The following is a 72,089-nucleotide window of genomic DNA, read 5'->3' as shown; positions in this document are numbered from 1 at the left end:
TATATATATATATATATATATATATATACAAATATATATTTATGTGTGTGTGTATATTTGTATTTGTGTAATATATATACTGTATATATATATATATATATATATATATATATATATATATTTATACATATATATATATATATATATATATATATACACACACAAACACTAACCGGCCACTTTAGTAGGTACACCTGTTCAATTGCTTGGTAACACAAATTGCAAATCAGCCAATCACATGGCAGAAACTCAATGCATTTAGGCATCTAGACGTGGTGAAGACGACTTGCTGGAGTTCAAACCGAGCATCAGAATGGGGAAGAAAGGGGATTTAAAGTGACTTTGAACGTGGCATGGTTGTTGGTGCCAGACAGGCTGGTCTGAGTATTTAAAAAACTGCTGATCTACTGGGATTTTCCCACACAACCATCTCTAGGGTTTACAGAGAATGGTCCTAAAAAGAGAAAATATCCAGTGGGCGGCAGTTCAGAGGAGAATGGGCAGACTGGTTTTGGGTGATAGAAAGGCAACAGTAACTCAAACCTTGAAGCAGATGGGCTACAGCAGCAGAAGACCACAATGGGAGCCACTCCTGTCAGCTAAGAACAGGAAACTGAGGTTACAATTCGCACAGGCACACCAAAATTGGACAATAGAAGATTGGATAATGTTGCCTGGTATGATAAATCTCGATTTCAGCTGCAACATTCAGACGGTAGGGTCAGAATTTAGCGTAAACAACATGAAAGCATGGATCCATCCTGTCTTGTATCAACGGTTCAGGCTGCTGGTGGTGGTGTAATGGTGTGGAGGATATTTTCTTGGCACACTTTGAACCCCTTAGTACCAATTGAGCATCATTTGAATGTCATGGACTACCTGAGTATTGTTGCTGACCATGTCCATTCCTTTATGACTACAGTGTACCTATCTTCTGATGGCTAATTCCAGCATGATAATGCACCATGTCACAAAGCTCAAATAATCTCAAACTGGTTTCTTGAGCATGACAATGAGTTCATTGTATTCCAATGGCCTCCACAGTCACCAGATATCAATCCAACAGAGCACATTTGGGATGTGGTGGAACGAGAGATTGGCATCATGGATGTGTAGCTGACAAATCTGCAGCAACTGCGTGATGCTATCATGTCAATATGGACCAAAATCTCTGAGGAATATTTCCAACACCTTGTTGTATCTATGCCATGAAGAATTAAGGCAGTTCTGAAGGCAAAAAGGGGTCCAACCCGATACTAGCAAGGTGTACCTTCCATATTGTAGGGAACCCATCCCTCCCTCACTAAACAATTTTTTCCATTGGTAGGGAACCCCCTTCCACCCCTCCCCCCCTCCCCCACTGCAACAGCGCAAGCCGATTGGCCTTCATATGGTACAGGGAGTCCGATCAGTGCTCCCTTACTATATGAAGTCAGATGCCTTCTGTCTCTGGCTGCGGTCTTAGCTGTTAAAGCTGACAAATGGAATTGCAGCATGAGAAGTTCTGTGTAGGAAATATAATTTTTTTTGTGGTAGGGAAACTTTCATGAGCACTTTCATTTAGATTTAGATTTTGATAGTTTTGAGTAAAGACCTCTGCGTGGGACAGTCTTTACATTTCACGGAATATATGTCATTTTATTTGAATATACAGTACATGACAGATGCAGCTGACAGTGACAATGACAATGAATGCATATGAAGAGCATCACATAAGACATAGTGTTCAACTCCAGTCTTCAATACCACAAACATGCCAGAATTCAGAGTGTCTGTATGAGGAATAAGCATGCTGAATATAGTTGATTCATATCAGGTCATATGCACTGTTAAGAGTTATCACAAAACGTGATAATTCTTACTAAGCATTTTGGCAAACACATGAATAATGCATATATGCTTGTATTGCAAAATATCTGCATATAAAATACATTTTAAACTTAAATTTTTATAACAAACTTTCGCCTAGATTTAGAGTTCTGCGTTAGCCGTCCAAACCAGCGTTAGGGGGTCCTAACGCTGGTTTTGGTGCCCGCTGGTATTTAGAGTCTTGTAGGTAAGGGTCTAACGGTCACTTTCCAGTCGCGACTTTTCCATACCGCAGATCCCCTTACGTCAATTGCGTATCCTTTCTTTTCAATGGGATCTTTCTAACGCTGGTATTTAGAGTCTTGGCTGAAGTGAGCGTTAGAACTCTAACGACAAGACTCCAGCCGCAGAAAAAAGTCAGGAGTTAAGAGCTTTATGGGCTAACGCCGGTTCATAAAGCTCCTAACTACTGTGCTCTAAAGTACACTAACACCCATAAACTACCTATGTACCCCTAAACCGAGGTCCCCCCACATCGCCGCCACTCAAATAAAATTTTTTAACCCCTAATCTGCCGAACACACACCGCCGCAACCTACATTATCCCCTATGTACCCCTAATCTGCTGCCCCTATCAACGCCGACCCCTATATAATATTTATTACCCCCTAATCTGCCCCCCCAACGTCGCCTCTACCTACCTACACTTCTTAACCCCTAATCTGCCGACCGGACCTTGCCGCCACTATAATAAAGTTATTAACCCCTAAACCGCCTCACTCCCGCCTCAAAAACCCTATAATAAATAGTATTAACCCCTAATCTGCCCTCCCTAACATCGCTGACACCTAACTTCAAGTATTAACCCCTAATCTGCCGACTGGACCTCGCCGCTACTATAATAAATGTATTAACCTCTAAAGCTAAGTCTAACCCTAACCCTAACACCCCCCTAAATTAAATATAATTTTAATCTAACAAAATAAATTAACTCTTATTAAATAAATTAATCCTATTTAAAGCTAAATACTTACCTGTAAAATAAACCCTAATATAGCTACAATATAACTAATAATTATATTGTAGCTATTTTAGGATTTATATTTATTTTACAGGCAACTTTGTATTTATTTTAACTAGGTACAATAGCTATTAAATAGTTATTTACTATTTAATAGCTACCTAGTTAAAATAATTATAAAATTACCTGTAAAATAAATCCTAACCTAAGTTACAATTAAACCTAACACTACACTATCAATAAATTAATTAACTAAACTATCTACAATTATCTACAATTAAATCAACTAAACTAAATTACAAAAAAAAAACAAACACTAAATTACAAAAATAAAAAAAGATTACAAGAATTTTAAACTAATTACACCTACTCTAAGCCCCCTAAAAAAATAACAAAGCCCCCAAAATAAAAAAATGCCCTACCCTATTCTAAAATAAAAAGTTAACTGCTCTTTTACCTTATCAGCCCTTAAAAGGGCCGTTTGCGGGGCATGTCCCAAAGAAAACAGCTCTTTTGCATTTAAATAAACATACAATACCCCCCCCCAACATTACAACCCACCACCCACATACCCCTAATCTAACCCAAACCCCCCTTAAAAAACCTAACACTAAGCCCATGAAGCAGTGTTAATTTTGTTGACTAAAACTAGACTAAAATGAGTATAAAACTAAAGAAATTATGATGACTAAAATATGACTAAAACTAAAATGGCATTTTAGTCAAAAGACTATGGGCTCCATGTACTAAGCAGTCAGCGAGCTACCCGCAACAAATCTCACGTCAAAATTCGCAAACTGATATGTACAAAGCCGTCAATTATGTTAAAACTCGCATCTTTAAAATTGCGAGCGTACTTATCCGCCAAACCTCGCTACCGCTCCATTTTTCACTGTAATTAGACACATTTGACCACCAACTCGCCAAAAACGAATGTACTAAAAAATCTATTTGTCCGCTCGCTACAATTTCCGCTCCCACCTCGTTATTTTTGCCTCGCCACCTTTTAGGTGGCGGGCAAGGTACAAAACAATAGGAAAGTCAATCTAGACGCCAGTCTAGACATATATAAAAGGCAGTAATATCAGCATTGTACTTACAGCATAACTGGCGTCTAATTTGTCTCTCATTTCCATGTACATAAATTGCGCCCAATTTGTCGACTGTAATTAAAGAGTAATCTATATTTTAAATTTGTATCGTATAGTTGTCAATCTTTATAATTATTTTTATATTAATATTTATATATTATCAGATCCAGATGAAGCCATATCCAAATTGTAAATAAATATTACAAAAATAACGCTCTGTTATCACTCTTCAAAAATTTTTGAACAATAATAAAGTTGTTTAGATAAGTTGAACTTTTATAGGAGCAAAATTCTATTCCCGTGACTACTATGATGTTCGTGACACCTTGCATGTCACGTGTTAATAATTGGCCAGACAATTCAACTGAAAGTTAAGTACATCAGCTTAGTCGCGGCGAGCGAGGCGTCAAATTTATCAACAATCCGCAACTGCTCGCGGCGGGCTAGACTTGTCTATTTATTGGGGGAATATTAGTACATAGTGACAGCGGACACCATTTCGCCCGCGGCGAGTAACGGCGAGTTTATCCGCGTCTACAATGACGGATGAATTGACGGCTTAGTACATGGAGCCCAAAGACTAAAACTAAATCAAAATGACATTTTAGTCAAAAGACTATGACTAAAACTAAATCAAAATGACATTTTAGTCAAAAGATTATGACTAAAACTAAATCAAAATGACATTTTAGTCAAAAGACTATGGGGCCCGTGTTTCTGGCGAGTCTTCAGACTCGCCAGAAACACCAGTTAAAGACCGTTGCTCCATAACCCTGTCCACCTGCTCTGATGAGGTGGACAGGAATTCGCCGGAAATCAACCCGATCGAGTACGATCGTGTTGATTGACACCCCCCTGCCGACATTTAAAGACATGTTAAATACCACAACAGTTAAATCTGTATTGCATGTTCAAACCTTAATACCATCAATAAAAACAGGTTAATCAACCTTTACTCCAGGAGTATATAATGAGTTTGGAAGTTCTAGAGCAGTGCTAATATCGTTACCAAATTTTTTTTGAATCTGTGAACAATCAATTGATTCTTCCTATAGAAATAAGCATAATCCACGAGTATGGGTTTAAGTTATGCTGTGCCTGTGCTAGCTGCAGAAACTTTTTGTTGTGTTGAGTTACTTGATACTTGTTTTAATTATTAACAGAGAACTGTTAAAGTTTTTATATTGGGTAATATGTGCAATACAGCCAATACAATTTACAGTTTTGTTTTTTTATATTTTAAAGTTGCACTTCTGTTTGTTTATGGAACTTGGTTTTATTTAACTTGAAGTTTAATAAAGATGTTGTATATCACAACAGCTAAATATTTCTGTATTGCTTGTTTAAACCTTAATACCATAACTAATAACAGGTGTTATGTTTACTCCTGGAGTATATAATCAGTTTGCAAATTATAGAGAAATGCTTAAATAATGCATTACACTTTAACTAAACCCCTTAGATTTTAGTTGACTAAAATCTACTAGAGATTCAGTCGACTAAAATCTACTGGAGATTCAGTCGACTAAAATCTACTGGAGATTCAGTCGACTAAAACTAGACTAAAACTAAAACAATTCTGATGACTAAAATACGACTAAAACTAAAATGACATTTTAGTCAAAAGACTAAAACTAAGACTAAATCGAAATTTGCCGTCAACATTAACACTGCCATGAAGATCTCCCTACCTTGTCTTCACCACGCCGGGTATCACCGATCCATCCAGAAGAGGGTCCGAAGTCTTCATCCTATCCGGCAAGAAGAGGTCCAGAAGAGGGTCTGAAGTCTTCATCCTATCCGGCAAGAAGAGGACATCCGGACCTGTAGACATGTTCATCCAGACGGCGTCTTCTATCTTCATCCATCCGGCGCGGAGCCGGACCATCTTGAAGCAGCCGACGCGGATCCATCCTCTTCTTCCGGCGACTCCCGACGAATGATGGTTCCTTTAAGTGACGTCATCCAAGATGGCGTCCCTCGAATTCCGATTGGCTGATAGGATTCTATCAGCCAATCGGAATTAAGGTAGGAAAAATCTGATTGGCTGATTGAATCAGCCAATCAGATTCAAGTTCAATCCGATTGGCTGATCCAATCAGCCAATCAGATTGAGCTTGCATTCTATTGGCTGATCGGAACAGCCAATAGAATGCAAGCTCAATCTGATTGGCTAATTGGATCAGCCAATCGGATTGAACTTGAATCTGATTGGCTGATTCAATCAGCCAATCAGATTTTTCCTGCCTTAATTCCGATTGGCTGATAGAATCCTATCAGCCAATCGGAATTCGAGGGACGCCATCTTGGATGACGTCAATTAAAGGAACCTTCATTCGTCGGGAGTCGCCGGAAGAAGAGGATGGATCCGCGTTGGCTGCTTCAAGATGGTCCCGCTCCGCGCCGGATGGATGAAGATAGAAGACGCCGCCTGGATGAACATGTCTACCGGTCCGGATGTCCTCTTTTTGCCGGATAGGATGAAGACTTCGGACCCTCTTCTGGACCTCTTCTTGCCGGATAGGATGAAGACTTCGGACCCTCTTCTGGACGGATCGGTGATACCCGGCGTAGTGAAGTCAAGGTAGAGAGATCTTCAGGGGCTTAGTGTTAGGTTTTTTTTTAAGGGGGGTTTGGGTTAGATTAGGGGTATGTGGGTTGTAATGTGGGGGGGGGGGTATTGTATGTTTATTTAAATGCAAAAGAGCTGTTTTCTTTGGGGCATGCCCCGCAAAAGGCCATTTTAAAGGCTGGTAAGGTAAAAGAGCTGTTAACTTTTTATTTTAGAATAGGGTAGGGCATTTTTTTATTTTGGGGGGCTTTGTTATTTTTTTAGGGGGCTTAGAGTAGGTGTAATTAGTTTAAAATTCTTGTAATCTTTTTTTATTTTTTGTAATTTAGTTTAGTTGATTTAATTGTAGATAACTGTAGATAGTTTAGTTAATTAATTTATTGATAGTGTAGTGTTATGTTTAATTGTAACTTAGGTTAGGATTTATTTTACATGTAATTTTGTAATTATTTTAACTAGGTAGCTATTAAATAGTAAATAGCTATTTAATAGCTAGTGTACCTATTTAAAATAAATACAAAGTTGCCTGTAAAATAAAAATAAATCCTAAAATAGCTACAATATAATTATTTGTTATATTGTAGCTATATTAGGGTTTATTTTACAGGTAAGTATTTAGCTTTAAATAGGATTAATTTATTTAATAAGAGTTAATTTATTTCATTAGATAAAAATTATATTTAATTTAGGGGGGTGTTAGTGTTAGGGTTAGACTTAGCATTAGGGGTTAATACATTTATTAGAGTAGCGGCGAGGTCCGGTCGGCAGATTAGGGGTTAATACTTGAAGTTAGGTGTCGGCGATGTTAGGGAGGGCAGATTAGGGGTTAATAAAATTTATTATAGGGTTTTTGAGGCGGGAGTGAGGCGGTTTAGGGGTTAATACATTTATTATAGTGGCGGCGAGGTCCGGTCGGCAGATTAGGGGTTAAAATTTTTTAGGTAGGTAGCGGCGACATTGGGGGGGGCAGATTAGGGGGTAATAAATATAATATAGGGGTCGGCGATGTTAGGGGCAGCAGATTAGGTGTACATAGGGATAATGCAGGGGTCAGCGATAGTGGGGACGGCAGATTAGAGGTTAATAAGTGTAAGGTTAGGGGTGTTTAGAATCGGGGTTCATGTTAGAGTGTTAGGTGCAGACTTAGGAAGTGTTTCCCCATAGCAAACAATGGGGCTGCGTTAGGAGCTGAACGCTGCTTTTTTGCAGGTGTTAGGTTTTTTTTCAGCTCAAACTGCCCCATTGTTTCCTATGGGGAAATCGTGCACGAGCACGTTTTTGAAGCTGGCCGCGTCCGTAAGCAACGCTGGTATTTAGAGTTGCAGTGGCGGTAAATATGCCTGTACGCTCCCTTTTGGAGCCTAACGCAGCCCTTCAGAGAACTCTAAGTACCAGCGTTGTTTAAAAGGTGCGGGGCGAAAAAGACACGCGTAGCTAACGCACCCCTTCTAACGCAAAACTCTAAATCTAGGTGTTTGTGTCAGCCCTCTGCAAAATGGCTCTGGCCCCCCCTAACTGTGATAAGCCCTCTGACTGTATAATATACACACACATATAGGAGAATGCCAGTTCTTTGGCCCTAGCAGATATTAGTGAACCCTTTACTTTTGACTGTTTGCCCCCTAATATCTGGTTCCTGGAAAGGTCAACGTTGGAAAAAACAACAACCTTGAGCATGATTATTTTCTGTCTTTGCTGTGGACAAGTATTAGAGACGGATATGAAAGAATTCCTGCACCGATGGGCCATTCAGTGTTCTGAATCCTGTAGGTTGAATTCTTGCTACTTTGGGGGAAATGGAAGAACAACAATTTAAGTTTAAATTCCAGAAGTAAGCAAAATCCCACACATAATTAAAGGGACATAAAGGAGCAATAATGGCACTATCGATTGAAAAGAACTAACGGCTAGATTACGAGTTGTGCGTTAGGCTTAAAAAGCAGCGTTGGCCAGTCCCAACGCTGCTTTTTAACCCCCGCTGGTATAATGAGTCTTGAAGGTACAGGTGTACCGCTCACTTTTTTGGCCAGACTTGGAAATACCGTAAATCCACTTACGTAAATTGCGTATCCTATTTTTTCAATGGGACTTGCATAGCGCCGGTATTATAAGTCTGCCAAAAAGTGAGCGGTACACCTGTACCTTCAAGACTCATAATACCAGCGGGCATTAAAAAGCAGCGTTGGGACCGGCCAACGCTGCTTTTTAAGCTTAACGCACAACTCATAATCTAGCCGTTAGTTCTTTTCACAGCCTCTAACGCAAAACTCGTAATCTAGGTGTAAGTGTTTAAACCTTGTAAATTTTGTCCAGGCCGGCAATGCACTAATAGTCAGACCCTCCAATCAAAGGCAACATATATGCATAGCCACCAATCAACATCCAGGTTCAGTTCAGGACCAGCAGAACATTGGAGATTCAAAGCTCACTTTAACTATGTCTCCAGCCATTTTAGAGGGCTTAATAATACATCATTCTGTTTAAGCTGTAGTGTAATAATAAAATGTAGCAAATTAATGCATTTTAAACATTTTGGGCCAGATTATGAGTGAAGCGCTAACAGTTACGCGTCAGTGAAAAGGGGTTTATCACGGGTGTTTGCGCCTGTCAGGTTTTTCGCTTGTATTACAAGTTTAAAGTAAACCTGATCGCTTGAGCACAATTTAAGTTACGCTCGTTTGGATAGCGCGTCCTCAGAGCTCTGGTTAACTGTTTCACGAAACAAAAAAGTGTCACACAACACATAAAAAATACATTACAAGGTACAGTTACACTCATAATAACACTGTCTGATAAAAATTATTTAAAAACATAATTTATGCTTACCTGATAAATTTATTTCTCTTGTAGTGTATCCAGTCCACGGATCATCCATTACTTATGGGATATTCTCCTTCCCAACAGGAAGTTGCAAGAGGATCACCCACAGCAGAGCTGCTATATAGCTCCTCCCCTAACTGTCATATCCAGTCATTCGACCGAAAACAAACAGAGAAAGGAGAAACCATAGGGTGCAGTGGTGACTGTAGTTTAATTAAAATTTAGACCTGCCTTAAAAGGACAGGGCGGGCCGAGGACTGGATACACTACAAGAGAAATAAATTTATCAGGTAAGCATAAATTATGTTTTCTCTTGTTAAGTGTATCCAGTCCACGGATCATCCATTACTTATGGGATACCAATACCAAAGCTAAAGTACACGGATGATGGGAGGGACAAGGCAGGATTAAGCGGAAGGAACCACTGCCTGAATAACCTTTCTCCCAAAAACAGCCTCCGAAGAAGCAAAAGTATCAAATTTGGAAAATTTGGAAAAAGTGTGAAGCGAAGACCAAGTTGCGGCCTTGCAAATCTGTTCAACAGAGGCCTCATTTTTAAAGGCCCAGGTGGAAGCCACAGCTCTAGTGGAATGAGCTGTAATCCTTTCAGGGGGCTGCTGTCCAGCAGTCTCATAGGCTAGGCGTATTATGCTCCGAAGCCAAAAGGAAAGAGAGGTTGCCGAAGCTTTTTGACCTCTCCTCTGTCCAGAGTAAACGACAAACAGGGTAGATGTTTGACGAAAATCTTTAGTAGCTTGTAAGTAAAACTTCAAGGCACGGACTACGTCCAGATTATGTAAAAGTCGTTCCTTCTTTGAAGAAGGATTAGGACACAATGATGGAACAACAATCTCTTGATTGATATTCTTGTTAGAAACCACCTTAGGTAAAAACCCAGGTTTGGTACGCAGGACTACCTTATCTGCATGAAAAATCAGATAAGGAGAATCACATTGTAAGGCAGATAGCTCAGAGACTCTCCGAGCCGAGGAAATAGCCATCAAAAACAGAACTTTCCAAGATAAAAGTTTAATATCAATGGAATGAAGGGGTTCAAACTGAACTCCTTGAAGAACTTTAAGAACCAAGTTTAAGCTCCACGGGGGAGCAACAGGTTTAAACACAGGCTTAATTCTAACCAAAGCCTGGCAAAATGCCTGGACGTCTGGAACCTCTGCCAGACACTTGTGCAAAAGAAAAGACAGAGCAGAAATCTGTCCCTTTAAGGAACTAGCTGATAATCCTTTGTCCAAGCCCTCTTGGAGAAAAGACAATATTCTAGGAATCCTAACCTTACTCCATGAGTAATTCTTGGATTCACACCAATAAAGATATTTACTCCATATCTTGTGGTAGATTTTCCTGGTAACAGGCTTTCGTGCCTGTATTAAAGTATCAATGACTGACTCGGAGAAGCCACGCTTTGATAGAATCAAGCGTTCAATCTCCATGCAGTCAGTCTCAGAGAAATTAGATTTGGATGATTTGGATGATTGGCCACGCAGGTGCTATCAGAATCACTGATGCTCTCTCCTGTTTGATTTTGGCAATCAGTCGAGGGAGCAGAGGAAACGGTGGAAACACATAAGCCAGGTTGAAGAACCAAGGCGCTGCTAGAGCATCTATCAGCGTCGCTTCTGGGTCCCTGGACCTGGATCCGTAACAAGGAAGCTTGGCGTTCTGGCGAGACGCCATGAGATCCAACTCTGGTTTGCCCCAACGATGAATCAACTGAGCAAACACCTCCGGATGGAGTTCCCACTCCCCCGGATGGAAAGTCTGACGACTTAGAAAATCCGCCTCCCAGTTCTCCACGCCTGGGATATGGATTGCTGACAGGTGGCAAGAGTGGTACTCTGCCCAGCGAATTATTTTTGAGACTTCTAACATCGCTAGGGAACTCCTGGTTCCCCCTTGATGGTTGATGTAAGCCACAGTCGTGATGTTGTCCGACTGAAATCTGATGAACCTCAGTGTTGCTAACTGAGGCCAAGCCAGAAGAGCATTGAATATCGCTCTTAACTGTTGTTACAATTGTCCAATCTGGCCTGCGAAAGGTCATACCCTTGGACAGGTGTACCCAAGACAACCACCAGAGAAGAGAATCTCTGGTCTCTTGATCCAGATTTAGCAGAGGGGACAAATCTGTGTAATCCCCATTCCACTGACTCAGCATGCATAATTGCAGCGGTCTGAGATGAAGGCGCGCAAATGGCATTATGTCCATTGCCGCTACCATTAAGCCGATTACCTCCATACACTGAGCTAAACTTTTGATTGAAGAATAAACTAAGTATAAAACACCACACTCCTCTTACGACCTCCATCTTGGTTGAGGCTTGCAAGAGAATGACTGGATATGACAGTTAGGGGAGGAGCTATATAGCAGCTCTGCTGTGGGTGATCCTCTTGCAACTTCCTGTTGGGAAGGAGAATATCCCATAAGTAATGGATGATCCGTTGACTGGATACACTTAAAAAAAGTTAAAAGATATAAGATCTCAGGTGGTAGAAAAAAAGGACTGCAAAGGGTTTTAACATAGAGATACATACATATCCATGTCTATATATTTATATATATATATATATATATATATATATATATATATAAAATAAATAAATATATATATATATATAATATATATATATATATATATATATATATATATATACAGTTGTGTGCAAATTTTTAGGCACCCCTGACAATTTCCAAGATTTTCATTTATAAATAATTGGGTGTTTGGATCAGCAATTTAATTTTGATCTATCAAATAACTGAAGGACACAGTAATATTTTAGTAGTGAAATGAGGTTTATTGGATTAACAGAAAATGTGCAATATGCATCAAAACGAAATTGGACAGGTGCATAAATTGAGACACCCTTATCATTTTGTTGATTTGAATAGGAGCACACAATTGGTTTGGTGAGCCCATTAAGCCTTGAACTTCATAAACAGGTGCATCCAATGATGAGAAAAGGTATTTAAGGTGGCCAATTGCAAGTTGTTGTTCTCTTTGACTCTCCTCTGAAAAATGGCAACATGGGCGCCTCAAAACAACTCTCAAATGACCTGAAAACAAAGATTGTTCAACATTATGGTTTAGGGGAAAGCTACAAAAAGCTATCACAGAGATTTAAGCTGTCAGTGTCCACTGTGAGGAACATAGTGAGGAAATGGAAGACCACAGGCACAGTTCTTGTTAAGGCCAGAAGTAAAATATCGAAGAGGCAAAGGCAAAGGATGGTGAGAATGGTCAAAAACAGCCCACATATCACCTCCAAAGACCTACAACATAATTTTGCTGCAGATGGTGTCACTGTGCATTGTTCAACAATTCAGCGTATGGGATGATGCAGAAAAAGCCTTTTCTGCACACACACCACAAACAGAGTCGCTTAAGGTATGCAAACGCACATTTGGACAAGCCAGCTTCATTTTGGAAGAAGGTGCTGTGGACTGATGAAACAAAGATTGAGTTATTTGGTCATAACAAGGGGCATTATGCATGACGTCAAAAGAAATCAGCGTTCCAAGACAAACACTTGCTAGACACAGCAAAATTTGGTGGATGTTGCATCATGCTGTGGGGCTGTGTGGCCAGTGCCGGTACTGGGAATCTTGTTAAAGTTGAGGGTCGCATGGATTCCACTCAATATCAGCAGATTCTTGAGAATAATGTTGAGGAATCATCACAAAATTGAAGTTACAACAGAGCTGGATATTTCAACAAGACAACAACCCAAAACACTGCTCAAAATCTACTCTGGCATTTATGCAGAGGAACAAGTACAATGTTCTGGAATGGCCAATCCAGTCCCCAGACCTGAATATCCTTGAAAATCTATGGGGTGATTTGAAGCAGGCTGTCCATGCTCGGCAACCATCTAACTGAACTGGAGATGTTTTGCAAGGAGGAATGGTTCAAAATACCTTCATCCAGAATCCAGACACTCATTACAGGCTAGGAAGCGTCTAGAGGCTGTTATTTCTTCTAAAGGAGGCTCTACTAAATATTGATGCAATATTTCTGTTGGTGTGCCCACATTTATGCAGCGGTCTAATTTTGTTTTGATGCATAGTGCACATTTTCTGTTAATCCAATAAACCTCATTTCACTACTGAAATATTACTGTGTCCTTCAGTTAATTGATAGATCAAAATAAAATTGCTGATCCAAACACCCAATTATTTAATAAGGCAAATCATTGAAATTGTCAGGGGTGCCTAAACTTTTGCATACGACTGTATGTATGTACATATGTATATATGTATTTATATGTTTATTTATGTATTTACAGACATATATATGTATATATCTATACCTATATAAAATCATCTCTCGCTCTATATAAATAAGAATACAAATATATTTGTGCAAAATACCATCATATATATGCAGAAAATGTATTTATGAATAACCAGAACATATTCTTCTATGTGAAGAAAATTGGAATGTGAAATATTTATATTTTCATGTCGGGTTTGCGCACGAGTACGGTGTTAGGTTTTGCTCCATTGACTTCTATTGGTGAATACGTTAAAGGCGCGCAGGATATTTGAAGTTTTCTTTCAACTTGTAATACGAGCGCTACCCACCATGCGCAAAAAATGTTTACTTTTAGCGGAGTTAGCGCACGAGTTGGAGCGTTAAATAACACTCCACTTGTAATCTGGGCCTCCATTACATATGCAGCATCGCCCGCAAAATCCTCCGCCGCCAGATTTTACGCAATTTTGGTATTACATATACGGCGTAGCATACAAGTTATGCGCATATATTTCACCCGTCGCTCGCAATTATTACTCCCATAGGCTAACCTAGAACCGCGTCACAAATCGGTATCCAATATCCAGCGCAAGGACTTACGTGGCGAAAATGGAGAAATCTTACTCCATTTTTACCTCGCCATAAAAGACAGCCGTAGCAGGCCTTGCGCTGAGTATGGGAGCACCGTAACTCCCGAAAATGCCTGCAAAAATAAACTAACACCTAACGTATGTGCAATGTCTATCTACCTGTCAACCGCAATCCCCCACCGCAATAACTAATAAAGTCTATTAACCCCTAAACCGCCATAGCCCACAACGCAATAAACCTAACCCCTAACCTAACCCCCCCTAACCTAACCCCCCCCTAAATAAACTTAAGTTACCTAATTTACAAAATACTAAAGTTACTATTAAATATAAAAAAATTACACTACTTTTAAAATACACATAAACTAAGTATAAATTAACCCCTTAATGACCACAGCACTTTTCCATTTTCTGTCCATTTGGGACCAAGGCTATTTTTACATTTTTGCAGTGTTTGTGTTTAGCTGTAATTTTCCTCTTACTCTTTTACTGTACCCACACATATTATATACCGTTTTTCTCGCCATTAAATGGACTTTCTAAAGATACCATTATTTTCATCATATCTTATCATTTACTATAAAAAAAAATATAAAATATGAGGAAAAAATGGAAAAAAACACACTTTTTCTAACTTTGTCCCCCAAAATCTGTTACACATATACAACCACCAAAAAACACCCATGCTAAATAGTTTCTAAATTTTGTCCAGAGTTTAGAAATACCCAATGTTTACATGTTCTTTGCTTTTTTTTGCAAGTTATAGGGCAATAAATATAAGTAGCACTTTGCTATTTCCAAACCACTTTTTTTCAAAATGAGCGCTAGTTACATTGGGCCACTGATATCTGTCAGGAATACCTGAATATCCCTTGACATGTATATATTTTTTTTTAGAAGACATCCCAAAGATTTGATCTAGGCCCATTTTGGTATATTTCATGCCACCATTTCACCACCAAATGCGATCAAATAAAAAAAAATTGTTCACTTTTTCACAAATTTTTTCACAAACTTTAGGTTTCTCACTGAAATTATTTACAAACAGTTTGTGCAATTATGGCATAAATGGTTGTAAATTTTTCTCTGGGATCCCCTTTGTTCAGAAATAGCAGACATATATGGCTTTGACGTTGCTTTTTGGTAATTAGAAGGCCGCTAAATGCCACTGCGCACCATGCATGTATTATGCACAGCAGGGAAGGGGTTAATAAGGGAGCATGTAGGGAGCTTTTTGGGGTAATTTTAGCTTTAGTGTAGTGTAGTAGACAACCCAAAGTATTGATCTAGGCCCATTTTGGTATATTTCATGCCACCATTTCACCGCCAAATGCGATCAAATCATTTACAAACATTTTGTGCAATTATGGCACAAATGGTTGTAAATGCTTCTCTGGGGTCTCCTTTGTTCAAAAATAGCAGACATATATGGATTTGGTGTTGCTTTTTGGTAATTAGAAGGCCGCTAAATGCCACTGCGCACAACACGTGAATTATGCCCAGCAATGAAGGGGTTAATTAGGTAGCTTGTAGGGAGTTTGCAGGGTTAATTTTAGCTTTAGTGTAGAGATCAGCTTCCCACCTGACACATCAGACCCCCTGATCCCTCCCAAAGAGCTCTCTTTCCTCCCCCACCCCAAAAATTGTCCCCGCCATCTTAAGTACTGGCAGAAAGTCTGCCAGTACTAAAATAAAAGGTATCCTTTTTTATATAGCATATTTACATATGCTGCTGTGTAAGATTCCCCCCTTAGCCCCCAACCTCCCTGATCCCCCCCAAAACAGCTCTCTAATCCTCCCCCTCTGCCTTATTGGGGGCCATCTTGGGTACTGGCAGCTGTCTGCCAGTACCCAGTTTGCATATAAAAATGTTTTTATTTTTTTTTATTTTTTGTTTTTCTGCAGTGTAGCTTCCCCCCCCCCAAGACTAATCCCCCACCCCCTCCCAGATCCCTTTGATGACTTTTATCAGGGATTTTATCCCTCCTTTCTCCCCGCAATAAAAAAATTTTTCTGTAGTGTAAGTGGTTCCCACCCGCTCCCTCCCCGTGCACGCGCCCGCCCACCACCCCCCGTGCACGCGCGCGCACCCGTGCGCGCCCCAGGCGATACCGCCCCCGATCCCGCCCCCCTCTCTGACCAAGAAGCCATCGATGGCCGCCCACCCACCTCCCACTTCAGCTCCCACCCACCAACGAATGCGGCCATCGATGTCCGGTGCAGAGAGGGCCACAGAGTGGCTCTCTCTGCACCGGAGGGGTAAAAATTGTTATTGCAGGATGCCTCAATATCGAGGCATCCTGCAATAACCGGAAAACAGCTGGAAGTGATCAGGATCGCTTCCAGCTGCTTTCCAAACCGAGGACGTGCAGGGTACGTCCTTGGTCGTTAAGTGACTTTTTTAAGAGGACGTACCCTGCACGTCCTCAGTCATTAAGGGGTTAAAGGGGCAGTCTAATCAAAATTCTGGAGTAGACTGTCCTTTTAAGCAAGAATTACGGAAAATAAAAAAATCTAAGATTACAGAAAATAAAAAATAAAATTACAAAATTTTAAATAAATTACACCTAATCCCTATGAAAATAAAAAAGCCCCCCCCAAAATAAAAACACCCCCTAATCTAATCAACTACCAGTAGCCCTTAAAAGGACTTTTTGAAGGGCATTGGCCCAAGATAATCAGCTCTTTTGCAAAAAAAAATACACACAGCCCCCCCTACCAGTAAACCCCCCACCCACCAAACCCCCCCAAAAAATACTAACACTAAAAAAGCTAAACTACCCATTGCCCTGAAAAGGGCATTTGTTGGGCATTGCCCTTAAAATGGCATTCAGCTCTTTTGCTGCCCACCCTATCTAAATAAAATAAATAATTTAAGTTTATTTAGGGGGGGTTAGTTTGGGGGGGTTAGGTTAGGTTTATTGCTTTGTGGGCTATGGCGGTTTAGGGGGTTAATACTTGATTAGGTTTATTGCGTTGTGGGTTAATGGCGGATTAGTGGTTAATATTTTTAATAGGTAGTTTGCGATATTGGGGTTGGCGGATTTAGGGGTTAATAATTTAGTTATTACTTGCGGCATGGGTTTGATGGCGGATATAGGGATTAATAGTTTAAATAGGCATATTGCGTTGTGGGGGTTGTCGGTCTAGGGGTTAATACATTTAATATTAGTAATGAGAGGGGGTGATTGCGGATATAGGGGTTTTACGTGTCGGGCTTATTTTTGGGAGGCGTGTTAGACTTTTACGGAGATTTGTTATTTTCTTTACTTTTCTTAGGTGCCGGCAGTTTCTAAAGTGCCGTAAGTCACTGGCGACTCCAGAAATTTGTATTTACACTCATTTCTGGATATTGCTAGTTTATCAGACTTACGGCACTTTATGAACTGCCGGCGGGGTTTATGTAATACCCCGATGTGCGAGGTGAAATTACGGATGGCGCAGGTTCCCAAGCTTGCGCCGAAACCTGCGACGTATATTTGATCGCGCCCCTGGCCTTTTATGGATATTTGTTTTTGGATTTAGTCGCGGAAGCTTTCAGTCCTTATGGACTTAAGCTTCATACCCTGATATGAAAAAGTGCAGTTTTGCAACTTCATTTAAAAATCACAGGGGATGCAAAAGACTTTATTATTAATCAATCATCTTATATTTTATCTACTTTAAAAAACTGTAAATCTTCAGCTTTTCTATTCTTTTTTTTTCTCTGATAGTGAATACTTGAAATTAATAAATTAAAAAAACAAAACAAAAAAACCTACAGCTATTTTTTTTAATATTGCCCACAACAAAACTGTAATTCCTGAACTATACCATTACTCAGTTCAAGGTCAGTCATCCATTTTACTAGCCCTGAGGTAGTTTCTAGTCTGTCCCTTATAATGTGCACAATAATGACTCATCCTGTCTGGTTCCATAGAAGCACAGCACCACCAGTAAGTCTGCAATAAGAGCTGCAGCGCAGTTCTATAACATCCATGTTCCCTTGATTAGTGAAGAGCAGCCTTTTGAATATGGTCCAGCAATTCAACTTTACAGCAAGTGGTTGCAGCACATAACACAATTCTAAGGTGATGTTGACACGGAATTTGGTACCTTCCCGGCCTACTCTTGCACAACATATTGAAATACAATGTTTTAGTGTTTTTTCTGGCACTGCACACACATGCACTGATTGCTAGATTTGCTCTGTATACAGTGTGCAACTGGAATGTAAGTTGTTCATTACTGCCCTGTGTATTTCTGACATCCAGTGTTTTAATTAGTTAAATACTGATCTCTCTTACATATATAAAAAAAGAATTTAAAGGGACATTAAACCCAACATTTTTCTTTCATGATTCAGACAGAGAATACAATTTTAAACAACATTCCAAGTTACTTCTATTATCAAATTTGCTTTATTCTTTAGATATCCTTTGTTAAAGAAATAGCAATGCACATGGGTGAGCCAATCACATGAGGCATCTATGTGCAGCCACCAATCAGAAGCTACTGAGCCTATCTAGATATGCTTTTAAGGAAAGAATATCAAGAGAATGAAGCAAATTAGATAATAGAAGTAAATTAGAAAGTTGTTTAAAATGGTATTCTCTATCTGAATCATGAAAGAAAAAAATGTGGGTTTAATGTTCCTTTAATACTGTTCCTTGTGTTACTAAATACCAAGCTGTTAATTACTAGTTGTTGTAATATCGGCCTATGCTTATTTGCAGCTAAAGAGTTATGTTCTACACAAACTATTACTCATACTGAATCCATAAATCACTGTTTTTTTGTGTGCATGTGTATGTATGCATATATGTTCTTTAATACTATATATATTGCCAATGTCTTCCTACGTTTTTTGGTTGTCTCCTAAATATGAAACATATTTGTCAAGTTTTGGACTATGAAATGCTTTTTTCACACCAATGAAAAAAAAAGACAATTTGCAGTTATTAATGAAAGGTTTAAATGTACTTTTTAGGCAAGATCATCTGCATAACATATATTAGTCCTAAAATGAACTAAATCACTTATTGCCTATAAACCACATAATGAAGTGTTAAAAGGATACAGAAATCCATAGTAGTACCTAGGGCAAGATTTATTAACCCCCGAAAAAATGCAGCTAAAAAGTTGTGATTATTTCCGCAACCGTTCACAATCGGCCAGATTACGAGTTTTGTGTTATGAGCTGTGCGGTACTAACTTGCACGTTATTGTCACCGCTCACTTCCCTGCTACAGCGCTGGTATTACAGGTTTTTACAAACCCGGCGTTAAAAGGCAAGAAGTGAGCATAGAGCAAAATTGTGCTCCATATCACACTCCAATACCAGCGCTGCTTAGGTCAGCAATGAGCTGGTTATACGTGCTCATGCACGATTTCCCCATAGACATCAATGGGGAGAGCCGGCTGAGAAAAAGTATAACACCTGCCGAAAAGCAGCGTAAAGCTCAGTAACGCAGCCCATTGATTCCTATGGGGAAACACATTTTATGTTTACACCTAACACCCTAACATGAACCCTGAGTTGAAACACCCCTAATCTTACACTTATTAACCCCTAATCTGCCGCCCCCGACATCGCAAACAGCTACATTATATTTATTAACCCCTAATCTGCTGCCCACAACATCGCTGACACCTTAATTAACATATTAACCCCTAAAGCGCCGCACTCCTGCATCGCAAACACTAGTTTAATATTATTAACCCCTAATCTGCTGCCCCTAACATCGCCGACACCTAAATAATATTTATTAACCCCTAATCTCCCGCCCCCAATGTCGCCGCCACTATACTAAATTTATTAACCCCTAAACCTAAGTCTAACCCTTTAGAATTAATTAAAATAAATCTAAATAAAACTTACTATTAATAACTAAATAATTCCTATTTAAAACTAAATACTTACCTGTAAAATAAACCCTAAGATAGCTACAATATAACTAATAGTTACATTGTATCTAGCTTAGGGTTTATTTTTATTTTACAAGCAAGTTTGTATTTATTTTAACTAGGTAGAAAAGTTACTAAATAGTTATTAACTATTTAATAACTACCTAGCTAAAATAAATACAAATTTACCTGTAAAATAAAACCTAACCTGTCTTACACTAACACCTAACCTAACCTAACCCTACAATTAAATAAATTCCTTAAATTAAATACAATTAACTAAATTCAAAACAATTAGCTAAATTACAAAAAAAAAAACCACTAAATTACAGTCAGAATCTTCTATCTTCATCCTTCCGACGCGGAGCAGCTCCATCTTCAAGACATCCGACGCAGAGCATCCTCTTCAATCGACGGCTTCTTCTGGAATGAATGTTTCTTTAAGTGACGTCCTCCAAGATGGCGTCCCTTAGATTCCGATTGGCTGATAGAATTCTATCAGCCAATCGGAATTAAGGTAGAAAAAATCCTATTGGCTGATGCAATCAGCCAATAGGATTGAACTTCAATCCTATAGGCTGAACAAATCAGCCAATAGGATTGCGCACACATTCTATTGGCTGAATGCAAGCTCAATCCTATTGGCTGATTGCATCAGCCAATAGGATTTTTTCAACCTTAATTCCGATTGGCTGATAGAATTCTATCAGCCAATCGGAATCTAAGGGACGCCATCTTCGATGACGTCACTTAAAGAAACATTAATTCCAGAAGAAGCCGTCGATTGAAGAGGATGCTCCGCGCCGGATGTCTTGAAGATGGAGCCGCTCCGCGTCGGAAGGATGAAGATAGAAGATGCCGTCTGGGTGAAGACTTCTGCCCGTCTGGAGGGCCACTTCTGCCGGCTTCGTTGAGGACATCTTGCAGCTTGGATGAAGACTTCTCCCGGTAAGTGGATCTTCGGGGGTTAGTGTTAGGATTTTTTAACGGTGTATTGGGTGGCTTTTATTTTTAGGTTAGGGCTTTGGGCTACAATAGAGCTAAATGCCCTTTTAAGGGCAATGCCCATCCAAGTGCCCTTTTCAGGGCAATGGGGAGCTTAGGTTTTTTTTTAGTTAGGGTTTTATTTGGGGGGTTGGTTGTGTGGGTGGCGGGTTTTACTGTTGGGGGGGTTGTTTGTATATTTTTTTTACAGGTAAAAGAGCTGATTTCTTTGGGGCAATGCCCCGCAAAAGGCCCTTTTAAGGGCTATTGGTAGTTTAGGCTAGGTTTTTTTTTATTTTGGGTGGGCTTTTTTTATTTTGATAGGGTTAATAGATTAGGTGTAATCAGTTTAAAGATCTTGTAATTTGTTTTTTATTTTCTGTAATTTAGTGGTTTTTTTTGTAATTTAGCTAATTGTTTTGAATTGAGTTAATTGTATTTAATTTAGGGAATTTATGTAATTGTAGGGTTAGGTTAGGTGTTAGTGTAAGACAGGTTAGGTTTTATTTTACAGGTAAATTTGTATTTATTTTAGTTAGGTAGTTATTAAATAGTTAATAACTATTTAGTAACTATTCTACCTAGTTAAAATAAATACAAACTTGTCTGTAAAATAAAAATAAACCCTAAGCTAGCTACAATGTAACTATTAGTTATATTGTAGCTAGCTTAGGGTTTATTTTATAGGTAAGTATTTAGTTTTAAATAGGAATTATTTATTTATTAATAGTAGATTTTATTTAGATTTATTTTAATTATATTAAAGTCAGGGGGGGGTTAGGGTTAGACTTAGATTTAGGGGTTAATAAATTTAATATAGTGGCAGCGACATTGGGGGCGTCAGATTAGGGGTTAATAAATGTAGGTAGGTGGTGGAGATGTTAGGGACAGCAGATTACGGGTTAATAATATTTAACTAATGTTTGCAATGGAGGAGTGCGGTAGTTTAGGGGTTAATATGTTTGTTATAGTGGTGGCAATGTCCGGAGCGGCAGATTAGGGGTTAATAATTTAATTTTAATGTTTGCGATGCGGAAGGGCCTCGGTTTAATGGTTAATAGGTCGTTTATGGGTGTTAGTGTACTTTTTAGCACTTTAGTTATGAGTTTTATGCTACAGCGTTGTAGTGTAAAACTCATAACTACTGACTTTAAAATGCGGTACGAATCGTGACGGGATAGGGTGTACCGCTCACTTTTTGGCCTCCCAGGACAAGCTTGTAATACTGGTGCTATGGAAGTCCCATAGAAAAAAGACTATACGCAATTTGCGTAAGTTGATTTGCGGTAAGGCCAAAAAAGTGTGCAGCGCCCCTAAATCTGCAAGACTCATAATACCAGCGGTAGTAAAAAAGCAGCGTTATGAGGCTTAACGCTGCTTTTTTACTCATAACGCAAGACTCGTAATCTAGCCGAATGTGTGAAGTCAATACTGTCGCCAGTATTTATCAAAATTCTAGAGACATTTTTCAGTGAAAAGTTTTTTTGTGATGTCAAGCGAATGTCCAATCTTAGTTTTCTTGACAACATATTGTTTTCACTTTATTTATAAATATTAGGCCTTAACCATCAGAAATGGTTTTATTGTTTTAGTCCTATTATAATAGAATAAATTAATCATGTGATTTAATTTTTTTATATATTATTAAAGTTAATTTTATTCTGCCCCTTCTTTGGCGATTTTTCATTGTTTTTTATTGTTTCATTGTTGTTGCAAATCCTTTTTCTTTAAAGTAAACTTTTTTCAATTGAACTTTAAATTATTTTTTATTTTATTAATAGATATAGGTCCTGCATTGTGGGCAATGTCTAACTCTAGATACAGCCATTACGGCGAGAAAAAGAACATTTTCCATTTTCACTACAGACAAACAACAATTACACTCTTTGAGGCCTATCTATCAAAGTGTCAACCTACAGACTGGCAAATGCTGAAATTCGTGACGTAACATACGAACTGGCGATCTCAATCTGATGCAGATCGATGCTTACGTCATTACAGATGTTCCGAATACACATTCGGCTCTATCTGACACTTTTTCACAGTTATCAAATTTTTAACAGGTACGCTCGCGTCTTTTTCAACCCAGCGTGCCTGTTTTCAATCCGCCACCCTGGAGGCCGCGGATGCCATAGAAATCAATGGGAGTCTCAAAGCAATGAAAGCTTATGTTCGATGCTGCAAGACAAAGAAATATAACCCATTGGTTTCTATGGTAGAAAACAAGTAACGTTTACAACTAACGCCCCTAATCTGCCGCCCCGACATCGCCGCAACCTAAAGAAAATGTAATAACCCCTATTCCGCTGCTCCCCGACACCGCCACAACTAAATAAACATATTAACCCCTAAACCTCTGGCCTCCCACATCACCACCACTAACTAAACCTATTAACCCCTAAACCGTCAGCTCCCCACATCGCCAAAAACTAAATTAAGCTATTAATCCCTAAACCTAACAACCCCCTAACTTTAAATTAAAATTACAACATCCCTATCTTAATATAAATTAAAACTTACCTGTAGAATTAAAATAAACTATTTTAAACTATTAATTAACCTACCCTAACTATTATACTACAATTAAATTAAAATACCAATTAAATAAACTAAATTACATATGAAAGAAACCTAACCCTACTCAAATTATTTAAATATACAATTAAACATTATTAAAAGTACTAAATTATAGAAAAAAACAAACACTAAGTTACAAAAAACCCCCACTAAATTATGAAAAATAAAAATACGAATTTTCAAAAATAAAAAAGAATTACACCTAATCTAATAGCCCTATCAAAATACCCCCCCCCCCCAAAAAAAAAAAAAACCCTTGACTATGTAATGCTTCTATCATAGCCTGTCATATATCATAGCCTGTCATAAATGACATCATGGCTCCTCCTATTTTTCAGCCTATTTAAACATCACATCTCAAGCTATCATTGCTTGATAATTTTGTCCCCATTGCCCTGAAAAGGGCGTTTGTATGGGCATTGCCCTTAAAAGGGCATTTAGCACTTTTACATGCCCAGACCCTAATCTAAAAATAAAACCCACCCAAAAAACACCTTTAAAAAACCTAACACTAAACCCCGACGATCCACAGTTCTTGAAGTCCCGCTTGAAGGAGCCATCCAGCCGGAGAAGTCCTCATCCAGACGGCAAGAAGTCTTCATGCGGACGGCCTCTTCCATCTTCATCCAGCCGGAGAAGTCCTCATCCAGGCGGCAAGAAGTCTTCATCCAGACGGCATCTTCTATCTTCATCCATACGCGCGGAGTGGGTCCATCCTGAAGACATCCACCACAGAGCATCCTCTTCATATGGTCTCTGCCGTAAACTGGAACTTCAATGCTGTCAGGGTTCCTTCCACTGTACTGTATCTTTAAGAGGTTCCCTCTCTAACTCACATTAGTGCTATATAAGCACCTCCCTTTCATGTACACATTGCTTGGTTATTTCGTCCATTGCATGCATCTGCAACTTCTGACTAAAGACTCCAAGCCTATGTACCATACCTATCTTTGATACACCATCCTGCAAGTGTATCCTGCTACTTCAGCTGGCAGATTTCCTAACCTCTTACCTGGGTTAGCCTCAGCAGCACCTCAAAGTACAGCCTGTGTTAGCCAACTTCCCTACTGCTCTGCTCACTCACCGGTAAGCTGTCAGCTTCTCTCCTGTGCTGCGCTGCAGCTCACACATCCTCACAGCGAGTCAGAGCCGGTGCGTGTGACGTCATCAGCTGTAGCCACTTGTACAGCTCTCCCTGGTCACCACGCTCAGAGAACAGGTTGCTTCGCTCATCTGCACCTACCGCTTGTACAACTGGTTCCGCTCACTCTGCTTCAGGGACAGACCGCTTTACTCCACTGGATACAGGTCGTATGTTGTATGCCTTTGCTTAAGCCTTACAATAAGAACTGCCTATCTATATTCTGACTTAACCGCAAGACCTATTTCCCTATGTTTACTAGTTATGTAAGCACTGCTTGTCTTTCCTGAAGATATAGTCTCAATCTACAGGCCAGTTAGTTTAACTTCAGTAGTAGGGAAATTAATGGAAAGCCTCTTAAAAGAAAGAATTATGACTTACATAAAGACAAACAATTTAGAGGACCAAAATCAGCATGGTTTTACTTCAGGGAGATCATGTCAGACTAATCTAATTGACTTCTTTGATTATGTAACAAAAGTATTAGACAAGGGAGGAGCAGTTGATGTAGCATATCTAGATTTCAGCAAAGCATTTGACACCGTCCCACACAATAAACTTATTCACAAACTATATCTCCTTGGTCTAGATTCAAAAATTGTGAACTGGGTGGAATGCTGGCTTAAGGACAGAAAACAAAGTGTCTTATTAAATGGAGTTCATTCAGCAGAGGGGGCTGTTACTAGTGGTGTTCCTCAGGGGTCAGTTCTGGGGCCTGTTTTGTTTAACATATTTATCTGCGATATCAGCAAAGGGCTACAGGGGAAAGTATGTCTATTTGCAGATGATACAAAAATTTGCAACAGAGTGGATGTTCCAGGGGGGGGTAGACAAAATGAGAAGTGATATACAACAATTGGAGGATTGGACAAACGACTGGGATCTAAAGTTTAACACAGCAAAGTGTAAAATAATGCATTTAGGGAAGAAAAATCCAAATGTTAATTACAGACTCAATGACACTTTACTGACTGTTACAGACGAGGAACAGGACTTGGGAATTATTATTTCAGATGATTTAAAACTTAGTAAACAATGTAGTAATGCAGCGAGTAAGGCTAGCAGAATGCTTGGATGTATTGGTAGAGGTATTTGCAGCAGAAATAGTAAGGTTCTATGCCACTTTATAGATCATTAGTTAGGCCTCATCTTGAGTATTGTGTGCAGTTCTGGAGGCCATATCTTCAGAAGGATATTAACAAACTTGAATCTGTGCAAAGGAGGGCTACCAAAATGGTACATGGTCTAAAAAATAAAACTTACCAGGATAGGCTCAATGACCTAAATATGTATAGCTTAGAGGAGAGAAGGGAAAGAGGTGATATGATAGCAACTTTCAAGTACATTAAAGGGTTTAGTAAAACTGAGGCTGTGGGTATTTTACATAAAATGGAAAATTCAAGAACAAGGGGTCATGAGCTCAAGCTAAAGGGTAGTAGATTCAGGAGTAATTTGAGGAAGCACTTCTTTACAGAAAAAGTGATTGACTTATGGAATAAACTTCCTCAAGAGGTAGTAGCAACAAACACTGTGGGGGACTTTAAAAATGCATGGGACAAGCATAGGGCTATCCTACGAACTAGATAAGTTTATACTGTTAGGTAAGGTCGGGCAGACTTGCTGGGCCTATGGCTCTTATCTGCCGTCAATATCTATGTTTCTATGTTTCTGTTTATCTGGTTACTACTTCTAGATATATGCCCTATTTCTCTTTTGTGCTCATTAAGTTAAATGGGTACAAGGTGACAGGGGCAACATTAACACACACAGTTATAAACTTTTGGGCCTCCACTGTTAAACTGTGTGTAACAACTTAACATATTGACCATCAAGTTGTGTTGCACAAGACAGAGGTTTAAATAATCTTAAAGAATTTGACATAATAACCAATCCAACATGACCTCTGAGGAAGTAGCAGATCAAATTGCTAATATGTCCCAGTGTATTGACAGTCTTACACAGAATGTAAGAGATTTACAGAGTGATAATGAAACTGTTAAAACTTGTCTCAGAGACCTCTACAACACCAAGGGTAACCCCCCTGTACAGGCACCTGATCCCCAGGTCAGTCTGCCCGAAAAATGTTCTGGGAATAGGACTCTGTTCAGGGAGTTCAAAAACTCATGTCTCTTTATGTTTGAGTTAAAACCAAACACTTACAGGACTGACAGATTGAAAGTCCATACTGTCATATATTTTCTTAGGGCTGAGCCCCGTGCGTGGGCTGACACTTACTATGAGATTCAAGATCCCATTTTGAATTCCTTAGATGACTTTTTAAAGGAGATGTCATCACTATACGATGACCCCTTTAAGCAAAGCTCAGCTGAAGCTTCTATTAGAGCATTGAAACAGAACAGGCAACCTGTAGAGGATTACATTGCCCAGTTCAAAATTCATGCAAGGGATTCCCAATGGAATGAACCCTCCTTGAAGAATCATTTTCGGTTAGGCTTATCAGATGACATCAAAGATGAGCTATCTAGGATTGGCATCCCCACATCCCTTGAAGATTTATACACCCTATCAATCACGATTGATAGAAGGATCAGGGAGCGCCGACATGAGAAGGCAGGCCATTCCGTCACCCCAAGGAAACTCACATCACCAGTTACTCATAAAGAACATGATATGGAGACTCCAATGGAGATTGGTGTAATCAAGGGTCAACTTACTCAACAAGAGAAAAACAGAAGGCGCCTTCTGAATCTCTGCATGTACTGCGCCTCAAGAGACCATGAAGTTAAAGCTTGCCCCCTTTTGTTAAAGCAAAAGTCCGGTAGGTCCAGAGATACCATAAGCTATCATAACCTTAAGGACAAGAATAGTGCTTATTTTTTCTTATCTCTCTCCTTACAGTGGCATCGTCGCAGGGTCAAAACTGAAGCTCTCATTGATACAGGAGCGTGTGGTAATTTCATTGACCTTGAGTATGTAAGGGCCAATAAAATACCTGTTGTTGCAAAATATTCTCCTGTCTCTTTTAACGTTGTTGATGGTTCTCCTCTCTCCTCAGGTCCAGTTATTCAACAAACCGTACCCTTAATCATGTGTACCACTACTGGTCATAAAGAAACCATAACCTTTAATGTAATTACCTCCCCAATGTTTCCTCTCATATTAGGTATATCCTGGTTAAAGACACACCAACCTACACTAAATTGGAGTGACCTTTTCATTTCACTACCATCTACATATTGCGTAAAAAATTGTTACACTACACATCATATCTCAGTATTATCTGAACCTACACTACCTAATTGTTATGTAGATTATTCTGACGTTTTTAGTAAAAAAGAAGCACAATCTCTACCTCCACACAGAGTATATGACTGTCCAATTGAGTTATTACCAGGGTCTACTATACCCTACGGTCATATTTATCCACTATCGAAACCTGAGTTGGATCATCTAAAAAATTACTTGCAGGAAAATCTCGAGAAGGGTTTTATCAGACCTTCCACTTCACCAGCTGGTGCTGGTATTTTCTTTGTAAGAAACAAAGATGACTCACTCAGGCCCATTATCGATTATAGGGAACTCCATAAAAGAACAATAACAAATAGGTACCCACTTCCACTAATCCCAGAACTCATAGAGAGGTTACGTGGAGCCCAGGTCTTCACAAAATTGGACCTAAGAGGCGCATATAACCTCATCAGAATTCGTGCCGGCGACGAGTGGCTAACAGCATTTAGAACCCGTTAGGGGTTATTCGAGTATGTTGTTATGCCATTCGGACTCTGCAATGCGCCGGCTACATTCCAAAATTTTATCAATTATATTTTTCGTGACATTATGGATGTCTACATTGTAGTGTACTTAGATGACATTCTGATATACTCACAAAATCTGCAGGATCATAACCAACATGTCACAACAGTCCTTAACCGGTTACGTACACATAGCCTCTACGCCAAACTCGAGAAATGTTTATTTCATGTAAACCAGGTATCCTTTTTGGGTTATCACATCACCTCCACTGGAATTAAAATGGAGGAAAATAAAGTCAATTGTATTAAACGTTGGCCTACCCCTAAGTGTAAAAAAGATATACAACGCTTCCTTGGGTTTGCAAATTTCTATTGCAAGTTCATTCATAAATTTGCTGCATTGACTAAACCACTATCAGACCTCACAAAATTGCACAATAAGTTTCATTGGTCACAACTTACTCAACAGGTTTTTGATACCCTAAAAATCGATTTACCACCGCTCCTATACTTCAGTTCCCCGATACCAATTTACAGTTTATTTTGGAAGTCGATGCCTCTGTTTTTGCCTTAGGAGCTGTCCTCTCTCAGAGGAAATCTTTTAAAGAACCCATTCACCTTTGAGCTTTTTTCTCAAGGGTGATGACACCCGCTGAACTCAATTACCCCGTTGGGGAAAAAGAGCTATTGGCGATAAAGAGCTCCTTCGACCATTGGCGTCATCTCCTAGAGGGTTCTACACATCCTATAGTTATCCTCAATGATCACAAAAATTTGCAATACCTCCATACGAACAGGACCCTCTCATCACGACAACTCAGGTGGAGTCTTTATTTCTCACGATTCCAATATGTCATTACTTATAGGCCCGGATCCAAAATGCCAAGGCAGACGCCCTGTCAAGGATGTATCAAAAACCTGATACAGAAAACCTTCCTTCTACTGTGATACCGAAAGAAAACATTATAGCTTCCCTCATCTTGAAGCCACTAGAAATTAAATCTTCACAAGAAAGTGATTCTTCTAAACCAACTAATCTACTACAAAAGGCTACCGATGGTTTATATTACCATAACCATCTTCTATACATTCCACCTGACTTAAGAAATACCATTTTGAATTCCGTTCATGATTCTCCATTGGCAGGTCATCTAGGGATCCACAAAACTCTAGCCTTAGTGAAACGATCTTACTGGTGGCCCTCTTTGGTGCCATACGTCAAACACTATATCTCCCAATGTATTATCTGCTCCAGTTCAAAACCATCCCATATGAGACCTGTAGGATTGCTACAACCTAATCCAGTACCAAGCAGGCCATGGACTGATGTCCCCCTTGATTTCATTGTGGATCTACCTAACTCATCGTCAAACACTTGTATAATGGTTGTGGTTGATATGTTCTCCAAAATGGCACACTTCATTCCAACTACCTCCTTACCCAGTGCATCCTTGACCTCCCAACTTTTCATCAGAGAAATCATCCGTCTTCATGGTATTCCAACCAGTATACTCACAGACAGGGGTTCTCAGTTCACGTCAAAATTCTGGAAGCAATTATGTATAGCTTTACAAATAACGCAAAAACTTACCACATCATATCATCCACAGTGCAACGGACAAACGGAAAAGACCAACCAGTGGCTGGAACAGTACCTCCGTTGCTACTGTTCCCAGCAACAGGATTCCTGGTACACATTCCTCCCGTTGGCAGAATTCGCATATAACAACACTCCTAATGCCTCAACCAAGTTTAGTCCATTCTTCATCAACAACGGTATTAATCCCAGAAACCATATGCTCCCTAGAATCGAATCCACCTGCCCTCAAGTGAACGACACTGTAAATGACATCTCGCAAGCATTTACCGTCATAGAAGATAATATCAGACATGCTCAAGCGTTTTATAAAAAACACTACGATCTTCGTCACAGACGACAACCGGAATACCAAATAGGCCAAACTGCTAGCTAGACTTTTCATAGGACCTTTTCCGATAGTGGCACTGCCAAATCCAGTTACTGTCACCTTGAAGCTGCCAGATAACTACCGAATTCATCCAACTTTTCATGTGTCCCTCATCAAACCCTGTGAATCTCCAGCTTCCGATCACATAGTCGATCTTACTAACCAAAACTTGACCGACAACGTTGATTATGAGGTTCATAGCATCCTGGACTCTAGGCTCCGGAGTGGTCGTTTGGAATATCTAATTCATTGGAAGGGTTTTGATGCTTCAGAGGATTCATGGGAACCCGCCACGAACGTCTCTGCTCCCCGACTTGTATCTCTGTTTCATCGTCGTAATCCTGAGAGGCCGGTTCCTTGAAACCTTGCTGTGGTTTCCTTGGGGGGGGGGGGACTCTGTCAGGGTTCCTTCCACTGTACTGTACTTTTAAGAGGTTCCCTCTCTAACTCACATTAGTGCTATATAAGCACCTCCCTTTCATGTACACATTGCTTGGTTATTTCGTCCATTGCATGCATCTGCAACTTCTGACTCAAGACTCCAAGCCTATTTACCATACCTATCTTTGATACACCATCCTGCAAGTGTATCCTGCTACTTCAGCTGGCAGATTTCCTAACCTCTTACCTGGGTTAGCCTCAGCAGCACCTCAAAGTACAGCCTGTGTTAGCCAACTTCCCTACCGCTCTGCTCACTCACCGGTAAGCTGTCAGCTTCTCTCCTGTGCTGCGCTGCAGCTCACACATCCTCACAGCGAGTCAGAGCCGGCGCGTGTGACGTCATCAGCTGTAGCCGCTTGTACAGCTCTCCCTGGTCACCGCGCTCAGAGAACAGGTTACTCCGCTCATCTGCACCTACCGCCTGTACAACTGGTTCCGCTCACTCTGCTTCAGGGACAGACCGCTTTACTCCACTGGATACAGGTCGTATGTTGTATGCCTTTGCTTAAGCCTTACAATAAGAACTGCCTATCTATATTGTGACTTAACCGCAAGACATATTTCCCTATGTTTACTAGTTATGTAAGCACTGCTTGTCTTTCCTGAAGATATAGTCTCAATCTGTTTACTACTTCTAGATATATGCCCTATTTCTCTTTTGTGCTCATTAAGTTAAATGGGTACAAGGTGACAGGGGCAACATTAACACACACAGTTATAAACTTTTGGGCCTCCACTGTTAAACTGTGTGTAACAACTTAACATATTGACCATCAAGTTGTGTTACACAAGACAGAGGTTTAAATAATCTTAAAGAATTTGACAAATGCAATTGACGCCATCCAAGATGGCGTCCCTTGCATTTCTATTGGCTGAAAGATTTCAATCAGCCAATAGGATTAGAGCTGCTAAAATCCTATTGTCTGTTCAAATCAGCCAATAGGATTTGAGCAGCTATCATTCTATTGGCTGTTCCAATTAGCTGTCTTTTCATAAATATATGAGAACTGCAAATAAATTACGGGCATTTTGAAATGCCAATAGAGATTAATAAACATATTAGGCATTTCCAGACATTTAATTGCATATACTAAAGACTTGTGAATTAACATGATTACATGATTTGTTCGCACATATGAAAAATTGTGAATTTATTAGCGCATAACGCTTTAGAAATATGGTGATATTATTTGTGAGGTTTTTTTGGTGACAAACGTGAGAATTTTCTTATTCTTACTTTGATCATTTCCCCCCTAGACTGGCTTAAAGGTAGTGTGCTTGCTTTTTTTTCTCAATGCCCATGATTCAAAAATGACATACACACAAAGCCTTGAAAAATTAATTTCTTCATGAAGAACGGGAGATCTAAGTAGGCGAGTGGGCAACTTGTATTAACATTCACCTAGATTACAAGCTTTGCTCTAAACAGGCTGCGAAACGAACGCAACAAAAGTTTTATTTCACCCCCCATAGCGCTGCCATTACGAGTTTCTGAAAAGCCTCCTTGTGCATGCGATATGGTGGCGATAAGCTCCATACCGCACAATAGCCAAGGGCTGAGAATTCCTGCTCGTGCACGCTTTCCCCATAGACATCAACAGAGTGTTAGAAAAAAAACACCTGAAGTGCGGAATGGCGATTGCCATAACGCAGCCCCATGTCTATGGGGAAAAAAAGTTACGTTTAAACCCTAACATAAACCCCAAGTCTAAACACCCCTAATCTGCCGCCCCCGACACCTAAATAAAGTTATTAACCCCTAATCTGTCGCACCTGACTGCCGCCACTAATAAAAAATATTAACCCCTATTCCGCCACTCCCCGACATCGCCGCCACTATAGGAAAGGTATTAAACCCTAATACGTCACTCTCCGACATCGCCACCACTAAATAAAGTTATTAACCCCTAAACCTCCGGCCTCCCACATCTCTGCCACTAAATAAACCTATTAACCCCTAAACCTCCGGCCCCCACATCGCAAAACACTAAATTAAACTATTAACCCCTAAATCTAACACGCCTCTAACTTTAAATTAAAATGAATATATAACTATGTTAAAATAAATAAAAACTTACCTGTGAAATAAAAATAAAGCTAACATTAAACTATAAATTCACCTAACCTTACTATTCTAATAAAATTAAAAAAACAGAATTTATGTTTACCTGATAAATTTCTTTCTCCAACGGTGTGTCCGGTCCACGGCGTCATCCTTACTTGTGGGATATTCTCTTCCCCAACAGGAAATGGCAAAGAGCCCAGCAAAGCTGGTCACATGATCCCTCCTAGGCTCCGCCTACCCCAGTCATTCGACCGACGTTAAGGAGGAATATTTGCATAGGAGAAACCATATGGTACCGTGGTGACTGTAGTTAAAGAAAATAAAATATCAGACCTGATTAAAAAAACCAGGGCGGGCCGTGGACCGGACACACCGTTGGAGAAAGAAATTTATCAGGTAAACATAAATTCTGTTTTCTCCAACATAGGTGTGTCCGGTCCACGGCGTCATCCTTACTTGTGGGAACCAATACCAAAGCTTTAGGACACGGATGAAGGGAGGGAGCAAATCAGGTCACCTAAATGGAAGGCACCACGGCTTGCAAAACCTTTCTCCCAAAAATAGCCTCAGAAGAAGCAAAAGTATCAAACTTGTAAAATTTGGTAAAAGTGTGCAGTGAAGACCAAGTCGCTGCCCTACATATCTGATCAACAGAAGCCTCGTTCTTGAAGGCCCATGTGGAAGCCACAGCCCTAGTGGAATGAGCTGTGATTCTTTCGGGAGGCTGCCGTCCGGCAGTCTCGTAAGCCAATCTGATGATGCTTTTAATCCAAAAAGAGAGAGAGGTAGAAGTTGCTTTTTGACCTCTCCTTTTACCTGAATAAACAACAAACAAGGAAGATGTTTGTCTAAAATCCTTTGTAGCATCTAAATAGAATTTTAGAGCGCGAACAACATCCAAATTGTGCAACAAACGTTCCTTCTTTGAAACTGGTTTTGGACACAGAGAAGGTACGATAATCTCCTGGTTAATGTTTTTGTTAGAAACAACTTTTGGAAGAAAACCAGGTTTAGTACGTAAAACCACCTTATCTGCATGGAACACCAGATAAGGAGGAGAACACTGCAGAGCAGATAATTCTGAGACTCTTCTAGCAGAAGAAATCGCAACTAAAAACAAAACTTTCCAAGATAATAACTTAATATCAACGGAATGTAAGGGTTCAAACGGAACCCCCTGAAGAACTGAAAGAACTAAATTGAGACTCCAAGGAGGAGTCAAAGGTTTGTAAACAGGCTTGATTCTAACCAGAGCCTGAACAAAGGCTTGAACATCTGGCACAGCTGCCAGCTTTTTGTGAAGTAATACCGACAAGGCAGAAATCTGTCCCTTCAGGGAACTTGCCGATAATCCTTTTTTCCAATCCTTCTTGAAGGAAGGATAGAATCCTAGGAATCTTAACCTTGTCCCAAGGGAATCCTTTAGATTCACACCAACAGATATATTTTTTCCAAATTTTGTGGTAAATCTTTCTAGTCACAGGCTTTCTGGCCTGAACAAGAGTATCGATCACAGAATCTGAGAACCCTCGCTTCGATAAAATCAAGCGTTCAATCTCCACGCAGTCAGCTGGAGTGAAACCAGATTCGGATGTTCGAATGGACCCTGAACAAGAAGGTCTCGTCTCAAAGGTAGCTTCCAAGGTGGAGCCGATGACATATTCACCAGATCTGCATACCAAGTCCTGCGTGGCCACGCAGGAGCTATCAAAATCACCGACGCCCTCTCCTGCTTGATCCTGGCTATCAGCCTGGGGATGAGAGGAAATGGCGGGAACACATAAGCTAGTTTGAAGGTCCAAGGTGCTACTAGTGCATCCACTAGAGCCGCCTTGGGATCCCTGGATCTGGCCCCGTAGCAAGGAACTTTGAAGTTCTGACGAGAGGCCATCAGATCCATGTCTGGAATGCCCCACAGGTGAGTGACTTGGGCAAAGATTTCCGGATGGAGTTCCCACTCCCCCGGATGCAATGTCTGACGACTCAGAAAATCCGCTTCCCAATTTTCCACTCCTGGGATGTGGATAGCAGACAGGTGGCAGGAGTGAGACTCCGCCCAAAGAATAATTTTGGTTACTTCTTCCATCGCTAGGGAACTCCTTGTTCCCCCCTGATGGTTGATGTACGCAACAGTCGTCATGTTGTCTGATTGAAACCGAATGAACCTGGTCCTCGCAAGCTGGGGCCAGGCCTGGAGCGCATTGAATATCGCTCTCAGTTCCAGAATATTTATCGGTAGAAGAGATTCTTCCCGAGACCAAAGACCCTGAGCTTTCAGGGATCCCCAGACCGCGCCCCAGCCTATCAGACTGGCGTCGGTCGTGACAATGACCCACTCTGGTCTGTGGAACATCATCCCTTGAGACAGATTGTCCAGGGACAGCCACCAACGGAGTGAGTCTCTGGTCCTCTGATTTACTTGTATCTTCGGAGACAAGTCTGTATAGTCCCCATTCCACTGACTGAGCATGCACAGTTGTAATGGTCTTAGATGAATGCGCGCAAAAGGAACTATGTCCATCGCCGCCACCATCAACCCGATCACTTCCATGCACTGAGCTATGGAAGGAAGAGGAACGGAATGAAGTATCCGACAAGAGTCCAGAAGCTTTGTTTTTCTGGCCTCTGTTAGAAAGATCCTCATTTCTAAGGAGTCTATAATTGTTCCCAAGAAGGGAACCCTTGTTGACGGGGATAGAGAACTCTTTTCCACGTTCACTTTCCAGCCGTGAGATCTGAGAAAGGCCAGGACAATGTCCGTGTGAGCCTTTGCTTGAGGAAGGGACGACGCTTGAATCAGAATGTCGTCCAGGTAAGGTACTACTGCAATGCCCCTTGGTCTTAGCACCGCTAGAAGGGACCCTAGTACCTTTGTGAAAATCCTTGGAGCAGTGGCTAATCCGAAAGGAAGCGCCACGAACTGGTAATGTTTGTCCAGGAATGCAAACCTTAGGAACCGATGATGTTCCTTGTGGATAGGAATATGTAGATACGCATCCTTTAAATCCACCGTGGTCATGAATTGACCTACCTGGATGGAAGGAAGGATAGTTCGAATGGTTTCCATCTTGAACGATGGGACCTTGAGAAATTTGTTTAAGATCTTGAGATCTAGGATTGGTCTGAACGTTCCCTCTTTTTTGGGAACTATGAACAGATTGGAGTAGAACCCCATCCCTTGTTCTCTTAATGGAACAGGATGAATCACTCCCATTTTTAACAGGTCTTCTACACAATGTAAGAACGCCTGTCTTTTTATGTGGTCTGAAGACAACTGCGACCTGTGGAACCTCCCCCTTGGGGGAAGTCCCTTGAATTCCAGAAGATAACCCTGGGAGACTATTTCTAGCGCCCAAGGATCCAGAACATCTCTTGCCCAAGCCTGAGCGAAGAGAGAGAGTCTGCCCCCCACCAGATCCGGTCCCGGATCGGGGGCCAATATTTCATGCTGTCTTGGTAGCAGTGGCAGGTTTCTTGGCCTGCTTTCCCTTGTTCCAGCCTTGCATTGGTCTCCAAGCTGGCTTGGCCTGAGAAGAATTACCCTCTTGCTTAGAGGACGTAGCACCTTGGGCTGGTCCGTTTTTACGAAAGGGACGAAAATTAGGTCTATTTTTTGCCTTGAAAGGCCGATCCTGAGGAAGGGCGTGGCCCTTACCCCCAGTGATATCAGAGATAATCTCTTTCAAGTCAGGACCAAACAACGTTTTCCCCTTGAAAGGAATGTTTAGTAGCTTGTTCTTGGAAGACGCATCAGCCGACCAAGATTTCAACCAAAGCGCTCTGCGCGCCACAATAGCAAACCCAGAGTTCTTAGCCGCTAACTTAGCCAATTGCAAAGAGGCGTCTAGAGTGAAAGAATTAGCCAATTTTTTAAGCAAACCTTCTAATTTTTTATCCATAGGATCTTTGAAAGCACAACTATCCTCTATGGGAATAGTGGTGCGTTTGTTTAAAGTAGAAACCGCTCCCTCGACCTTGGGGACTGACTGCCATAAGTCCTTTCTAGGGTCGACCATAGGAAACAATTTTTTAAATATGGGGGGAGGGACGAAAGGAATACCGGGCCTTTCCCATTCTTTATTAACAATGTCCGCCACCCGCTTGGGTATAGGAAAAGCTTCTGGGAGCCCCGGCACCTCTAAGAACTTGTCCATTTTACATAGTTTCTCTGGGATGACTAAATTTTCACAATCATCCAGAGTGGATAATACCTCCTTAAGCAAAATGCGGAGATGTTCCAATTTAAATTTAAATGTAATCACATCAGATTCAGCCTGCTGAGAAATGTTCCCTAAATCAGTAATTTCTCCCTCAGACAAAACCTCCCTGGCCCCCTCAGATTGGGTTAGGGGCCCTTCAGAGATATTAATATCAGCGTCGTCATGCTCTTCAGTAACTAAAACAGAGCAGCCACGCTTACGCTGACAAGGGTTCATTTTGGCTAAAATGTTTTTGACAGAATTATCCATTACAGCCGTTAATTGTTGCATAGTAAGGAGTATTGGCGCGCTAGATGTACTAGGGGCCTCCTGAGTGGGCAAGACTCGTGTAGACGAAGGAGGGAATGATGCAGTACCATGCTTACTCCCCTCACTTGAGGAATCATCTTGGGCATCATTGTCATTATCACATAAATCACATTTATTTAAATGAATAGGAATTCTGGCTTCCCCACATTCAGAACACAGTCTATCTGGTAGCTCAGACATGTTAAACAGGCATAAACTTGATCAGAAAGTACAAAAAACGTTTTAAAATAAAACCGTTACTGTCACTTTAAATTTTAAACTGAACACACTTTATTACTGCAATTGCGAAAAAACATGAAGGAATTGTTCAAAATTCACCAAATTTTCACCACAGCGTCTTAAAGCTTTGAAAATATTGCACACCAATTTTGGAAGCTTTAACCCTTAAAATAACGGAACCGGAGCCGTTTTAAGCTTTAAACCCCTTTACAGTCCCTGGTATCTGCTTTGCTGAGACCCAACCAAACCCAAAGGGGAATACGATACCAAATGACGCCTTCAGAAGTCCTTTATAAGTATCAGAGCTCCTCTCACATGCGACTGCATGCCATGCCTCTCAAAAACAAGTGCGCAACACCGGCGCGAAAATGAGACTCTGCCTATGCTTTGGGAAAGCCCCTAAAGAATAAGGTGTCTAAAACAGTGCCTGCCGATATTATTATATCAAAATACCCAGATAAAATGATTCCTCAAGGCTAAATATGTGTTAATAATCAATCGATTTAGCCCAGAAAAAGTCTACAGTTTAAATAAGCCCTTGTGAAGCCCTTATTTACAATCGTAATAAACATGGCTTACCGGATCCCATAGGGAAAATGACAGCTTCCAGCATTACATCGTCTTGTTAGAATGTGTCATACCTCAAGCAGTAAGAGACTGCACTCTGTTCCCCCAACTGAAGTTAATTGCTCTCAACAGTCCTGTGTGGAACAGCCATGGATTTTAGTTACGGTTGCTAAAATCATTTTCCTCATACAAACAGAATTCTTCATCTCTTTTCTGTTTCTGAGTAAATAGTACGTACCAGCACTATTTGAAAATAACAAACTCTTGATTGAATAATGAAAAACTACAGTTAAACACTAAAAAACTCTAAGCCATCTCCGTGGAGATGTTGCCTGTACAACGGCAAAGAGAATGACTGGGGTAGGCGGAGCCTAGGAGGGATCATGTGACCAGCTTTGCTGGGCTCTTTGCCATTTCCTGTTGGGGAAGAGAATATCCCACAAGTAAGGATGACGCCGTGGACCGGACACACCTATGTTGGAGAAATACTACCAATTAAAATATTTAAATTACAAATTTAAAAAAACCTAACACTACGAAAAAAATTAAAAAATCTAAATTACAACAAAAAAAACAAATCCTACGAAAAATGTAAACAATCTAAGTTTACCAAAAATAATAAACACTAAAATCACGAAACATAAAAAACACTAAGATTACAAAAAATAAACAAAATTATAAAAAATAAAAACAATTACACCTACTCTAATAGCCCAATAAAAATAAAAAGCCCCCCCAAAACAAAAACACCCCCTAGCCTACAATAAACTACCAATAGCCCTTAAAGGGCTTTTTTAGGGCAGTGCCCTAAAGAAAACGGCTACCTTGCATTCAACTTCAGTGTAGGGCGGCGACTGTATGAAGAGGACGCTCCACGTAGGATAGGATCAGCTTCCAGGGTGGCTCTGCTCCGCGCTGCTGGGATGAAGATATAAGACACCCCCAGGATGGATGAAGATCTTGCCGCCTGGATGGAGATGGATGTCCAGACTTCAGCAACCGTGAGTGAACGTCTGGGGTTAGTGTTAGGTTATTTTTTAATTTTTTTGGTGTTTTTATTTTTAGATTAGGGTTTGGGCTTTGAAAAAGAGCTAAATGCCCTTTTAAGGGCAATGCAAAAGAGCTAAATGCCCATACAAATACCCCTTTTGGGGCAATGGGTAGCTTATTTTTTTTTTAGAGTTAGGTTTTTTATTTTGGAGGGGTTGGTTGAGTGGTGGGTTTTACTGTTGGGGGGACTTTGTATTTTTTTTACAGGTAAAAGAGCTGATTTCTTTAGGGCAATGCCCTACAAAAGGCCCTTTTAAAGGCTATTGGTAGTTTTTATTTTGCGGGGGCTTTTTTATTTTTAAAGGGCTATTAGATTAGGTGTAATTGTTTTTTTTTTAGTAATTTTGTGTAAGCTTACGGCTAGATTACGAGTTTTGCGTTATGAGGGGTGCGGTGCTAACTTGCACGTTATTGTCACCGCTCACTTACCTACAGCGGTGGTATTACAGGTTTTTTACAAACCCGGCGTTAAAAGGCAAGAAGTGAGCATAGAGCAAAATTGTGCTCCATACCGCACTCCAATACCAGCGCTGCTTAAGACAGCGGTGAGCTGGTTGTACGTGCTCGTGCACAATTTCTCCATAGACATCAATGGAGAGAGCCGGCTGAAAAAAAGTCTAACACCTGCAATAAAGCAGCGTAAAGCTCAGTAACGCAGCCCCATTGATTCCTATGGGGAAACACATTTTATGTTTACACCTAACACCCTAACATGAACCCCGAGTCGAAACACCCCTAACCTTACATTTATTAACCCCTAATCTGCCACCCCCGACATCACCGACACCTACATTATACTTATTAACCCCTAATCTGCCGCTCCGGACATCGCCGCCACTATAATAAACATATTTACCCCTAAACAGCCGCACTCCCGCATCACAAACATTAGTTAAGTATTATTAACCCCTAATCTGCCGCCCCTAACATCGCCGCCATCTACCTACATTTATTAACCCCTAATCTGCCGCCCCCAACGTCGCCGCCACTATACTAAATTTATTAACCCCTAAATCTAAGTCTAACCCTAACACCCCCTAATTTAAATATAATTAAAATAAATCTAAAGAAAACCTACTATTAATAACTAAATAATTCCTATTTAAAAATAAATACTTACCTATAAAATAAACCCTAAGCTAGCTACAATATAACTAATAGTTACATTGTAGCTAATTTAGTGTTTATTTTTATTTTACAGGCAAGTTTGTATTTATTTTAACTAGGTAGAATAGTTACTAAATAGTTATTAACTATTTACTAACTACCTAGCTAAAATAAATACAAATTTACCTGTAAAATAAAACCTAACCTAAGTTAGACTAACACTACACTACAATTAAATAAATTCCCTAAATTAAATACAATTAAATAAATTAAATACAATTACCTAAATTACAAAAAAAACACTAAATTACAGAAAATAAAAAACAAATTACAAGATATTTAAACTAATTATACCTAATCTAATAGCCCTATCAAAATGAAAAAAGCTCCCCCAAAATAAAAAAAACCCTAGCCTAAACTAAACTACCAATAGCCCTTAAAAGGGCCTTTTGCGGGGCATTGCCCCAAAGAAATCAGCTCTTTTACCTGAAAAAAAAAATACAAACAACCCCCTCAACAGTAAAACCCACCACCCACACAACCAACCCCAGAAATAAAACCCTAACTAAAAAAAACTAAGCTCCCCATTGCCCTGAAAAGGGCATTTGAATGGACATTGCCCTTAAAAGGGCATTTAGCTCTATTGCGGCCCAAAGCCCTAACCTAGAAATAAAACCCACACAATAAACCCTTAAAAAAACCTAACACTAACCCCTGAAGATCCACTTACAGTTTTGAAGATCTGCATCCTCATCGGAGCGGCAAGAAGTCCTAAACTAAGCCGGGAGAAGTCTTCATCCAAGCTGGGAGAAGTGGTCCTCCAGACGGGCAGAAGTCTTCATCCAGACGGCATCTTCTATCTTCATCCATCCGGCGCGAAGCGGCTCCATCTTCAAGACATCCAGCGCGGAGCATCATCTTCAATCGACGTCTTCTTAAAGAATGAATATCTCTTTAAGTGATGTCATCCGAGATGGAGTCTCTTAGATTCAGATTGGCTGATAGAATTCTATCAGCCAATCGGAATTAAGGTTGAAAAAATCCTATTGGCTGATCCAATCAGCCAATAGGATTGAGCTCACATTCTATTGGCTGTTACAATCATATATAACAATTATATATATCAATTATAACTGATTATATATATCAATTATAACTGAAAAAGGGCATCAGTGATTTAGCTATTTTGCAAATAACCCCCCCCCCCAAAAAAAAAAAAAAACAACAGCTAAATCCCAAAAGTTTGTACTCACCAACTGGAATCCAGCTATGCAAAGGGGCAGCGACAAGTCCATGGAGGTGGTCTTAAGTCTTCTCGGGTGGTCCTCAGGGGCGTTCTGGCATCTTCTTCTATGCTATGCATCTTCATGCTGTCACTGCAGCACACTGAAACTTGAATGTAAGGTTCCCCCTTATAAAGGGATGCCCTTGTATTTCTATTTGCTGATTTTCAAATCCAAATTCAAATCAGCCAGTAGAAAAAGCTTTCATTCTATTGGCTGATTTAAATGTTGTATTGGAAAATCAGCCAATAGAAATTCAAGGTCACCCGTATATAAGAGGGGATCTTGCATTCAAGTGTGCTGCATTGACAGCATGAAGATACATTGGGTAGAATAAGATGCCAAAACTCCCCTGAGGACCACCAGAGAAGACTGAAGAGGACCTCATGACCACCACCATGGACAAACAGCTGCCCCCCTAAGAAGCTGGATTCAAGTTTGTGAATATCAACTTTTGGGCTTTAGCTGTAAATAAAAATGTTTGGAGGTTTTTTTCCCTTTAGTTTTAGTAAAGGTTTTTTTTTTTCAAAAGAGCTAAATCACTGGTGCCCTTTTAAGGGCATTTATTTTCAGATATTTTTTTAACAGGTTGTTTTTTTTCCTGCAAAAGAGCTAAATCACTGATGTCCTTTTCAGGGCATTCTTTTAGATAGGGTTTTTTAGATTAACATTTTTTTAAAGACAATGTTTTAATGTTTGACCAAAAGAGCTGTAATCACTTCAGGGCAATGCCAGACAAATGCCCTTCTCAGGGCAATTTTTTAGGTTAGGTTTTTTTTGGGGGGGTTACTTTGATTTTAGTATAGTTTTTTTATGCAAAAGAGATGAATACTTCACCTAAGGTACTGACCAACAAATGCCCTTTTCATGGCAATTTTTTTTAGTTTTTTTTAAAGGGGACTTTACATTTAGGATAGGGTTTTTACTGGTTGGGTTTTAATATTTTTGGTATATTTTTTTTTTTGTAATGCTAGTGTTTTTTTATTTTTTATAATTTAGGTGATCTAAGGTTAGGAGTCTTGTGGTGGTTAGCTGTTAGAAGGTTAGGGGGTAGATTGCGATAGGGGGTTGTTGCGGATAGGGGATATTTTGAGGTGGGGGTTGTGGCAGTTAGGGTGTTAATAGGTTGAAGGGTAGTTTGCGATGTGGGGTTGTGGCAGTTAGGGAGGTAATATGTTAGGGGGTAGGTTGAAAAGGCGGTTAAGGTGTTAATAGATTAGAGGGTTATTGCGGTGGGGGTGGTTTAAGTGTTAATAGGTAGCGGGGTAATTTGCGATGGGATGTTTGGTGGTTTAGGGGTTAATATTGTAGGGAGCTTATTGCAATGGGGGATGTTGCTGTTTAGGTGTTAATAGTGTAGTGTACTCTTTATGCACCTTTCAAGTTGCGTAAAAAGTTTGAGCGCAAAATGGGACTGCATTTGAGCTATTGGATTTACTTTAAACCTGTAATACAAGAGCACTTTTGCACTCAACTGGGCCCACTGGAAGTATAGGGAGCGCAAATTATAACAAATTAACTTGCAGTTATTTAAATACCGCTTCACTTATAATACTTGTTGATCACAAAAAATACCACAAGCTTGTGATTGTGTTTGAGCTTCTCGCGCAAACAATTGTGATCCATCCATAATCTAGCCCTATTTTGGCAGAAGTTCAGAAATCGTTATATGCCAAAAAACAGACAAAAGATTGCTGTCAACCACATAGGGCCCGAATTATCATTGTACGGACGGACATGATCCGCTGTCGGCATTTATCATTGCACAAGCATTTCTCATGAAATGCTTGTGCAACACTGCCCCATGCAGATTCGAGGCCGCTAGCAGGGGATTTCAATCAAACCGATCGTATCCAATCGGGATAATTGCTGTCCGCCACCTCAGAGGTGGCGGACGAGTTAAGGACCACTGCTTCTTAACTCCTGTTTCCGGCAAGGCTTGCGCGGAAACAGATGCATTGGGGCCAATTGACGCTTTGATAAATCGACCCCATAGTGTTTTGTTCACAGTCCATCTTTCATTCCATAACCCTGAAGTGGAAGTGATTCTGGAAGTAGATATTCACTTTGACATATTAGAATGGGTGCTGTTGATTGAAAACCGTCCCATAGTTCAGATTCAGGAGTAGGTTCACAACAGTAAGTAGTGTCCACAAACAGCGGTCCACAGCTTCTCAAAAGGTTCACTTTATTTGTGACTGATAAAATACAGGACAGTGACGTTTCGGGGTTTCCCCCTTAATCAAACATAATAATTTTAAATTTTTCGTAATTTAGTGTTTATTATTTTTTGGAATTTTATATTTTTTTATTTTTTTCGTAGTGTTACATTTTTTAAAATTTGTCATTTAGATTTTTTAATTGGTATTTTTTATTTTATTAGAATAGTTATGTTAGGTTAATTTATAGTTTAAATTTAGGATTTTTTTATTTCACAGGTAAGTTTTTATTTATTTTAACATAGTTATATTGTAATTTTAATTTAAAGTTAGGGGTGTGTTAGGTTTAGGGGTTAATAGTTTAATTTAGTGTTTTGCAATGTGGGGGGGCTGGCGGTTTAGGGGTTAATAGGTTTATTTAGTGGCGGCGATGTGGGGGGCCAGAGGTTTAGGGGTTAATAGGTTTATTTAGTAGCAGCGATATGGGAGGCTGGAGGTTTAGGGTTTTTTTTGTTTTTTTTTAAACGTTATTTAACCATCAATAGAGAAAAACAATACTGAATATTCAAGAACAAAAACAAAATAATCATAGCGTTATGGCGTCACGCAGGACCCAACAAAAAATAAGCAAAACATTTGTCATCATTCAAAAACATCATTCTCTACTGTAGGAATTTTTACCTATTAAATAAAAAAACAGATAATAAAAAAAAACTACGAACAGGAGCAATATACACCGATCATAGTAATAACAATAAAAAGAGAAAGAAAAAGGAGAAGAAAAAAAAATATGGAAGGAAAAAGAAAGGAAAAAGAAAACTCCCCAACTCACCACCACCACCCTCAAAACACACAATTATGATGGCAACCATATACTGGGTAGATGCCCGGCATATATCTGTAATTGGACATATGCTGATTTTATAACAGGTTTAACTAGCAAGATTTGCACCGCCTCGGGAAGTGATAAAATATACACTTTGCAATGTTTCAAAAATACCTCTAGTTGAGCGTCTGTGGGATTCTGTAAATTACACTGTTCTGACAAAAATTGCGCAGTCAGGGCCTTTTTAAGTTCTGTCAGTCTTGGTGCTGATTGTGCTTTCCAGGATCTTAGAATAAGATTCTGTCCTAAAAATATAATCGTATTAATTAACTTGAAGTTTTTATAGATCCTTGAAATTTTGCTAGAAAAAATATTACAAATGGATGAATATGAAAATCTAACAATAAAATTGTATTCATCCAATATGACACTTTAGCCCAGAATTGCATGATTTTCGGGCATGCCCAAAAACAATGAAAAAGATCTGCACTGGGCGCACTACATCTGGAACATAAAATATTTGACCTATACCAACTGGATAATTTATCTGGCGTTAAATATGTCATTAAACAAATCTTAATCTGGGATTCTCTCCATGCCGTCAGGACCCAGGCTTTCTCAGTTATTTTGAACGTATCAACTATAGCCTGTGTGTCAATATTAGGGAAGAACCTTGTCCATTTAAAAACTATATAATCCAATTGCTCTAAAGAGGGTCGTTGATTGAGTATTGCATAGAAAGAGGAAAATGAGTAAATACCTAATTGATATGAATTGATTCTACTCTGAAGATCTGCAAGCGACCAATCTAGCCCAAAACTTTGTCTTAATTCAGTACAATAATGTCTTAACTGTAGATATGCATAGAAATCTTGATTACCAAGCCCATATTGTTGGCGTAAATCATAAAAAGCTAGAGGAGAATAATCCAAATTTAAAATTTGTATGACATATTTCAGGCCCTTACTAGACCAATGTCTGAATACGTTATTTGTTAATCCAGGTGCAAAATTTGGGTTACCTGTAATAGGAAGAAATTTTTAAATATATGGGGAACAGCCTACCTCAAAGCAAAGTTTCTGCCACGCTATGATAATATTTTTAATAGTTATTAACGCATAAACCGAAGAAGGCAACAAAGTTATTGGACAATGCAAAATAGCGTTCAATTGAAAAGGCATCACTAACGATGATTCCCATAACAGGGAAGTTACCTGTTCCTGCTCAGTAACCCAATCTAAAGCAATATTGACGCACGCCGCAAGACAATAGGTTTGAATATTTGGTAAAGCCAACCCGGCGGCAGATTTGGTATTTATAAGATGGTGAACCGCAATACGTTCTTTAGTCCCTTTCCAAATAAACTTGGAGCAACATTTATTGTATTTTATTATATCAGTTTTATGTATATTGACCGGGATATTCTGTATTAAATAATATAATTTCAGAAACAGTAAAGTTTTAATCAATATAATACGCGCTGTTAATGAAATAGGGAGCTTTACCTAATCCCCCATCTTTCTCCTACAATTGTTGAAACATCTAGGGAAATTTAAGTTATACCATTCTTCAGGATTAGGACATAGCCTGATCCCTAAATAGTTAACCTGAGAAGTTTCAACAAATGGATGATTAATACTGTGATCCTTTTTATGCAACCACATGAGTTCAGATTTAGACAGGTTAATTTTATAGCCAGAAATTTGACCAAATATTGCGACAATATCAAGAAGATATGGTAAGTTCTTCTTAATGTTGCTCAAAAATAGTAATGAATTATCAGCATAAAGTAACAAGACCAATTTATGATTCCCTAAATGAATACCCTCAAGTTGTTGACGAAGATAAATTGCCAGTGGTTCTAAAGAAATATTAAAAAGTAAAGGAGAAAGTGGGCAGCCTTGTCTAGTTCCCCTTTGTAAAACTAGCCGTTGAGAGATCTCACCATTAATAATAAAGGCTGAAGTTGGTGCACTATATATTAAACTGATAAAATTATTATAATGTCCAGTCAAACCAAATTGTTCTAAAGAATAAAAAAAGATGCTCCCAAGAAATCCGATCGAAGGCTTTTTCTGCGTCCACTGTCAATAATGCCAAGTCTGCCATATCACTATGTCTAGCTGCCTTAAATTTATTCCCAAAAAAATCAAGCAGTGTCATTACCTTACGCATATTTTTTACCGGATTCCTCCCAGCCATAAAACCTGATTGATTTTCGTGAATAATTAGACCTAAATGTGGCTTTAATCTATTTGCTAGAATTTAAGTTAATAGTTTGTAATCAGCATTTAACACTGATATAGGTTTGTATAATGACATAAGTTCAGGATCTTTATTTTTTTGCAATCAAAGATATATTAGCGGCTGCAAAATACGGGGAACATTTACAATTATTTAGGAAATATGTATTAAATAATTTATTTAATATAGGAGACATTTCTGTCTGCAAAATCCTATAAAATTCTATAGGTAGACAGTCTGGTCCGGCCGCTTTATTAATTTTCGCAGCCTTAATGGCTTCTAATATTTCGGCCTCTGAAATAGGACAATTAATTTCAGCCAAACTCTCTACCGGAAGTTTGGGACGCTTAATTTTATCCTAAAATACCTCTTTCTTATCTACCTCCCAATCCACACATTTATAGAATTCTTTAAAGTAGTTAAAGAATATTCTTTCGATATCAAAGTTATTACTGAATCTGTCATTTCCACATCTAATGGCCGCTATGCTATTCCTATTAATTACTTTCGTAATTATAGCAAGAAATTTGTCGGACCTCCCACAAAACCCCCATACAGAGCTTTCTGTTTTTGATTTTCTTGAATGGTTTTCTGTTTAATAAAAATATCTCCAGCGTCCTTAGCATTGATATATTTACGCCATTAATAATTAGAAGGATTACCTAAATACGCTCTATAAGCATTTTTAACCTGGTTTGACATCTGGATTTCTTGTTGTTTAAACTTTTTTTTAAGACGACAAATATAGGCTTTAATATTCCCTCTTAAAACCACCTTAGCGGCTTCCCAAAACACGTCGGCCTTTTCTACAAAGGCCCTCCATTCCTCTTTAAGCCAATTTTGAAACTTAATATTATTTGCTAGGTATTTCAGGAAATAGAAACGCTGATAACGAAAAGGATGTATAAAAGAGGCATTAATCAATTGAAATAATAGCGTGGTCTGAGATTACTATGTCCCCAATATCTGCTCTCCAGTCAAGACCAATCAAGGAATCGGCAATCAGAAACCAGTCGATTCTGGACAAGGATTGATGCCCTTTAGAAACACAGGTATAAGATTTTAAGTCTGGGTTCTGAGTACGCCAGATACCAACCAGTCCTAAATGTTCACAAAACTTCTGCAAAATATGTGTCTTCCTGTCCCTAAAACCCTGCACTATTTTACTATATCTATCTAAATTAAGATCCGCTATCAAATTAAAATCTCCGGCCACTATGAGGTTCTGACCAATATATTTATGTAGGAGTGTCAAATTATTCCAGAAATTTCTGTCAACATTATTAGGACCATATATATTACATAATATAAATCATGTTTTGTTATATGTTATCTCTGTAATTTGAAAATGTCCCTCTAGATCAGAGATGTTTGAATCTATTGTATACTCTAAAGATTTATTAAAAAGAATAGCCACTGCTCTCTTCCGAGAGATATAAGGGGCGGCAATAACTTCCCCAACCTATTTTGTCTGAAGTTTGGAAATTTCGGTTGTTTTTAAATGAATTTCCTGTAAAAAGGCAATATCGGGTTTGGATTTGCCAAGCTGCAAAAACCCTAAGTTAAAATCGCACACAATATAAAAACTAACTTCATCCTTTAGTCTAGAGGATTTACCTGTGGTAATTGCCCCACAATAGATAACTTCATTATAATAACCCCATCTCTTTGCAAAAAGAAACAGCTTTGTTCACATTGTTTAACGTATAAGAAATCACTTCTTTGTTAACTATCAGTTTAGCAGGGTAAATTAATCTAACATTACAGCCTACTTTCATCAGCTTCGCATAAAATGGGGACATTTCTCTTCTTTTAGATGATGTCTCCGAAGAGAAGTCTTGGAAGATTAAGATCTTATGTGGGCCAATCAGAAGGGAATTAAGTTTCCTATAATATTTCAAATACAACATTTTATCTTGATAATTGACAAATTTAAAGATAATAGGTCTTGGCTTAGCTTCCGCAGAGTTCTCTCTCACAAAGCCAATTTTGTGAACTCTTTCTATCTGAAACGGGACAGAAGGAGGGGGAATCAGGAGTGTCTGAGGCAGGGTAACAGAAACAAAAGCCATTAAATCTTGAAAATCTGGAATTTCTGGGAGGCCAATAACTCTCAAATTGTTACGTCTCGATCGGTCTTCCAGATCTTTAATTCTAGACTGTAACAGAGTAATGGCTTTACCATGTGCTGTTGAAGTAGGAACAAAAAGATTCACTCTGTCTTCCAGATGAGACACTCTTGTCTCTACCTCCTCCATTCTGGCTGCAAATTGCCTAACTTCTATCGTCAAATTAGAGATCTTGGATTTAATTTCCTGTTTAATCGTATCTAGATGGAGAGTAATCAATTTAGTGACTTCAGAGGCTAACTCTGACATATCATTGAAACAAACACTAGTTGATCCCTGCTCTTGGTATGAATCTAGGGACAACTCTAAGTTTTCGAATTCCCTTTCCTATCTTTTTGTTTAGGAGGCATACTAGGGGAGGCACCTTTATGGTGAGATATATATCTATCCATTAAAAAACAAAACAAAAGCAAACCGTGAAATATCTGGCGAATCTACTCGCAAACAACAAATCGTGAAAGAAAAAGAAAAGAAAAAAAAAAGTTGTGTTAAATTTTTTTAAATTTGTCATTTAGATTTTTGAATTGGTATTTTTTTATTTTATTAGAATAGTTATGTTAGGTTAATTTATAGTTTAAACTTAGGATTTTTTTATTTCACAGGTAACTTTTTATTTATTTTAACATAGTTATATTGTAATTTTAATTTAAAGTTAGGGGTGTATTAGGTTTAGGGGTTAATAATTTAATTTAGTGTTTTGCAATGTGGAGGGCTGGCGGTTTAGGGGTTAATAGGTTTATTTAGTGTCGGCGATGTGGGGGGCCAGAGGTTTAGGGGTTAATAGGTTTATTTAGTAGCAGCGATATGGGAGGCCAGAGGTTTAGGGTTTAATCCTTTTATTTAGTGGCGGTGATGTCAGGGAGCAGTGGTTTAGGGGTTAATCATTTTATTTAGTAGTGGCGATGTCGGGGAGCGGCGGTTTAGGGGTTAATCATTTTATTCAGTGGTGGCAATGTCGGGGAGCGGCAGTTTAGGGGTTAATCACTTTATTTAGTGGAGGCGATGTCTGGGAGTGGCGCATTAGAGGTTAATAACTTTATTTAGGTGTCGTGATGTCGGAGGCCACGGATTAGGGGTGTTTAGACTTGGGGTTTTTGTTAGGGTGTTAGGTTTAAACGTAACTTTTTTCCCCCTAGACATCAATGGGGTTGCGTTACGGAGATTTTTCATTCCGCACTTTCGGTGTTAGGTTTTTTTCTAACACTCTCTCCCCATTGATAGGGGAAAGCGTGCACAAGCACGTAAAGTCAGCCCTTGGATTTTGTGCGGTATGGAGCTTAACGCCGCCATATCGCACAGCACAAGGAGGCTTTTCACTAACTCGTAATGGCAGCGCTATGGAGAGTGAAATAAAGCAACTTTTTGCCGTTAGTTTCGCACTCTGTTTAGCGCAAAATTCATAATCTAGGCGATATTGAACAATAACAGTACGTAGTGTATTATCAATACATATAAAAACACAGAATATGCATTCAGGAGACACTCATTCATGGAATATTCGCTGGCATCTTATCTTATACACACATGGTTGGAGTACTTAAAGGAACATGAAAGCCTTTTTCTCTTTTACGTTTTAGATAAAACATTCAATGTTAAACAACTTTTTAATTTACTTCTGTTAGCAAATTTGCTTTGTTCTTTTGTTATCTTTTATTGAAGAAGCAGTAATGCACTACTGAGAGTTAGCTGAACACACTGGGTGGGCCAATGACAAGAGGCATATATGTGCAGTCACCAATCAGAAGCTATTTCCTAGTTGTGCATTGCTGCTCCTGAGCATACTCTAGGCCCCTGGTGGTTGAAACGCGTAGATTTGCTTACTTTGGATACAAATATACTTTTTGGGCTCAACCGGTGTGGTCTATTTGTGAGTAGATAGGGCAGGTACATCAAGCTATTTCCCAAATCTGAATAGTCTCTAAATGTATAATTCCTGTCCCAGGACCTACTTTTACAAATAAGACCCATCAATCCCATTGATCTCTCTACTGTTCCGATATCAATAATTACTTAGCATTTCAGATCTCCAGTATATCCTACAGGAACAGCGTTAACCTAACAACCCGAACTACTTACAGCGAGGATACACTGTTTCTTTGGCACGCCGAAGACATACAGTGCTGCCGAGGACACACAGTGCTGCCGAGGACACACAGTGCTGCTTATTGCACCCAAGCTAATAATTTAGCCAACGGAGATTCCCCAGTACAGTTTCCAAGGATCAGGTACTTACATAAGTGACCCCGCTAACTCACGGATCTTGGTTATACTAACTGAGGACATAAGGTATCAATTAGGGTAAAATCCTAAAGACGTTACACAAGCTTCCGTCCCAGATACATAGTATCAAGCTTTGATTGTTAACAATTGATCCATAGCCTGTCTTGAGCTCACAGTATATATTGGATGCTTGGATCATTTGTATTTGCAACATGTGTTTTTATTGTGCATAAATTGTATTATGAATATTAACCTATACATTAACTGATGCCGGCATCTTTGTAGATATTATCAAATACGCAGTTTTTAGATAATATCAATTGGGAATTTGTATCTTCTATTTGTTCTTTTGTTAAATATTTTTAATATATATTTATATATTTCTAGTATTTCATGATTTTTATTGTTTTTTTGAGTTGTAATCACACCATTGCTTTCGGCTCTTTTTGGAGAATCATCCATCTTTTGTGCTTATCTGGGCATTATTTCCAGTTACCACGTAGGTTATAATTCCTTTTTTGGGCAATCATTATAGTTACCACGTATGTCATAATCCCCTTTTTTGAGGACACTATGGCCTAGATTTGGAGTTCGGCGGTAGAAGGGCTGTTAACGCTCCGCGGGCTTTTTTCTGGCCGCACCATAAATTTAACTCTGGTATCGAGAGTTCAAACAAATGCTGCGTTAGGCTCCAAAAAAGGAGCGTAGAGCATTTTTACCGCAAATGCAACTCTCGATACCAGAGTTGCTTACGGACGCGGCCAGCCTCAAAAACGTGCTCGTGCACGATTCTCCCATAGGAAACAATGGGACTGTTTGAGCTGAAAAAAAACCTAACACCTGCAAAAAAGCAGCGTTCAGCTCCTAACGCAGCCCCATTGTTTCCTATGGGGAAACACTTCCTACGTCTGCACCTAACACTCTAACATGTACCCCGAGTCTAAACACCCCTACCCTTACACTTATTAACCCTTAATCTGCCGCTCCCGCTATCGCTGACCCCTGCATATTTTTTTTAACCCCTAATCTGCCGCTCCGTAAACCGCCGCAACCTACGTTATCCCTATGTACCCCTAATCTGCTGCCCTAACATCGCCGACCCCTATATTATATTTATTAACCCCTAATCTGCCCCCCTCAACGTCGCCGACACCTGCCTACACTTATTAACCCCTAATCTGCCGAGCGGACCTGAGCGCTACTATAATAAAGTTATTAACCCCTAATCCGCCTCACTAACCCTATCATAAATAGTATTAACCCCTAATCTGCCCTCCCTAACATCGCCGACACCTACCTTCAATTATTAACCCCTAATCTGCCGAGCGGACCTCACCGCTATTCTAATAAATGTATTAACCCCTAAAGCTAAGTCTAACCCTAACACTAACACCCCCCTAACTTAAATATAATTTACATCTAACGAAATAAATTAACTCTTATTAAATAACTTATTCCTATTTAAAGCTAAATACTTACCTGTAAAATAAATCCTAATATAGCTACAATATAAATTATAATTATATTATAGCTATTTTAGGATTAATATTTATTTTACAGGCAACTTTGTAATTATTTTAACCAGGTATAATAGCTATTAAATAGTTAAGAACTATTTAATAGTTACCTAGTTAAAATAATAACAAATTTACCTGTAAAATAAATCCTAACCTAAGATATAATTAAACCTAACACTACCCTATCAATACATTAATTAAATAAACTACCTACAATTACCTACAATTAACCTAACACTACACTATCAATAAATTAATTAAACACAATTCCTACAAATAAATACAATTAAATAAACTAGCTAAAGTACAAAAAATAAAAAAGAACTAAGTTACAAAAAATAAAAAAATATTTACAAACATAAGAAAAATATTACAACAATTTTAAACTAATTACACCTACTCTAAGCCCCCTAATAAAATAACAAAGCCCCCCAAAATAAAAAATTCCCTACCCTATTCTAAATTAAAAAAGTTACAAGCTCTTTTACCTTACCAGCCCTGAACAGGGCCCTTTGCGGGGCATGCCCCAAGAATTTCAGCTCTTTTGCCTGTAAAAAAAAACATACCATACCCCCCCCCAACATTACAACCCACCACCCACCACCCACATACCCCTAATCTAACCCAAACCCCCCTTAAAGAAACCTAACACTAAGCCCCTGAAGATCTTCCTACCTTGTCTTCACCATCCAGGTATCACCGATCCGTCCTGGCTCCAACATCTTCATCCAACCCAAGCGGGGGTTGGCGATCCATCATCCGGTGGCTGAAGAGGTCCAGAAGAGGCTCCAAAGTCTTCCTCCTATCCGGCAAGAAGAGGACATCCGGACCGGCAAACATTCTCTCCAAGCGGCATCTTCGATCTTCTTCCATCCGGTGCGGAGCGGGTCCATCTTGAAGCAGGCGACGCGGGTCCATCCTCTTCTTCCGTTGTCTCCCGACGAATGACGGTTCCTTTAAGGGACGTCATCCAAGATGGCGTCCCTCGAATTCCGATTGGCTGATAGGATTCTATCAGCCAATCGGAATTAAGGTAGGAATTTTCTGATTGGCTGATGGAATCAGCCAATCAGAATCAAGTTCAATCCGATTGGCTGATCCAATCAGCCAATCAGATTGAGCTCGCATTCTATTGGCTGTTCCGATCAGCCAATAGAATGCGAGCTCAATCTGATTGGCTGATTGGATCAGCCAATCGGATTGAACTTGATTCTGATTGGCTGATTCCATCAGCCAATCAGAAAATTCCTACCTTAATTCCGATTGGCTGATAGAATCCTATCAGCCAATCGGAATTCGAGGGACGCCATCTTGGATGACGTCCCTTAAAGGAACCGTCATTCGTCGGGAGACAACGGAAGAAGAGGATGGATCCGCGTCGCCTGCTTCAAGATGGACCCGCTCCGCACCGGATGGAAGAAGATCGAAGATGCCGCTTGGAGAAGATGTTTGCCGGTCCGGATGTCCTCTTCTTGCCGGATAGGAGGAAGACTTTGGAGCCTCTTCTGGACCTCTTCAGCCACCGGATGATGGATCGCCAACCCCCGCTTGGGTTGGATGAAGATGTTGGAGCCAGGACGGATCGGTGATACCTGGATGGTGAAGACAAGGTAGGAAGATCTTCAGGGGCTTAGTGTTAGGTTTCTTTAAGGGGGGTTTGGGTTAGATTAGGGGTATGTGGGTGGTGGGTTGTAATGTTGGGGGGGTGTATGGTATGTTTTTTTTACAGGCAAAAGAGCTGAAATTCTTGGGGCATGCCCCGCAAAGGGCCCTGTTCAGGGCTGGTAAGGTAAAAGAGCTTGTAACTTTTTTAATTTAGAATAGGGTAGGGAATTTTTTATTTTGGGGGGCTTTGTTATTTTATTAGGGGGCTTAGAGTAGGTGTAATTAGTTTAAAATTGTTGTAATATTTTTCTTATGTTTGTAAATATTTTTTTATTTTTTGTAACTTAGTTCTTTTTTATTTTTTGTACTTTAGCTAGTTTATTTAATTGTATTTATTTGTAGGAATTGTGTTTAATTAATTTATTGATAGTGTAGTGTTAGGTTAATTGTAGGTAATTGTAGGTACGGTAGTTTATTTAATTAATGTATTGATAGGGTAGTGTTAGGTTTAATTATATCTTAGGTTAGGATTTATTTTACAGGTAAATTTGTTATTATTTTAACTAGGTAACTATTAAATAGTTCTTAACTATTTAATAGCTATTGTACCTGGTTAAAATAAATACAAAGTTGCCTGTAAAATAAATATAAATCCTAAAATAGCTATAATATAATTATAATTTATATTGTAGCTATATTAGGATTTATTTTACAGGTAAGTATTTAGCTTTAAATAGGAATAAGTTATTTAATAAGAGTTAATTTATTTCGTTAGATGTAAATTATATTTAAGTTAGGGGGGTGTTAGTGTTAGGGTTAGACTTAGCTTTAGGGGTTAATCTATTTATTAGAATAGCGATGAGCTCCGCTCGGCAGATTAGGGGTTAATAATTGAAGGTAGGTGTCGGCGATGTTAGGGAGGGCAGATTAGGGGTTAATACTATTTATGATAGGGTTAGTGAGGCGGGTTAGGGGTTAATAACTTTATTGTAGTAGCGGTGCGGTCCGCTCGGCAGATTAGGGGTTAATAAGTATAGGCAGGTGTCTGCGACGTTGAGGGGGGCAGATTAGGGGTTAATAAATATAATATAGGGGTCGGCGGTGTTAGGGGCAGCAGATTAGGGGTACATAGGGATAACGTAGGTGGCGGCGCTTTGCGGTTCTGAAGATTAGGGGTTAATTATTTTAAGTAGCTGGCGGCGACGTTGTGGGGGGCAGGTTAGGGGTTAAAAAATGTAATACAGGGGTCGGCGGGGTTAGGGGCAGCAGATTAGGGGTACATAAGTATAACGTAGGTGGCGGTCGGCAGATTAGGGGTTAAAATATTTTAATCGAGTGGCGGCGATGTGGGGGGAGCTCGGTTTAGGGGTACATAGGTAGTTTATGGGTGTTAGTGTACTTTAGGGTACAGTAGTTAAGAGCTTTATGAACCGGCGTTAGCCCAGAAAGCTCTTAACTCCTGCTATTTTCAGGCGGCTGGAGTTTTGTCGTTAGAGCTCTAACGCTCACTTCAGAAACGACTCTAAATACCAGCGTTAGAAAGATCCCATTGAAAAGATAGGATACGCAAATGGCGTAGGGGGATCTGCGGTATGGAAAAGTCGCGGCTGAAAAGTGAGCGTTAGACCCTTTAATCACTGACTCCAAATACCAGCGGGCGGCCAAAACCAGCGTTAGGAGCCTCTAACGCTGGTTTTGACGGCTACCGCCGAACTCCAAATCTAGGCCTAAATCTTTAAATATACATTTGTATTAAATTTTCTAGTTCGAAGTTTACTATAAAATATTGTATCTCTCAGCTATTTCAGCGCAATCCCATAATCCCCCTCTTTTTATACATACTCTAGGCATGCTTTTGTCTACAAAGCATACCAGGAGAAAGAAGCAAACTAGATAACATGATTCAGACAACTTTCCAGCTTATTTCTATTATCTAATTTGCTTCATTCCCTTGGTATCCTATGTTGAAAAAGCAGCACTGAACTATTGGGAGCAAGCTAAATGCATTGGGTGCGCCAACAACATGACACATATATGTGCTGCCACTAATCAGAAGCTCCTGAGCATACCTAGGTATCATTTTCAACAAAGGATACAAAAAGAAAAATAACAAACTAGATAAAAGAAGTAAATTGGAAAGTTGTTTAAAATTATAAGCTGTATCTGAATCTAATTGTGGGTTTCATACCCTTTAAAACTGCATGCTCTGGCTGGATAATGTAAGGAAACTTTCGCCCAGATTACGAGTTTTGTGTTATGAGGGGTGCGGTACTAGCTTGCACGTTATTGTCACCGCTTACTTCCCTACAGCGCTGGTATTACAGGTTTTTACAAACCCGGCGTTATTAGGCAAGAAGTGAGCGTAGAGCAAAATTGTGCTCCATATCGCACTCCAATACCAGCGCTGCTTAAGTCAGCGGTGAGCTGGTTGTACGTGCTCGTGCACGATTTCCCCATAGACATCAATGGGGAGAGCCTGCTGAGAAAAAGCCTAACACCTGCAATAAAGCAGTGTAAAGCTCCGTAACGCAGCCCCATTGACTCCTATGGGGAAGCAAATGTTTTGTTTACACCTAACACTCTAACATAAACCCCGAGTCTAAACACCCCTAATCTTACACTTATTAACCCCTAATCTTCCGCCCCTGACATCGCCGACACCTACATTATATTTATTAACCCCTAATCTGCTGCCCACAACATCGCCGACACCTACATAATGTTATTAGCCCCTAATCTGCCGCCCCCAACGTCACTGCTACTATAATAAACATATTAAACCCTAAACTGCCGTACTTCCACCTCACAAACACTAGTTAAATCTTATTAACCCCTATTCTGCTGTCCCTAACATCGCCGCCACCTACCTACATTTATTAACCCCTAATCTGCCGCCCCAACGTTGCCGCCACTATATTATATTTATTAACCCCTAAACCTAAGTCTAACCCTAACCCTAACACCCCCTAACTTAAATATAATTAAAATAAATAGAAATAAAACCTACAATTATTACCTAAATTATTCCTATTTAAAACTAAATACTTACCTGTAAAATAAACCCTAAGCTAGCTACAATATAACTAATAGTTACATTGCAGCTAGCTTAGGGTTTATTTTTATTTTACAGGCAAGTTTGTATTTATTTTAACTAGGTAGAATAGTTACTAAATAGTTATTAACTATTTACTAACTACCTAGCTAAAATAAATACAAATTTACCTGTAAAATAAAACCTAACCTAAGTTACACTAACACCTAACACTACACTACAATTAAATAAATTCCCTAAATGAAATACAATTAACTAAATTAAATACAATTAGCTAAATTACAAAAACAAACAAACACTAAATTACAGAAAATAAAAAACAAATTACAAGATCTTTAAACTAATTACATCTAATCTAATAGCCCTATCAAAATAAAAAAGCCCCCCCCAAATAAAAAAAAAACCCTAGCCTAAACTAAACTACCAATAGTCCTTAAAAGGTCCTTTTGCGTGGCATTGCCCCAAAGAAATCAGCTCTTTTACCTGAAAAAAAAAATACAAACAACCCCCCAACAGTAAAACCCACCATCCACCAACCCCCCAAATAAAACCCTAACTAAAAAAAACTAAGCTAAGCTCCCCATTGCCCTGAAAAGGGCATTTGGATGGGCATTGCCCTTAGCCCTAACCTAAAAATAAAACCCATCCAATAAACCCTTAAAAAAACCTAACACTAACCCCCTGAAGATCCACTTACAGTTTTGAAGATCCGACATCCATAGTCAACGAAGCTGGGAGAAGCCCTCATCGAAGCGGCAAGAAGTCCTCAACGAAGCCGGGAGAAGTCTTCTTCCAAGCCGGGAGAAGTGGTCCTCCAGACGGGCAGAAGTCTTCATCCAGACGGCATCTTCTATCTTCATCCATCCAGCGCGGAGCGGGTCCATCTTCAAGACATCCGGCGCAGAGCATCCTCTTCCAACGACGACTACCCGACGAATGAAGGTTCCTTTAAGTGACATCATCCAAGATGGCGTCCCTTAGATTCAGATTGGCTGATAGAATTCTATCAGCCAATCGGAATTAAGGTTGAAAAAATCCTATTGGCTGATGCAATCAGCCAATAGGATTGAACTTCAATCCTATTGGCTGATCAAATCAGCCAATAGGATTGAGCTTGCATTCTATTGGCTGTTTTACAGGTCAATTTGTAATTATTTTAGCAAGGTAGTTATTAAATGGTTAATAACTATTTTGTAACTATTCTACCTAGTTAAAATAAATACAAACTTGCCTGTAAAATAAAAATAAACCCTAAGCTAGATACAATGTAACTATTAGTTAGGTAGCTAGCTTAGGCTTTATTTTACAGGTAAGTATTTAGTTTTAAATAGGAATAATTTAGGTAATAATTGTAGGTTTTATTTATATTTATTTTAATTATATTTAAGTTAGGGGGTGTTAGGGTTAGGGTTAGACTTAGATTTAGGGGTTAATAAGTATAATATAGTGGCGGCGACGTTGGGGCGGCAGATTAGGGGGTTAATAAATGTAGGTAGGTGGCGGCAGATTAGGGGTTAATAATATTTAACTAATGTTTGCGAGGCGGAGTACGGCGGTTTAGGGGTTAATATGTTTATTTTAGTGCCGGCAATGTCGGGAGCGGCAGATTAGGGGTTAATAATTTTAGTGTTTGCGATGCGGGAGAGCCTCGGTTTAGGGGTTAATAGATAGTTTATGGGTGTTAGTGTACTTTTTAACACTTTAGTTATGAGTTTTATGCTACAGCGTTGCAGTGTAAAACTCATAACTACTGACTTTAGAATGCGTTACAAATCTTGCGGGATAGGGTGTACCGCTCACTTTTTGGCCTCAAAAAAAAGGTTTGTAATACCGGCGCTATGGAAGTCCCATTGAAAATAGACTATACGCAAATTGCGTAAGTTGATTTGCGGTAAGGCCAAAAAAGTGTGCGGTGCCCCTAAATCTGCAAGACTTGTAATACCAGCGGTAGTAAAAAAGCAGCGTTATGAGCCTTAACGCTGCTTTTTTACTCATAACACAAGACTCGTAATCTAGCCGTTTGTGTTTTATGTCCCTTATGTCAATAAGAGTATGAGTGCAAAGAGGTGTATGAGAATTAAACAGCAAATGATCCAAAATTGCACTGTAGAATTCTCATTAATATGCAGAAATTCAGTTTAAGCAACTGTTACTTTACCTTACCAGGGAGATATACAAATAGAGTTTTACATAAATAGAATGTATAATTATACTATTAAGGAGAATACAGTATATAAAACACAGTTGAAATTAACCAGACAGAAGTTAAATGAGCTGAGAGGTGGATGAAAACTCTCTCAGGAGAACATTTATGTCTCATCATAACCAACACAGTCGCACTTATGTAAAGAGGTATTTTTCTTGGTTTACACAGCTATGCAGAGGTGAGCATCACAAGCTGGAGGCTGACAAGTGGGCAAACTCCTCGCATGTTGATTTGAGCATAGTGCAGCCTCTGTATCAGACAGTACCTTACTTACATAAGCAGGGTGGAGACAGCATCTTGCTGTGGGGGGCACTACATAAGCAGGGTGGAGGTGGCACCATGCTGTGGGGGCTGTACATAAACAGGATGGAGACAGCACCTTGCTCTGGGGGGCTCTACATAAACAGGATGGAGACAGCACATTGATGTGGGGGGCTCTACATAAGCAGGATGGAGACAGCACCTTTCTGTGGGGGCACTCTACATAAGCAGGGTGGAGGTGGCACCTTGCTGTGGGGGGCTCTACATAAGCAGGATGGAGACAACACTGGGGGGCTCTACATAAACAGGATGGAGACAGCACTGGGGGGCTCTACATAAACAGGATGGAGACCGCACATTGATGTGGGGGGGCTCTACATAAACAGGATGGAGGCGGCACATTGATGTGGGGGGCTCTACATAAACAGGATGGAGACAGCACATTGATGTGGGGGGCTCTACATAAACAGGATGGAGGCGGCACCTTGCTGTGGGGGGCACTTCATAAGCAGGATGGAGAAAGCACCTTGCTGTGGGTGGCTCTATATAAGAAGGATGGAGACAGCACCTTGCTTTCGGGGCTCTACATAAGAAGGATGGAGACAGCACCTTGCTTTCGGGGCTCTACATAAGCAGGATGGAGACAGCGCCTTGCTGTGGGGGGCACTACATAATCAGGATGGAGACAGCGCCTTGCTGTGGGGGGCTCTACATAATCAGGATGGAGACAGCACCTTGCTTTGGGGGCTCTACATAAGAAGGATGGAGACAGCACCTTGCTGTGGGGGGCTCTACATAAGGATGGACACAGCACCTTGCTTTGGGGGCTCTACATAAGAAGGATGGAGACAGCACCTTGCTGTGAGGGGCTCTACATAAGAAGGATGGAGACAGCACCTTGCTGTGAGGGGCTCTACATAAAAAGGATGGAGACAGCACCTTGCTGTGGGGGGCTCTACATAAGAAGTATGGAGACAGCACCTTGCTGTGAGGGGCTCTACATAAAAAGGATGGAGACAGCACCTTGCTTTGGGGGCTGTACATAAGAAGGATGGAGACAGCACCTTGCTGTGAGGGGCTCTACATAAAAAGGATGGAGACAGCACCTTGCTGTGAGGGGCTCTACATAAAAAGGATGGAGACAGCACCTTGCTGTGAGGGGCTCTACATAAAAAGGATGGAGACAGCACCTTGCTGTGGGGGGCTCTACATAAAAAGGATGGAGACAGCACCTTGCTGTGAGGGGCTCTACATAAAAAGGATGGAGACAGCACCTTGCTGTGGGGGGCTCTACATAAGAAGGATGGAGACAGCACCTTGCTGTGGGGGGCTGTACATAAGAAGGATGGAGACAGCATCTTGCTTTGGGGGCTCTACATAAGAAGGATGGAGACAGCACCTTGCTGTGGGGGGCTGTACATAAGAAGGATGGAGACAGCATCTTGCTTTGGGGGCTCTACATAAGAAGGATGGAGACAGCACCTTGCTTTGGGGGCTGTACATAAGCAGAGCTGTACCACAATGACAAGTCTGCTCAACACACAGTAATTCATTGAAACATCCAAGAAGTAATAAAATCCAAAAAGCGAGGCTGCTTTACCCAGCTTAAGGGCGCTACTTATAGATCAATAGTGCGATCAGACTGTGTGCCCATGATGCGCTTTTGTACAAAACAGCAGAGCAGAAGAGGATGGCAAGGATGGTAAGATAAGTAAAGTTTTGTGGGGTTTAATCTTTAACATGCTAGGCTAATGTTACATGACTGCACTTAGGGGCTTGTCTAAAGACCGCTGCTCCATAACCTGTCCACCTGCTTTGAGGCGGCAGACAGAACTCAACCCGATCGAATACGATCGGGCTGATTGACACCCCCAGCTAGCAGCCGCGAATGTGCAGGGGGCGGCATTGCACAAGCATTTCACAATAAATCGGCCCCAGAGCATGCAATTTCACACAACTTTCTAATTTACTTCTATTATCAATTTGTCTTTGTTCTGTTGGTATCTTTTTTTGAAAAGCAGTAAGTTTAGGAGCCGGCCCATTTTTGGAGCACCATATGGCAGCAGTTTAGCAAGAATATTATTAGTTTGCAAGAGCACTAGATTACAGCACTTTTTTTCTGCCATGTATTGCTTCAGATGTTTACCTAGTAATCTCTTCAACACAAAATATCATGATCGGGCTGATTGCTGTCCGTCACTTCAGAGCAGGCAGATGAGTTAAGGATACAAAGAGGACAGAGTTTTTCAAAAACTTTCCTGCGCTGCCTAGTGGTTAGCCTTGACTCCTGGAATATCAACCCCAAATGATATTAAATACGTTTGTGAGAGAGAGAGAGTTTAGGAGTGTGGGGCGCAAATGAATGCTATAACCTTTAAAAACGTATTTTAATATGTTACTATATGGTTAGAGAAAAAATAATAAAAGTCCAAAGAAACTTGTTCTTATAGTATAAAATTATCTTTATTGGTGCAAAAAGCAATTTAACAAATATGTGTGTTCTTTTCAATTGATGTGCAATTATACAATCCTGTATTATCTGTGGGTCTGTCTATAGAAACTCTACGAAAAAACTTTCTTTAAAAAATTCTTAGGGTAAAATCTTTGTATAAAAAATTCTTTATATTAAAAAATTAAAAAATTAAAACATTAAAACAATACATAAAGGTCATATGGGAGAGTATGGGAGAGTATTAAATTGCATGTAGACTTTAAAAGAAATAGGAGAAATATTCTAGATATTCTGGATATATCTTGTCTAGGTGAGGGAGGACTCTGACTACGCAAAGTGTATATGTTTTTGGAAGAAAAAAAATTCCTTTGTGATCTTAAAAAGTGTGTGATTCGATATATATGCAATACACCTAGTACATAAAAACCTAGTGTAGTGTAGATAAACAATTCCACTTTTAATTTTATAATAGGTCAATTGAAATTATTTTCCTTGATGGTTCTTTTAAAAAACAATATAATAAAGGCCCTATTTTCACCTTTAGTTTAGACAATATATATGCTTGTCGAATGTAAATTGATAAAATTGTTAAAATAGATAAGATATTGAAAAACCGTAAATCTATTAGATTTGGAACAATGTCAATTGCAATTAATGCAAGTAGAATGCGATTCACATTCACTGAATATGTGGTGAATAAATTGTTTATTTTGCTGTGAAACACAGTCGGCCGACTGATAGGTAAAGGATTATGGTTATTCTTCAAGTGGTCATCTCTATAATAGTTCTGAGTCTATTCCTTTTTTTATAGTTAATAGCTGTATGCTGGGAATGTTTTTCACGTTGCCCGGGTTAATTTTAACGTTGCCAAGGCTCTACGGTCTAGGAGCAAATACTGTATAGTAAGGAGCGGGGGTTTACTTACTTGCTTCCTAGCCGATTCTGGATCCTGGATGTGGGTACAGGTGTTCCTTCTTTAGTCGTCCGCTCAGTTGATGTTGCCGGAGATTGGTTTTTTTCTTTGGTATCCTTGGTATGGTTATTCCTTGCACACAGGTTTTTCGTGCGGCAGCACGGTTGTAATAGTATCCAAAAAGTCCTCTCATACGCTAACAGATAGCGGCTACTTTGTAGCATAGATGTGAGGGCTTGGTTATCAGATTGTTTATCCGATCGCGGTTCCTTTTGTGAAAACAAGTTCAATCAATTTATAAACACCAGTTATAGAAGTGGTGGTGTAGTAGTCCTTGGAGACACAATAGTGGTGTTCTTTTTTGACAGTAGTTTGCTACGCGTTTCGGCCGTGGAACTTGGCCTTTTTCAAGCTTTACTACTGCAGTGTTTCTTGGCGGGATTTTTATACCCTATTTTGTTTTTTCAAATGTTCATGTAATTGATTAATAGTCTCATTTGTGTTTCTAAACATCCTGAAGTTAGATAATTGTTTAATAGGTATTAAATTAGTTGCATTTGTTTTTAGTGGTAATTGGAAAGTATTATACAGGAAATTTTTATATCCACTGTTTTCGTATCCTTTAGAGTAACAATTTTGAAGTAGTATTGAAGGTGTTTATTTAGTGTTTCTTAAATGTTAAAACAGATGATCTTTTTGTATCATTTTAGGTTTTTTTGCATTTTTATTTTTCATTTCCTCTCGTTTGTTGAAGGACATTACAAATTTACTATTTGATAAAAATATATATAAAAAATGTTTTGTAAAGGGCTTGTTGGAATTGGGGGGCACCAGTAAAAATTGGGGAGCACCAATAAAGGTTGGAGCTTGGGAGAATCAATAAAAAGCAATGAAAATGGGTACAGAGTTGGATAAAAATTGAATAGACACTTGGAAGTAATTTAATGGTGTTTTGGTTTTAATCTAAATATTTTAACTCTTTTTTATTATAGAAAGATCTGGCTCATAGGTATTATTTTTGGTTGGATAGTTTTGTGACACATTTAGCTTGTCTTAGTTGTGGGAGTAATATTAACGCCTTTCTTCTATTCTTTTAGGAAGCTGTTCAGATTAAAGTCTATATTTAGACCTTTTGGTTGTAATGTCTGCAGTTGGAAGATCCATTTAGCTTCTGCTTGCATTAGTTTATTAGAGTGATTCCCTCCCCTACAGTTATGGCTTATTTTTTCTATCACTGTGAAAGTAAAATATTTTAGATTACTGTTATTACATAGTCTAAAATGTTTCGGGACTGGAAGCTCTAAATTTCTTTTTTCTTCTGAATTTTCTATAGATAATATGTGCTCTCTTAGTCTTTCACGTACTGTTCGCTCAGTATCTCCAGTGTATTGGATATTACATTTTTTACATTCTATCAGGTAGATGACATTTTTACCCATACACCTAATGGTGCTTCTGATTTTATATTCTTTTTTAGTAATATTAGATGTAAATGTGTGGGTTTTCTTAGAGTGTCTGCATGCTTTACATATGTGACAGGGGTAGAACCCTTTTAAATCAGATCCTAAAACCCCTTTTTCAATTGCTTTTCTTTTACTGTTCTTCATTGAAGGAGCTAGTCTATTTTAGAGGGCATAAATTTTATTCTAACACATAACTATTTTTTATATGATGGTAGTTTCTATGAACAGGTTTGCGAAACTGCGATGGGCACCAAATTTGCCCCCAGCTACGCAAACCTGTTCATGGGTCTATGGGAAAATAATTTTATCAATAACAGTAATTTTAAGAAATATTTTTTAATGTATAAGAGATACATAGACGATCTCTTTTTTATATGGACAGGGGACGAAAAAGACCTGATACAGTGTATCCAAAATATGAACAATAATGATAAGAACCTAACATTCACCTTTAATTACAGCAAAATAAAAATAAACTATTTAGATTTAGAAATCTCATCAAATGGAGACAAATTAAACACAAAGACATACTTTAAGGAAGTTGATGCAAACAACTATATTCATTGGGAAAGTTGTCACTTGAAAAAATGGAAACAAAATATTCCAAAGGGACAGTTTTTAAGATTAAAAAGAAATTGTAATGACCCTGAGACATTTGAACAACAAAGCATAGTGTTCAAACAGAAATTTACAGACAGGGGATATGATACACAAAAAATAGAAAGAGATATAGAAGAGGTCCGAAATATCGAAAGAACAGATATTTTAAATAATACTAACAAGGGAAATAAATTTAACAGTAATAGTGATAAAATAAACATCCCATTTATCACCCAGTATGCTGAAGATAAACACATAATAGAAAAAATCATTCGAAAACATTGGTACATTTTAAGCTATGATCCTGATATAGGTCCACACCTACCCCCAAAACCAAAATTTGTATATAGAAAAGCAAATACATTAAAAAATAGACTAGCTCCTTCAATGAAGAACAGTAAAAGAAAAGCAATGGAAAAAGGGGTTTTAGGATCTGATTTAAAAGGGTTCTACCCCTGTCACATATGTAAAGCATGCAGACACTCTAAGAAAACCCACACATTTACATCTAATATTACTAAAAAAGAATATAAAATCAGAAGCACCATTAGGTGTATGGATAAAAATGTCATCTACCTGATAGAATGTAAAAAATGTAATATCCAATACACTGGAGAAACTGAGCGAACAGTACGTGAAAGACTAAGAGAGCACATATTATCTATAGAAAATTCAGAAGAAAAAAGAAATTTAGAGCTTCCAGTCCCGAAACATTTTAGACTATGTAATAACAGTAATCTAAAATATTTTACTTTCACAGTGATAGAAAAAATAAGCCATAACTGTAGGGGAGGGAATCACTCTAATAAACTAATGCAAGCAGAAGCTAAATGGATCTTCCAACTGCAGACATTACAACCAAAAGGTCTAAATATAGACTTTAATCTGAACAGCTTCCTAAAAGAATAGAAGAAAGGCGTTAATATTACTCCCACAACTAAGACAAGCTAAATGTGTCACAAAACTATCCAACCAAAAATAATACCTATGAGCCAGATCTTTCTATAATAAAAAAGAGTTAAAATATTTAGATTAAAACCAAAACACCATTAAATTACTTCCAAGTGTCTATTCAATTTTTATCCAACTCTGTACCCATTTTCATTGCTTTTTATTGATTCTCCCAAGCTCCAACCTTTATTGGTGCTCCCCAATTTTTACTGGTGCCCCCCAATTCCAACAAGCCCTTTACAAAACATTTTTTATATATATTTTTATCAAATAGTAAATTTGTAATGTCCTTCAACAAACGAGAGGAAATGAAAAATAAAAATGCAAAAAAACCTAAAATGATACAAAAAGATCATCTGTTTTAACATTTAAGAAACACTAAATAAACACCTTCAATACTACTTCAAAATTGTTACTCTAAAGGATACGAAAACAGTGGATATAAAAATTTCCTGTATAATACTTTCCAATTACCACTAAAAACAAATGCAACTAATTTAATACCTATTAAACAATTATCTAACTTCAGGATGTTTAGAAACACAAATGAGACTATTAATCAATTACATGAACATTTGAAAAAACAAAATAGGGTATAAAAATCCCGCCAAGAAACACTGCAGTAGTAAAGCTTGAAAAAGGCCAAGTTCCACGGCCGAAACGCGTAGCAAACTACTGTCAAAAAAGAACACCACTATTGTGTCTCCAAGGACTACTACACCACCACTTCTATAACTGGTGTTTATAAATTGATTGAACTTGTTTTCACAAAAGGAACCGCGATCGGATAAACAATCTGATAACCAAGCCCTCACATCTATGCTACAAAGTAGCCGCTATCTGTTAGCGTATGAGAGGACTTTTTGGATACTATTACAACCGTGCTGCCGCACGAAAAACCTGTGTGCAAGGAATAACCATACCAAGGATACCAAAGAAAAAAACCAATCTCCGGCAACATCAACTGAGCGGACGACTAAAGAAGGAACACCTGTACCCACATCCAGGATCCAGAATCGGCTAGGAAGCAAGTAAGTAAACCCCCGCTCCTTACTATACAGTATTTGCTCCTAGACCGTAGAGCCTTGGCAACGTTAAAATTAACCCGGGCAACGTGAAAAACATTCCCAGCATACAGCTATTAACTATAAAAAAAGGAATAGACTCAGAACTATTATAGAGATGACCACTTGAAGAATAACCATAATCCTTTACCTATCAGTCGGCCGACTGTGTTTCACAGCAAAATAAACAATTTATTCACCACATATTCAGTGAATGTGAATCGCATTCTACTTGCATTAATTGCAATTGACATTGTTCCAAATCTAATAGATTTACGGTTTTTCAATATCTTATCTATTTTAACAATTTTATCAATTTACATTCGACAAGCATATATATTGTCTAAACTAAAGGTGAAAATAGACGCCTTTATTATATTGTTTTTTAAAAGAACCATCAAGGAAAATAATTTCAATTGACCTATTATAAAATTAAAAGTGGAATTGTTTATCTACACTACACTAGGTTTTTATGTACTAGGTGTATTGCATATATATCGAATCACACACTTTTTAAGATCACAAAGGAATTTTTTTTCTTCCAAAAACATATACACTTTGCGTAGTCAGAGTCCTCCCTCACCTAGACAAGATATATCCAGAATATCTAGAATATTTCTCCTATTTCTTTTAAAGTCTACATGCAATTTAATACTCTCCCATACTCTCCCATATGACCTTTATGTATTGTTTTAATGTTTTAATTTTTTAATTTTTTAATATAAAGAATTTTTTATACAAAGATTTTACCCTAAGAATTTTTTAAAGAAAGTTTTTTCGTAGAGTTTCTATAGACAGACCCACAGATAATACAGGATTGCATAATTGCACATCAATTGAAAAGAACACACATATTTGTTAAATTGCTTTTTGCACCAATAAAGATAATTTTATACTATAAGAACAAGTTTCTTTGGACTTTTATTATTTTTTCTCTAACCATATAGTAACATATTAAAATACGTTTTTAAAGGTTATAGCATTCATTTGCGCCCCACACTCCTAAACTCTCTCTCTCTCACAGATGAGTTAAGGAGCAGTGGTCTTAAGATCACTGCTTCTTAACACCTATTTCCGGCGAGCTTGAAGGCTCGGGTGGAAACAGCTGCATAAGGCAGCATACAGGGCTTAATAAATCGGCCCCTCTATCTGAATCATAGAAAAAAATGGGGTTTTCCTTCAACCAGAGATTCTTAATGTGATTTTTTTACTGTGCCCTATACTGTTAGTGGATAGCTCAGGGAAAATAACACTCATATTACAAGTGCTGATATAGCTCTAATTGTGTGTGCTTTTGAAGACCAGATGTAATGTGTCAACTCTTTAAAATATGCATAACAAAACACATGAAATACATATTAAAACAATGTACTTCAGTTATTTTATAAATACTGAATGTAAATATTTCTATATCTATACATGTTTACTGTCCTTATAATGCATACATTCATTGTGGTTAAAGGGACACTGTACCCAAATGTTTTCTTTTGTGATTCAGATAGAGCATGGCATTTTAAGCAACTTTCTAATTTACTCCTATGATCAAATTTGCTTCATTCTCTTGGTATCTTTATTTGAAATGCAAGAAAGTAAGTTTAGATGCCGGCCCATTTTTGGTGATCAACCTGGGTTGTTCTTGCTGATTGGTGGATAAACTCATCCACCAATAAAAAAGTGCTGTCCAGAGTTCTGAATAAAAAAAAAAAGCTTAGATGTCTTCTTTTTCAAATAAAGATAGCAAGAGAACGAAGAAAAATTGATAATAGGAGTAAATTAGAAAGTTGCTTAAAATGTCATGCTCTATCTGGGTTCAGTGTCCCTTTAATGAGTGGTCATATTCAATTTGTAAAGAGAGGACAGATATGAGTCTCAACTTTCCTTTCCATTGTTAGTGAATCTAAGCCTAGGCTTATGATAATATGGTATGGTAGACATATTTTCACTGCACTCTCATCAGATTACTATGTCTCATTAATGCTAGTAGACCATGCCAGATATAAATTATTTTTTAAAAAAATTATAGATAAATTAGCAGTTCTTGACAATGACCCTTCATTAGATTATGCATTATTTTCTCTTCATTTTTAAGTAATATTTTTCTTTTCTTTTTTTTCTTCTCAGAATGCAAGCCTGATTGTCTACAATACAAGGAACTTAAGATATCTTTTATAAAACAACCTGATTGTAGAAGTTTTTCTTCTAGGTGCTTCCATATAGGAACCAGTATAAGGACAGAGAGTGAGCATCCCCAAAGCACTCAAAAGAATAAACTGCAAATATTAATCATATCGGGTCACATCTTTATATGACAAAAGAAATTAAAAATGTATATTTACATAGGCATGTGCGGTCCAAATAACAGTATATACCATATATTTTATCAGATCCAAGACCATCAAAAGGAGGATCAAATATCAGACCAGTTCAATGTGGGCGTTTCTTGCATGGTCCGGTCCCAGTAAAGGATCCTAAGTGGTATCGTTTGTGATTTGGTTACTTCATTTTTTTGATATGTTTATGCATACTCAGACTAGTACGGGAATACACAGTTATTCTTAAATAATTGTACTGGTGTTACACATGATTGCAGCACATCGCCAACCTATTTTGCTCCTTTGGGAGGCTTATGAGTCACAAATCTGTCTGTATTTAAGGGCTCTTTGTTTCGTGTGACTCAGTCCAATGGGAATAGTTACCCACGTTGTGCTAGTATGATATTTAGCCCTCCTTTTGATGGTCTTGGATCTGATACTATATGGTATATACTGTTATTTGGACCGCACATGCCTATGTAAATAGAATTTTTCAATTTCTTTTAACTGTGTTTTACCGCTACCCCTTTTTTATATTAATTATGAATAAAAGTTATGTTTTAGTTACTCCTTTTGTTATGTAAAGATTTGACCCCGATATGATAAATATTTGCAGTTTATTCTTTTGACTGCTTTGGGGATGCTCTTTCTCTGTCCTTATACTGTTTCTTCATTCTATGGGGCTGAATTATCAAGCTCCTTCAGGCTCGCCGGAAACAGCAGTTATGAAGCAGCGGTCTAAAGACCGCTGCTCCATAACTTGTCCACCTGCTCTAAGGCTGCGGACATCAATCCAACCGATCCTATATGATCGGGCTGATTGACACCCCTGCTAAATTGGCCGCAAATCTGCAGGGGGCAGCATTGCACAAGCAGTTCACAAGAACTGCTTGTGCAATGATAAATGCCGACTGCTGTCGGCATTTATCGATGTGCAGCAGACATGATACGTTACATTGTATCATGTCCGCTTGCACTTTAATAAATCGGCCCCTATATCTGCATCAAGCACCACCTGATAGGTGAAATACACATTTCTTCCTCTCAGGGCACTAGAAGTATATTCCGTTATATATTTTTTATAGTTTCCATATAGGAAGCAGCAATTCAACCTGTTTTAGCATATGTGCTAAACTCATGTTCCATTTTAAAGGTTGTAAATTAATATAAAAAAAATTACACACATATTAATATTGTTACATATATTGTCAGCACCAGTTGAGTTAATTTAATTGGAGCAATCTTCAAATACCACAGTTCACTCCTCCAAACTCACTTAAAGAAACATAAATCTACCATCAAACAATGTTCTATTAGAAAATAGAGAATCCTTGTTGTTAATTTGAAGCAATTCTATGATAAAATGGTATGCTAATCTCATAAAATGGCCACTTTATAAATGAAGTGCAAAACTCAAGTTTACCTTGCCAAAAATGTGTTTCAAAATCCATTCATATGTCACAGGTGTCTCCACAATATATATTGTATTTAATCTAATAAAAACAATGTTTTTCAGCTCTGATAACTACAAAGCCTTTGTGTATGGAATCCCCTCCCTGTGTTGCCATGCTTGGCTCCCTCTGTAAGCCTCCTACATGCTATGCAAACACTGCAATGAGAGGCCTGCTTCTGTACTGGAGAGTTCTTGTTGTATTTGTTCAACTAATTTGAACTCAAATCAAGGCATGGGTGTGTAAAAAAATAAGGAAGTTTAATGAGCACTGGCTAGATTCAGCCTCCCAAACCTCTCAGTTTATTCTGTAAAGCCAAGTGACCATGCTCACATATCTCTCTTATTTAGATATTGGCTCCATATGAATTGGCGAGGCTGGCAAAACTATTAGTGAATTTACCCTACATGGTCAGATTCAATAGAGACATGATTAACTTCAAGAAGTCAAGACGTACAAGTGTCACATAAGGCCTGAAGTTTTAACACAGGGAGAAAATGTGCAAGCTAGGTAATCCACCTGCCTTATAATTGTATGATAATAATGTGTAACCGAATGCCATAGTGCTATACAATGATTTAAACACTGGTTTACAAGATGCCTTTTTGTTATAGAACATAGATTTACAGAGTTACAGCTAAAGCCTCTTGCATCTAAAGCCACCACCCCCTTCACTTGTGCACTCTGTAACTCTCGCTCTGTTTGCAACAAGCTCACTTCTATCCATGACCTCTTTATCTCCCACTCTCTCAACCTATTGGCTCTCACAGAAACCTGGCTCCCTCCTTCAGACACAGCCTCCCCTGCTGCACTGTCACAAGGGGGTCTCCACTTCAGCCACACTCCTAGGTCTGGTAATAGACAAGGAGGTGGTGTTGGTATTTTACTTTCCTCTCGTTGCACCTTTGAACAAATACAGCCATTCACTTCCCTCATATTTTCTTAATTCAAAACACACATG

The sequence above is a fragment of the Bombina bombina genome, chromosome 1, assembly GCF_027579735.1.
Source record: "Bombina bombina isolate aBomBom1 chromosome 1, aBomBom1.pri, whole genome shotgun sequence".
Taxonomy (NCBI): Eukaryota; Metazoa; Chordata; class Amphibia; order Anura; family Bombinatoridae; genus Bombina; species Bombina bombina.
Note: the sequence above shows the minus strand (reverse complement) of the source record.